Raw genomic sequence first — 60,948 nt, 5'->3', positions numbered from 1 at the left:
ACTGGTCCCCGAGAGGAGCTTCCCTCTTCATCCCTCCCTGGAAACATATGAAAGAAGAAAGGGCAAATTGCCATGGCCAAAGCACACCGTTTTTCCTGAAACTGCTCCCAAACCATGTGGGTGGGCAGATTAAAAGAGGCAGAAGTCTGAGGTCACTGAACATGATTGCCGAAAGCAAACAAAGAGGAAGGGGAAACAATACAGGAATAAGCTTCCCTGCAGCTAGAATCAAAGACAAAAGGAGATTTACAGCAAAAATAATCTTTCCCTAACCCCACTCCCTCCAAACTGTGTAAGGGTTCACCAGCAGACATGGCACGGACAGTTCTACAGGCCTTTGTAGCGGCCAAACTGCTGGTCAGATTTCAGAGCCCCAACTCTTTGGCATTAAATACAAAGAGGATTAGGAAACTGGAAAGAGGAGGAAACTAGGAACACAGATGCCCAACAGGCTCCAGATACACAGAGCTGGGCTTGCTCTGCAGATCCCCAGCCAGTTTAGGAGGAGAGGGTTTGCTGAAAGTCCAATGGAAGAGGGGAGGGTAGATGAGTCACTCCATCACGTGTAACCTGGGTCAAATGGGAGGACTTATTCAGTAGCTTTGGCATCACCAGCATCTGCCTTGCCGTCCACTTCCTCATCGGAGCACTCTCCTGTACCCTTCCTGACAATTCGACGTGTCACGACAAAGGGCAGGTCCCCGCGCCTAGGGAAGGGCAGACAGTACGTCAGCAACACAAGGTTTCACTGAACTCACCAGACAGGGCAGGCTCTGGAAAGAGGTAAGGAAGTACCTGGCCACACTGTTTGCTGCAGGCAGCTGCCGCTGTGGGCAGTTACAGCAAGACTATGCTGGCCTGGCTGCCAAGGTATTGCACCAAATGCTCCACCTTACCTGAGTTTGCTCTTCAAGGAGCTGACTTCTCTATTCATTGCATCAGCTGTTTCAGTGGCATCCTCCAGCTCACGCTGGAGCTTCCTACGGGATGCATTGGCTCGCTGGGCCTCCTCTTCTGCTTCCTCAAGTTGGCGTTTGAGCTGCTTCAAGCGCATGTTTGCCTTGTCCGCCTAAGCATGTATGGGGGTAAAATAAAAAAATAAAATTAAAAAAAAAGAGATCAATGATCAGTGTTTCCCCAGAGTTACAGCACAGTAGTTAGAGCAGCAAAAAGCAGTTCCCAAAGGCCCCTCCTCCCTTTCTGAAGGGAGCTGCCTAGAACTTGACAGCTCCAAGCTTTTCCTTGAAAGCATTACATTTTCATCTGTTCCATCTTGTGATTATCACAATGAGGGAAGAGAAATCTGTAGGAAGGTTAATGCCTAGAGCCCTCTTACATGCAGATGATGCCTTGGTCATAGAAGGGAAATCCTCCCACCAGAAGACTCACCAATGCTGCAGGTAACTATACACACCTGATCTTTGAATTGCTCAGCATTACGCCTCTCATCATCCACCTGCAGCAAGATATCTTTCAACTTCTTCTCCGCACGGCGCACCTGTTTGCTGGCAGCCTGGCGCTCCCTACGGAGAAATACAGTGATGCTCAGATAAGAATTTATCTCCCATTGTACCCACAGAAAGACAGCTTGACTTGGGCAAGTTAGAAACACGGAAGATAGCAAGAGTCCTCCTAACTTAGAGAAAACGGGGGATGGGAGGCAGTGTGTCCCAGAAATGACCAAAAGGCACTGATGTCACACAGATATGACCCTTTCTCAAGTTACAGAGGGGCAACAAGTGTATCACAGCTGCAGTTTTAAGAGTCATTAAGTCTGGAAGAAGCTAGAAGTTGCTATAGTGAAAAACGAGGAAGGTTCACCAAGACCTTACTTCTGTGCTACCCAGTATACCTAGAATGAAGCCCTCACTCAGACAAATCAGAATTTGTACAGAAGAGCTTAAAATCCCAGAGTGGGTGGAGTCTTGTAAAACAGATGGAGTTTCTACTAGGACATACTTTGTCTCCATGTCCAGTTGCTCTTCCAGTTGCGCTATCTTTGCTTCCAAGGCCGTGATGGTAGCCTTGTACTTGGACTTTACAGCACTCTCCATCTCCTGCAGTTTAAGCTTAAGCTCCTTGTTCTGGCGCTCCATCTGCTGGCGAGCATTCTCATTCTTCTGTGCATTGCTACGCTCAGCATTCAGGTCAGCATTCATCTGATCAATCTGCAGAGAGAAGTAGTACTCAGCATATCGAGAGCTCCAGCCTGAAAGGTGGATTTATTTCTCAGACACATGCTGACATGCAAAGCAAAAGGACCCTCCGGGAAAGCTGAATACCTGGAATAACTATGATGCAGAGGGCGCTGTCTGTAGGCAGAGCACTTCTCAAAATACCTTAGTTTACCCAGATTTTCAAAGTAATTCCTTGAATAACAGGTTTATCAACCTCCTCTTAGGGCTAAATTTGCCAATCACGTACAATGCTCTCTGGGGTGAAGGATATGGCTTGGCACTTAACACAGTAGTTATCAGTCTTAGTGAATTACAAAAATCCTGAGGCAAGTGGATCCAACACATGTGCTTTACTAATTTATCATTTATTTGCTGTCTGTCTACTTCCACTACAAAGCAGCAGCTTAAAAATACTAACTTTCAAAGATGAAAAGGCAAGAACTCGGTCCACTTCCAAGCCAAGGCTCTGGCTGACAGTCAACCAAGTAAAGAACTGTGCTCTCATCCACCAGAGTGAACAAACCTTTTGGAAAACCATTAGCCTAGCTCCTTGGCTTTGGAGCGCTAAGAAAACAACATGCTTGACTCTCAAAGTTGGGCAGATAAAATATGCCAGAGAACAGGCAGATTAAGGTCATGGTTTCTACAGCAGCCTAACAAATTCCATATGGTTAGTCCATTTGAAGCAGCATAGAATGGGCAAAAAAAAGTAGTTTTCCAAACAGATTGTGGCACTGTTCAGCATGCCAAGTTGGAGCAGCATACTACAGATCATCTTTCTCATAATCCTTTAATACAGAAAAAAGGGATTGGAAGGTTTTTTGGGTTTTGTTAGGTTTTTTTGTTTGTGGTTTGTTTTTGGTGTTTGTGGTTGGTGGTTGGTTTTTTTTAATAAACTTGGGAGATTGTTCCAGCTACCCAATGATTTAAGTGATCAAAAACAGTGAGCTAACATCAGCTCTGACTGCCCACCCTATTTTCTGTATTGTGGTATTCAAACGTTTCATTTTGCTCACATCTACATACTTCTGAGGGTCTGTACTGTACACAAAGCAGCAGCTGGCATTACTCAAGAGTGCAGCTCGACAATTTACACAGACTAGAGAACCCTTACTGGCACACGCAGCCTGAACAGGTACCTGAAGATTTGCCTTCTTGAGCCGGTCATTGATTATCTCTGTGTTGCCCTGTTCTTCTTCTAACTCTTCCTCCAGCTGAGCTATCCGGGCCTCCAGGCGTCTCTTTTCCTCCATGGCCAGTGCTCTATAGGACACAGAATCATTAATACAGTGTTGGTGGCATTAATGCCTTGAGGAAAATTCACCATTTCTAATTTTACAAAATAAGCTCAGTCTTTCAAAAGCAGAGGGGATACAGTGCATGCTGCAGTCTACATAAAAATAACATCCTGCAAAGTATTTTCTCAAACCAGGTCCTCCACCCTTAAACAAGGAACATTACTCACCCTTTACCACTGTTGTTGGCAATCTCATCAGCCAGCTCATCCCTTTCTTGCTGGGCCTGGCGCTTGGCACGCTCAGCAGCTGCAAGTTCCTGGAATGAAAACGAGACGGTCAGTGATCCAATGGGAAGCTACCAATTAATGCAGCAGAGGAAAAAGTAGTTACTGGTAATGGGTGGTATGGTCTCTAGCTAGATCCAGACTTAATTGTAAGACATGGTCTGTTCTCCACCCACTCCACAGCTTCCTTTGTTTTGCACACTGCTATCACAGCTGCGAAGAAAGGGCCAAATTCTGCATTTTGAAGTGGTCCTCATGTTTGAGCAGAGCAAACCGTACAAAAGAAAGGAAATAACCACTCGAGCTTAGATTGCTACATTTAGTTCTTGACTTGAATGCATATTCCATTACCTCCTGCAATTGGATCATCTCTGCCTCCATGCTCTTCAACTTCTTCTCATTTTCTTTGGCCTGTGCTAAGATCTCTTCTCTGGAAGTACGTGTGTCCTCCAGTTCCCGCATGTAATCCTTCATTTGTGCCTGAAAAGGGAGAACAAAAAAGGATGAATTTCAGAGCATCCACATTAACAAATTGGGTTTCTCTGTCTTACAGGAAACATGGAGGGAAAACAGAAACGGATTCATTAATTTTCAGCTACAAAAAAGGTTGCTGTAAAAACAAAAGGAATCATCCTTTTCCCATTTCACAAGTAACAAAGAGAAGTAGTAACAGAAGCAAACAGGACTGCTTAAATTGCAGAAAAAAAAATAATTGTCAGATATAGGGAGGGGGGAAGGGAGGTTACAGGAAGCTTTCTAGTGAAGCAATGGAGTAGATGGTCTAGGGAGGATTTGAAGTTTTTCCCAGGAACAAACCAGACAAATGCCTGCAGGAATTACAAAAGCATAACAGAAGTGTCTTGGGCAGGAAAAGGCCTAAATGATACTTAAATCTCTCTCGCTTTGCAGCTCTGTAATCCTTTCCAAAAACACTGACGTGAGGCAAGCACTAGAGTGGACTTCCCCTACAGCTTGTCTCCCAGGGAGTTAAATAGGCAGATCGAGTTTAGAATATTTGAAATGCCAGTAAATCTTTTGCAGTAAATTGCTACAAGGTTCTGCTGCTCTTGTGACACCGATGCATGGTTCTCATGAGGTGAAATCTTGTATCCCATTTCCCTCAGTAAATGCTCTACACTGACAGCTAAAACAGTTGAAGCTTCTCACCTGCAGTTTGCGGAGCTGCTTGATGGCTTCTTCACGATTCTTATTAGCAGTGTCTATATGGCTTTCCAAATCCTTCAGGTCCATCTCTAGCTTCTTCCTGGCAGCCACAGCAATGGAACGCTGTTTTCGTTCGTCTTCCAGTTCCACCTCCATCTCCCGCACCTGTATGGAGAAATACAGGCATCAGCATTTCAGCTCCTTGATTTCCCAACAGCCACTTTTTGCATCCCCCTTTCAAACTGTACATAAATGCAAGCATGTGACTTGTTTTCACTCTTCCTGGCAGGGGGATGGGGCTAACATTCCTCACTAATAAAGTCACATGGGCTCCTTTGATAGACAAAGGCTGTTTCAACAATCATGCGCACAAGGGGGAAGGTGTCTCACGGCTTTGCAGTGCTGCCTGGAGAGTTACCATTAACAAGAATCTGTGGATTGGCACCGTCTGTCTAACCATCTTTGGACACAACTGCCTTTATGTACGGAACACTTTCAGGATTTACGGAGCAATTCTTACTTGTCTAATCAGCTGTTTCTTTTTTTCTTCATTCTGTTCATCACGTCCCTGGAGGTCTCGGTCAAACTGTGCCTTCATGGCCTGTTGGTTCACTTCTAGACGCAGTTTGGCATCCTCTGTGGCCTGCAGTTCATCCTCCAACTCTTCCAGCTGTGTCTTCATCTCCTCCACCTGCTGCTCCAGGGCTCGCTTAGCCTTCTCCAGCTCATGGACCTACAGCACAGTACCGCCCGTGAGGTCTCCTCAAAGAGTACAGACAATTTCACCTATTCGAAGAGCAAAAAAGCCTACGAACAGCCACTCACTTAAAGTGGGATACAAGAACAGTGCATCTGTCCCTTGTATTAGGGCAGAGATACCCCTCCAAGCCAGCTGCTCACATACCTGCAAGCTGCCAGTGTGTATCATGATTACCTATTAGTTCTGGTCATGTATGTGTGGTGGTGGGGAGAAAGAGAAAAGCCTTTGTTAGCCCAGTCCTGACCTATTGCAGACAGAGATGGACATCTCTGGTTCTGATAGAATTCAAGAAAATACTTTTTAGCCTCTGAATTTTTTTCTTCCTGCTTATTGTAACATTTTTTTGTCTTGAAGTATTGGGGTTACTGTCTTCCATTGCCTGGCTAATACCTGTATTTTACATATCAGGCTCACACCATACCTTCATCTCTGCCACAACGATAACAGTTAATTTTCAGTTTGCCACAACCTCATTTGGGTCATACTTACTAATGTAATACAAACATAATATTCACAAACTCACAGTGTGTCCAGTATTCTTTACTACATTCCCCTGTGTTAACACTAGCATAAGCTTTTTGCAGTATTAAACTAACAGTATCACCTGTGTGACATTTCCTGCCCCGATTATTTTAACTTCATACTTACGCTCTTCCCAACATCATCCTTTGAACTCATCAGGTCTTCCATCTCTGCACGGAACTGCTTATTGATTCGTTCCAGCTCAGCTTTCTGCTCTATGGCTTCTTCCAGGGCTCTGGCCAGGGAGAGGGCCTTAGTCTCCTTCTCACGGGCTTCTGCTTCAGCACGGTCCCGTTCTTCTGCGTACTTGGCAGAGATGTTCTTCTCCTCTGCCAATAGCTACAAGAAGACAGCATCAGTATTCTAGAAATTACTGATAATTTTCTAACAGGGTAAATATACATCTTTTCATTGGTGTCTTCTCAATAGTGTTCCACCATGGATAGAAGGTATTAAGAAAATGCAGCTTCAAAGAGTAAAGCATGCCAACCCACCCTTAATAACTATGCTGACCCCAAATGAATGCACTTCTGATTTCACCTCCAACCTGTTATTTCCTACTTCCTCTCAAAGATGATCTGGAAACAATGCTTTGAACTTGATCTTGGTCTTGATATAAATGCTATCCCTTTGGAAAAAGGAGCATCACTAAACTTCCTATGCATAAAGCAGAACTAATTTACTTCCATGAAAGCTTATTTCTCCACTCTATATGCTATGCCTTAGTTCTGAAATAAATACGCATTCTCCAAGCAGCATTGCTTAGGTATTCTTAAAGCATACCTGTCAATAAGATACACCTACTGAATGCTCAGTTACTGAAGTCATACCTGATCAAACTTCTTCTGCTTCTTCTCTAGATTGGAAACGATCTGCCGCTGATGATCCAGGTCCACAGTGAGGTCATCCAGCTCTTGCTGCAGGCGGGTCTTCGTTTTTTCCAGCTTGTCATACGCAGCTGTCTTCTCTTCATAACGCTGGCTCAAGCCCTCCAAGTCTTTCTGCAGCTTCTTTCTGGCTTCCTCTGCTGACTCAAGGCAGCCAAGACCATCATCCATCTTCTTCTTTGCATCTATTGCCTGAAGGACAGAAGAGACTGCACATGAAGCCACGCCATATATAATGCTATGTGTATTTTACAGGCATCAGAAGTAGAGGCAATAAGTCTGCTCATTTCTGAAGGTACTACTTCCCCCTCAAATAATACTATATGACTGAATTCCCAGAGAAATTCCTGCATAGAAATCTAGAAGCAGTACATATGATTACGATCAGAGACATCTTCATTTCCTCTCTCACCCAAATCAGCTGGATCATCCTTTTCCAGGAAACGTTCTGTTACTAGAAGTCAGTTCTGCATTTAGATTTTGCTTCCCTCAAGACAGACCTGCACTCATGCTTCCTCTCAAAAGTCATTGGTTTATGGGATGCAGACTGTACCTGTTGCTGAAGAACAGAGATCTGTTTCTCCAGGTTTCTCTTTGTCTCCTCCTCTTCTTCCAGTTGCTCTTTGAAACTGTTCTTCTCATCCTCCATTTGCTTCAGCTTAGTGCTGAGGCTCAGTTTTAGGCGAGTCTCCTCCTGCAGCAGCTCCTATAAAGCAAACACCCCAGTGGAATTCAGCACTGCTCCTTGGCTTTAAAGGCTCACAATCCTCACCCACTCTCTCCAGAATGAGTACTTTTGAAGGCTGAAGTTGAGTTTAAGTATGCAACTTATTTCACAGATAAGAAAACCTAAGACAGAATTTAAATAATTGTCTTCCAGTCAGTATAGAAACAAAATATTCAGAAGGGTCCTATTGTCTCGTACACTCTAATGATTAAAGTATACTACTTCACCACACAAGCCATCCACAGTGCTTTCTGGAGTCCTTGGAGCAGCACACAAAGCATTAAAACCTTTCCCAACAATAGCGTGACTGTACTCTGCTACATGACTTTCTCATATTCAAGTATCAAATAAATGGACAACAGGATTTAGCATGGTTAAAAACAACGTTGGTCTTAGCAGAATCTTAGCACCAACAACATTTGTTGACTTATCTTCCAGTGCTCGACCTGAAGGATCTGTAGACATTCATAAGACCAGTTTTCAAACTAGTGCATCATTTTTGTATTATGCACTATCTTTGAGTCTGTTTTTTAAAAAGAGTAGTAAGTAGACAGAACATCAGTGACTGTTCAAGATTACTTAGTATCTGAGGTTTGACATGCTATTCCTTTCCCTTACAACCTTCTGCTTGGTACTCCATGCTTTACCAAGAGCGTCATATTCTATTAAATGTAAATGGTTGCTTTATCCCCAAAGTATAAGACTAAGCATGATTTTTTCCTGAAAAAATACCAAATTATTTGAATCTATCACTTCCCCAACATAAACCAGGAAATAAATTTTTCTGCTTAATTCTACAAATTTACTAGAAATAACACACACAAACACCCCGTCAAACACCTGACTATGAAGAACTCAAACAAGAACCTAGTATTCCAGTGCAGTTCTAGCATTAAAGAACTCTCAAGCAGAAAGGAGATTTAGAAGTCATTCTCTATCAAAGACAGGGAAAGTTACATATGTTCCACATACTGTGGAAGGAAGATAAACAGCTTGTTTCTGTAGCAATGCTCTCAATACCATGCAATATAACCCCTTATCAAAAAAAGCCAGACCCAATCCTTTGAAGTGTTGTATATCCAGTATTTAATGGTGTCCAGAGCGATTTCTCACTTTAAGAATTTGTAACGGACACTGGCTGCACCACACACAGATGCTTTAGCTTCCAAAGCTCTCACCTGTGTATCCTGAAGCTGTGATTCCAGAGCAGAGAAGTCCTTTGCTAATTTGATTGATTTGCTGTCAGACTGGTTCAGAAGACCTGTGACATTGTCCAACTCAACCTGAAGGAGAGATCAGAGTATCAGTTATTAAATGCATCAGCAAAAACAAAACCAGGAACAGGTGAGCAGCAACAAGACCCAAAATTGAAAACTGAGACACCTCTCAACAGTGAGGCATATATATAATCTCTCAGGGGAATGAATGTATCATTTCCAAAGTCCCAGGAATTAAATATGAGAAGTCAAAAAGAGATTTTTACTTGAGATCACCTCTGTTGCAACAGCCTTCTGGTTTTGTTTGTTTTGGTTTTTTTAATGCCTATATGAGATTTTAGACAGCCTGGCAAGAATTTTAAGAGATTCTATTAAACTAACTCTCTTCTATTTTATACTATCTGCTTCAGGACTATATCTAGAGTCTCAAAGTTACATTTTCACACTCCAAAAGATAGTGCACACACCAGCAATGCTCAACTCTTAATGACAACCCTCCATAAAGGACAAGGCATAAGACAATGCTCCGTGTGAGTCAAAGGGATTTGCTGTCCTCCTTGAAGAAAGGAGGAGAAAACTCTAAATTCCTACATCACCCTTGAGCCACCCCTCATAACCATCAACCACGTTACAAAGCTTCAAAACACTGTCTTCCAGATGTTTACAGAATCGTACTGTAAAGACTGCTGCATGCTGAAGAGAAGCAGACATGATGATACTTTAAGGCTTACAAAACTCAAACAGCAGCTTCTCGGGGCTGCTTATGATAAGCAACATCAATCCAAATGTCCTGCTTTGGCAATGAGTTAAGGAGTTTGCATAGTCCTTGGGAAGCAAACTATGGATTTGCTTTTTGCGGGAAATTTATCCTCAGGAGGAACAGGATTTTTGAACTAGCTATGGGGAGATACCATCCTACAACCTTTTCTCTCTAGCCCTGGGCTGAATCAGAAACTAAGGAAAACCTGTGCCACTTACCTGCAATTTGTTAACCCTCTCAGCCAGTTCAGTCTTCACTCTTTCGCCTTCTGTAAATTTCACCTGCAGCTCTTGGAGCTGAGCATCTACTTTTTTCCGCTTGTGCTCAGCATCCCCTTTGCCCTGCAGAAGAACCTTCACCTCATTGGACAGTTCAGCCCTCTCACTTTCCAGAGCTTGTTTTGCTTTTTCAAGGTTTGCTTTTACCTGAAGAGAAAAAAATACAGCAAAACCCCTTAGACTTTAGATATGGCAGGATCCTTCCACTGAGTACATTCCTCCCCCGCCCCAAACAAGCAAGCTAGTGTTGCATGTTTAGCAGCTAAGTTGTAGATTGCTTACTCAGAAACAATAATTTGAACAGCCTGTCACTGATAAGCAGGAGACAATCTAACAATCTAACAATCAGAGAAGACAACAATACAGGAGATAGTCTTGCACCATCCGATTTCCAAATTGAAGGTCAGCAAGTGCTAGCAGTGAAAAGAATGTCTTGGCTATGTGGTATAATATGCTGATGGGAAAAAAAATAGAATGAATGCAACTATTTAAAACAACTTCATATATGCTTCATAGTGAAAAGTGATCTACCAAAGGAAGAACAGCACATGTAACAGAAGCCTAGTATCACAAACACTTCATGTTCTTCTGCAGCTTTAAGATATGGTCATAAAGCAGCTATCATTTCAGGAAGGTTGACTGCTTTGGCCTTGTGTTTTCTTCCACATACCCGTTTGGTTTGTTCTAACTGCTCTGCCAGCTCTTCAATAGCTTGTGAATGTTTCTGCCTCATCTCTTGGATTTGAGCCTCATGAGTCTTTGCTTCATCTTCAAGGGTCTTCTTCAAAACTGTTACTTCTTGTTCTCTCTTTGACCTGCAAAATTCACAATTCCATTTAGATGCCAAGGAGAGAATCAAGCATGTGTAATTCCACCAACAGCATCTCTAATGCAGAAAAATGACAAGGTCTGTTTAGCCCTACAAGCTATAAAGACACTTTTCAAAGACAGAACTTAGCATTGCACCCTTCTTAAGTGCAAACTGGCAGCATTACTTTCAGCCTAAGAAGTAATAGCCTTAAAGTATGAATGTTTCAGGGGTATCACTAACACTATGGTTAGGGAGCAAAATAACTTTCTACATCAGTTGAGGTAATGCAGTCTTGACTACAGCTTGCACACTACCTCCTTCTGTAGGCACTGAGGCTGCTAACCACCCTACCCCGATAAAGCCAAAGAGCTGCTTTGGTAAGACACTGGATGCCACAGTGTTTATCAGAAAAGTCAAAACCAAAACCCAGTAAGACAACACAGCTACATGCTGGACTTACCTGAGCTCTTGCTGAGCAGCTGTAGAATCTAGTGTGTCTTCTAGCTCTGTTTTCAATGCTTCCAGCTCTTCACCCAGATCCCGCTTCTGTTTTTCGGCTTTATTCCTGAATGCTCTCTCTGACTCCAGGTCTTCCTGCAGCTCAGTGATCTGGGATTCAAGTTCCCTGATCTTTTTCAGGGCCATGTTCTTCTGAGCTGCCTCTTCTTCCACCCTGTGTTCAACATAGGGTTCTGGTCAGAGCCAGATTTAAACTATATGTAAATTGAAACCACCTGTCCTACCAAGAATAATCAAGAAAAAAGCTGGTACTGGTCAGCACTACAATATTACACACAAACTTTGATCCATGTATCATCTACAAATTCCAAGTTCTATTCCCCAATACTTGAGAGAGCATGATTACTTACCTTAAAGAAGGGGACAGAGAGAGACTGACAACAGAAGAAAGCAGAAGAGAGCACCATTTTACACTGGAAATTGAAATCTCTACTGAACAGATGAATATAGCAACTACCAGAGAGACAGTGTGTCGTCACTACTTTTTAACCACCTCTGAAATCTTACTGCCCCAGTGAAACACGTGCAGTGCACATTACATTACATTCATAGTCTATCTCTGTACAGAGAATGTGGCAGTGAGCAGCAGCCAAAGAACTCTGATGCTGAGGACATGGATGCTAACAGTTTACAAAAGCCACACATTCCATTTAGTCCCTATTCCAAAGTGACACAGGACAAGGAATACTTCCCAAACTGGTGGTCCCTGAACCCCGCAGGTCAGGTTCTCACCTAGCTAAGGCTGCCTGCAGCTCCTCTTCCTTCTTGGCCAGCTGCATTTTGAGTTCTGCAATCTGAGCCTGCAGCTCAGCAATCTGGTCATGCAGATCACTGGAGTCCCCTTCAAGCTTTCGACGAGTCTTTTCCAATTCCTGCCTCTGCTTTTCTTCACGTCGCAGACGTTCTGATGGAGATGGGGACACATTAAGTTACACAAACAACACATACTCAAAGAATGTTGTACAAGCAGAGAAAATAAAGGTATTTAAGCAATAGTTTCTTTCCTAATACCACCACTGTCCAAACTCTAGCTAAAATGAGTTATTCTGTCAGGACCTATACATGCAATACCCTCATATTTTGCCCTCAAAATACATCTGGGCAATTTCCCTTTCCCTCATCTTACAGCAAAACCTCCTTCCCCCCTTTCACAGTAATAAACAATGCCAGTCTCTCCCAACACCCACACCATACGGGCATAAGCACTCATTAAATGATGCGGAAAGGTCTGTTCTCCCTTTACTGAAGCTAAATAGGCTGGCTCCTGCTGTGTTAACCTGGGCAGTCTCCAGATGAAGTGCCTCTAGCTTGAACTCTGAAGAACTTGCGCAAACAGGATATCAGAAACAGCACTAACCCTGACAGATTGATGCTGCTGGAAGTAGAAAAGTGGAGATACTTCCACAGCAGGAGAAGAAAGAGAACCAGCCTCTCTTCTCCATTGGCCTGCTGCTTTGGAGAGGATTTTTATTTAGATCAAGGGCTCAACTGACAAGGCACATAACCTTCATCCCAGCCACTGAACAGCTCTACCAAACCGATCAATAGCATACACACTACAGACTAATTTTTAACCCCTCAGAAACTGGAGAGGACTAAAGCTCTAGAAATGAAACTGAAGTTCAACAAATTTTAACAGGAAACCACCTAAAACTAAACAGGCAAGTCCTTTGCAGTATCTGCCTTAAAAAAAAAAAAAAAAACAAAACCACCTTCAAGGTCTGTGATCATAGCCTCATGCTTATTCTTGAGTTTGGCTAAACTCTTAGATTTCTCCTCTTCCTCTGTCAGGTTTGTTGTAAATTCAGACATTCTGTCTTCCAACAGTTTCTTTTCCTGCAGAATTGAGAAGGCAGTGTCAAAGCAGTTCCTGGAATTACAGGAGATTTTTCCAGAGTTGACTGTGCTTAAAGATGTCAATGTCATGAATGCCTGCTACAAGGAAGCTTGGAATGAAAGAAATCCTTTCAGGATTATAGATAGTATTCAAATAAATGGTTACTTAAAGATTTGTATTTGATAGGCCTTTCAAAGCTGAAAGGGAAGTCTGTTACTGTTATTTCAATAACTTGATACTGTTTGGTATAATAACGTATCAGAAAACGTTTGCTCATGGATCGTTATTAGTCAAGACTATTTAAATATCATACAATACTGAGTTGTAAAGCATACAGGCAGGCAGCTAATTTCAACAATTCAGGTCAGAGTTGCCAAAGACAAGACTGAATTCATTCCCAAGATTCCCTGTAAGGGAAAGGTCAGCCTTTGGTGGGTGGCTCCAGGAGAAACACCTGTGCATCTTCAGCCTGCATAAGAAGCTGTAGGAGTCTCACCTTAGCCAATTTGAGATTCTGATCTTCCAGAACTATCACATCTTCTTCCAGTTTCTTCAATTTGGCCTCCGTGGTCACTTTTTCTAGCTGCAACTTCTGCCTTGCACTTTCCTCTTCTTCAAGCTGCTCCTCTAGTTCCTTCGCAACCCACAGGAAAGCAAGGTATTTGTCAGTGCCGCTCACTGAACAATGTAACAGCACAGTGTACTAGAACTCAGAAAGTTTCTTTACCCTTCCTTCAAGGTATTACTAGTAGTTTCTAGAAATGACATCTGTCTTGACTTACTGCAACACAGTGCATTCTAACAAACAAGTTTTCTAGCAGAATAAACAATGCTATTTTGCAAAGAAGAATGCTACCATCCCCAAACCACCTAGCTTAAGCAAAGACCTTTGTAATTATTTGACAAGTGGACAACATCTTCAAGAATGGAATGGCTCATTCCAGATAACTGACTGAATGCCTCGGGCTCAGCACTAGAATTGCTGTGTTCTATTGCTGTTTCCACGGGTAGATTTTTCTACACTTCTTTTTTGTTCCCTCTCTCCCATTTCCCTCCAAGTTGAGGCAAAAGATCCACTCTAACCCCTACTATCCTCTTTATTGACATGAGACAGCATTCCTAAGGCATTACCTGGATGTTCTGCTGCATTTTCTTCTTTTCAGCCTGCAGATGTTGACACCGTTCTTCCTCTTCCTCCACCCTTGCCTCCAGGTCATGACATATCTCCTCCAGTTCCTGCTTCTTGGCTGTCAGGCGGGCTCTTATCTCCTCAGCTTCAGCACAGAGTTCAGTTTCTGCTTGCAACTGTTCCTGCAGCTGCATTTTCTCTGCCATTAGCTACAGGGGACACAAAACCAGAAATAATACAATCTGCAATTTACCAAAGTACTTAGCAATCTGCATTAAGTGAAGTTTTGTGCTCCTGTGTTACACAGTTACAGTCACTGCAGCAGTCTCCTGCTGCTAATCAAAAAGAAACCAAACAAGATGGCAGCCAAGTCTCATTTCAACAATTGGAATCCTGAAGCTTGTCCATCAGACCAATAGAACCAAGGAAGAGCTCTCAAACATTTGGCCCAGTAGAGAGAGAATGACTTTTAAACATGAGATTTGCAAACTCACCTGGGCCTGGAAGGTCTCCATCTCACTCAGTCTATTTTCTGCAGCTAGCTGCTTCTCCTTGACCTTTATCAGTTCTTCTTCCTTGGCCATCATCTCCTCTTCCTGTCTGCTTACTTGCAGAAGGGGCTTCACCTGAAAGCAAAACCAAAAGAATAAGACGTGTATAAGGAACAAGTAAAACATGAAGAAATGCTCTTATACTTGATAAGCATTGAATAAAACAACATTCAGATATTTGAAGGACTGACCAATTGTTCTGTTGTAAACTCTGGGAGGATCATAGAGGACTAGATATCATCTACTCTGCTAATAACACACTTTCTGCCTGCCCAACTATTCCTCCAGGATGGGATGCATCAGGAAAGGGTTGGGTAAATTCTATCCCCTTAAGGGCCAAGTATTAATAGCAGGAGAATAAAAAAAGTTGCCATACAGTGAGGAAATTCACACATAGGTCAATGTAAACAAAAAACAAATAATACCCATATCTGTGCTACCTCATCAAAATCCCTTAGAAGTCATTTCATAGGAAAGTAGAAACTCTGCTCTCAACTCTCATTTAGCTGCAAAGTCTCATGGCTAAAAAGCAAGAAATCCCATATATTTAGAAAAGAGACCGTTTCTTCAAGTGTTCATTGTCTTTATAAAGGTAAAATATCTACAAGTCTAGCAGCAAGATCAGACTCAGTGCTTTTCCTTTGCTCTTACAACCCTGGAGAAAGAGATGGAAAGCCATCCCCGTATTAACAACTTTTGTCTAGCTAAATTGACCAGCCATGTAGTAAGTGACTCTGGGAAGTACCATACCACCAAAGCAAGTGAATCCTCTTACTCTTCTTAGGCATAAAGAATTGAAAGATGACTTCTACTCTTCCACAACATTACTTGGATATAGCCATGCACTTGGTTTATGCAGGTATACCGCATAGCTATAAAATATGCTATGACATTCTCTGCCTAAAGGAGTCAAGGCATAGTTGCAAGCCAGCCCAATTGTGGAGCAAGTGTGTTTTGTGCTCTGGTTCAACCTGAGAAGCTGAAATTGCAACCAAACTGTCAAAATTGCAAAGGGAGAAATATTACCTTGGTGAACAACCTCCACCATTGCCAGTTCCGCAGTTTCAAATAGGCAGCACAATTTCTCTGAAGCACTTTCATGGCTGTCAATTGCTGCTGGCGTTTGGCAAATGCTCTGCAAGGTAAGTGGAGGTCAGACAAAGGAACCCACAGAAGCACTCGATTCTCTCCATCAAGCCTTTTCTTAGATACCTCTACATTTTTACTTTAGAAGGTTGCCTCCTAAAAAAACAGTGAAGTTTCCAGGGAACCTCCTCTATCTTTTAAAGTTTTTTTCTGCTAAGAGTGGTTATCCTTTCCTTTATTCAATTTCCTACTTAATAAAATTTTTCCCTAATATCTTCTAATCTGAAAAACCTCACTATTTCCACTTCAAAAAAGTGAGATCTTAAACAGCGGTGTGTTTTCCTGCCAATCTGACGGATACTACTTTTGGGTTTAGAACTGTACCATTTGCAGTCCTACATAATAGCTTAAGAGAAATCCTACACCTCCTGGATCAGTACTGTACTAAGACCTTTTCATTTTCACATTTGCAGTTTGCAGCTCTTCTGTCAAAAACTTTGCCTGCTGTATAGTATTCCTACAGAGAGGAATAGACTTCACTGCTCTGGCAGTATGTGGGATAGCAGCATGCAGAGTTTCTTGCAAGTGTCAGAAGTGCAGCATTACAGAGATCAGAAAACACTAAAGAAAAACATCAACTGTTACACATAACAAATAAATCATGGCCCTTCTGACAAAAAATAATTTGTAGTCAGCTTTTTTTGAAGAGCAATTTGTACCTGAATGGGAGAAATACATGTTTATAATGTACTTTACAAAATATGCTCCTTACTTTCTGGCCAGGTAGCCTCTGCAGCATGCTTGGAAGCCAATAATGACATCTGTGATCTTCAGGTCTCTCTCTTCTTCAAGATGAGCAAGAACTCCAGCTCTGAAAAACACTTTACTCTGTCCAATTCGGTAAAGGTTGGAATCCAGTTCCAATGCTTTGATCTAAAAATGAGAGAGAGAAGAATTCATCTCCTGCAAACACTGCTTCATGTGAAACATCACAAAACATATTTGTGTCTCATGGCTGTAAGATATCCCTTCCTACAAAGGGCCTCTCAGATCAACTGAAGCTGCTAGCTCCCAATAAAGTCCTGTCCCAATTAGAGGAGCTGGAGCTCAGTCAAGCACAGTATGAAATGGAGGTAACTAGAGACAGAAAGTGTGATAAAAAGCATTGTTTAATACAACACCACATCAAGTACCCAAGAACTAGAAGGATGCTGTGAGGAACATATGCCTGGTTTCAAGAGCCCTCTTCCTTTTCTAAAGGAAACAAATCTGTTGATCCTTCCTATTTATTTTTTACCAGTCCTAATCTTTGTCAGAGAAAGGCACCCCAACCAACTTTCCCATCCTTTAAAGGATTTGCTGTCAACACTTATACTAGCTAAGAGGGAAAAGGTATACTCCTTTAAAACAGAAGAAAGAGAATCCCTTACAGCCAAATTCAATTCATTGTCTCCTAGTCTTCAAGCTACAGAGCCAAAGCTTTCCCTTTGAAGCAGGCAATTCTGCAGAAATTAATTAGAGCCTTCACTGAAAGCATGTCATCAGCAGGCCATTACAAAAAGTTTGTTGAAGCTCATACTTAAAGCATGTGCTAAGATAACATTAATGCTTCTAAGCATTTTAATTCCATCAATACTGTTGGCATCTCAAAGTGTATGCACCTTGGAAACAGAATGATCCTCTTTGCCTAGGATTATTGAACCTCACAGTAGTCAAAAGCCTCGATCTGCAAAGCCAACAAAGCTTTTTGCACCCTCCTCCTCTCAGATAAATCATTTGACTTCGGAATTTTGGTCTGCGAGTACAAGATACATTTAACATGCACAACTCCAATTTCCACACCATAACTTTATTCTATTCAAGCAGAGTTTCTGTGATGTCTTACCATCAGCACACAAGCCTGCTTTCCATCCATAAATCCTTTAGGAATTGCATTTGGAGTTAAGATTTCATATCTGAAAAGGTGAAAGCAACAGATTAGTTACACAAGTATATTTGAAAACAACAATAAAATAATCAGTAATGCATTCCTATGGCATTATGAGTTGGACAGTTCACAGTTTGGTTAGAAGAAAAAAAAAAAACTGCATCTCTAGACAACAGAGTATGAAGCAGCAATCTTAGGCGGGGTCCTCTATGCCTCACCTTAACTATACACTTACTAGAGAAGAAGTCAAAGATGCTTTTGGGAGGCTTTGTGCCAGGGAATACCAAGGGACAGTTGTTCTGTGTTGCTGCCTTTGAAAACAGTGGCAATCTCGTTGCAATAAAATAATTCAATTTTTGCACTTATGTCTTAACTTTGCCAGAGTAAAGACTGCTTCAGATTCTTTCCTCGGCCTTACCTTTGTCTGAATTCCTGGAATACAACTCTGTTGGGGAAACCTTGCCGACAAATACGGATTCCCTCCAGCACTCCATTACAGCGAAGCTGGTCGAGAACCAAGTGGGGATCTAGTTTTCCAGCCTAATGAGGAAAAAGCATATTTTATAAATGCCACAAAGTTTTTACAGAAGAGGCTTGCCCCCTTGTCTCCCCCTCCTTTTTGTAAAGCAGCCAGTTCTCTCTTTTCCAGTTAGAAGCAATTGAAAGCTTTTATGCCACCTTAAGAGCAACTGCAAAAGATCTGTCTCCAAAACTGTGGTAAGTATACAGTTATTTAGGATGACCTTAAAATGATATCCTGACAAAACAGGACCTCTTTAAGATCTCTTGCAAAACCTGACAAAAGACAGCAACCCAGCCACATGTCCCCAGAAGCCCACGTAAGACTGCATGGGCTGTACTGTTATAATTGTCTTTACCTTTTTCTCATGGTTGGGGATAATGCAACGGACGAAGTTGGGATTGGTGTTCCTCAAGGTAGCCATCAGTTTAGCCAGCTGTTCTTTGTAGAGCTGTCCCACTGTTCGGAACATACCCTTCCTCGTTTTAAAGGCCCCTGGCAATGCTGTATCTGACATACCAGCTACCTGATCCAGCCCAACAATACGGTCAACTAGAGAGAGCACAAGAAAGAACATTAAAATTCTGCCACAAAGGAAGCACTGGAACATAGAAAGAACATCTGGATAGAACAGGATAAATGAGAGGAGCTGCAGGATCCTTTTTGCTTCATCTCTACACAGATGTTGACTCCTGTACAGAATTTGTGCAGGGATAGGAGCAGGAAGGAAAAAAAAAAAAAGCAAGAGCTCACTACAGGAAGTTTGAGTGATGGAGTCAAACTTACTCCCAAACATATTCTATTGATGCTCTGGATGGCAGCTCTGGAAGAGCAATCTAGAAGTGAGTTTCGGATGCTTCTACTTGCTTAGGTTACAATGAAAAACAACAAACCAAGAGTTCTAGCTGCTAGCCCAACAGAGTCAACTATTAGTTAACTCTGACATGGAAGGGGCCACAGTTAGAGAAAAAGCCCAGCTTCACTCTTGCACTACAGGCAGAACTGACATGACCAGTGATCAGAAATTGTAAACTGAGCAAACATGGTAAAAGGCATGATAGAAACCAAACCTCAAGATACCACTGTTTGAGTTATTTTTGGAGTAGAAGTATTCTATGACAGAGACATGAGCAATACGAAGTATTCTATGACAGAGACATGAGCAATACCACTAGGAGACGGTCAGAACTCCCTGCCCCAACAGCTTTTCCACTATGCCACAGTGACATTTAAGCACTGATGAAGCGATCACCTTGATGGGTAGACTCCACAGATCTCTTTTTTTCAATAGAAGCCACATAGATCTGAGAGTATCAAGGCCAAGAAGAAACTGAAGTGTTACTTTTTTCCATTGCTCTGCTACAGGGAGATAAAAATTCACCCACCTAACCAAAACCAGCTGTATCACTATAAATTTCCATACCCCCAGTACATTTTTATTAAGGTCTTCAAGCTACTGCTTCACTTCATCTTTAGTGGTTGGCTGATGCCTACACTCAGGCTCCCAATCTTCACTTCAGAAAAATATATCAACTTGTGCTCAATTGGCTTCTGATTAAAAAAACCACCTGCTAAGACAAAGCCCTACAAAAGAAGAAAAAAGAAAGGATACTCTGATTTACAGCTAGTATTAGTTTAGAACTGCTCAATTCTAGAGGAACTGTTAGAATAGGGTCAAGGTTGTCTTATGAGAAAGAAGGTTATGTTACTAGATGATATCGCAGGGAAATCCACAGAAGAGCGTCCCAGATCGTGGCTGGAACAATCCTCTTAAAAATCTTTAGCCCTGCAATCTACATCAAGACAGCAAAAAGGACAGTCACTTGCAACAGAAGATCCAGCTAAGAACAATAAATGAGAACTGATAAGTGGTGATTCAGTTGACATTTCAAATCCAAAAGGTGTCTCATACAGCAAAGGCCAAGTTGCTGATGGCCATTTTTCATGCAGAACAAGTTCCTCTGCCGAACTAACTTTCTTTTAAACGATCAGCAGCCAAAGTAAAATCCCAATACTAGAATCAATGTTAAATGGGATTTCAGTTTAAATGCAGTCTCAGAAATCTTCCTTCAAAATCTTGCAAGAAATATAGCCTTGCTAGCTCTATGGTCAGTTGACAGGGATTTGCTTTTAGCTGTTCCTATGCAAGTCTTACACGAGCAACCTTTAGCACCCGAATATGTCCATACTTTTCTTGTATCCACTTGCATGGTGAAAGTTTTGCTTTTGTTCTAAAGTCCGTGAGGAGCTACGAGCACAAAGCAGAGGAAATGAACAAGAAAAACAAGCAGGTATGACAAAGGGGCAAAGAGAAGTTAACGGAAGCATTTCTTGCATGGCTCTAGGATGCATTACGCACATGACACAACAACCGGGTTTCTCAGTCACCTGGTTCTAGATGAAGAATAGGAAAGTGTTGATAGAAATAGGCTCTCTGAACGTTCTGCATCTCTGCAACAGACAGAGACGTCAAAGAAAACCCACCACAGAAAGTGATAGCAACAGTAAGACTCAAAACCAGAAAAACCCAGAGAAGATAGAGTAAAATACTGAACAACACTGCAGAAAGAACACTAGTTGCAGGACTGAAAACATAGATTCAACCTCTTGTGTTTGAGCGTTGCAGCTACGCAAGCTGCTGGGACATAATGGTGCATTCATATTTTATCCTAGCATTCTTCATTTTAAGAAATGATTGCTATGTATGCAGCAAGCTTAACATAAGTTGTTGCAAGGGAACTTTTCTCTTGAGTTACTACGAACTTTTAATGCAATACCATGATCTAAGCAAAGGATGTTCCAGATAATGCTCATCTTGGTGGCTTAGTCTTCAGGGAAAAAAAGCAACATAGCTCATCACAAACTTTTGATGATCAAAGAAACTCTTCCACATAAAACAAGAGAAAACAATGAGATTTAACTTAATTACATACCATCTTTCCACAGCTCAGACACAAACTTATCCGACGACTGGTGGAGAAGAGTAGCAATGTTATCATTCAGCGGATCCATGTTCTTCATCAGCCATTCATCTGCTTTATAATCCACCTGGAGAACATAAACACGTCAAGAAACTTGGGGGGGATGGGACAGATTTTTCTGCAGCACAAGATGCAGAGAGACCCTGCAAAATCTGTAAAAGTAGCACTGAGGTTTGCACAATCAACAACAGATTACCTAATCATTCTTAGATTTGCTATCTAAGCAAGCATACCTACAAATTTAAAACCCTAACAAACAGCTGCATGTTCTGTTCTGTCAGTAAAGGAAATGGATTTGCTAGTTTGCACCACCCAGAGTGTGACACAAAAACCAACTGCATCATCATTTTTGGTGATGAAGTCTTTATGCAAGGTTTCTGAAATGTACCTCCAATCTCACCAAGTCACAGAAAACAGATTTAAATTGGTGTCAGTTTGACATGTCTTCAACTATAGATTTATAACTTGCAGGCAAATCCCCTTAGGCCCTGTAAGGTCCACAGCAATGGAACAGTTTCATGAAATCTTCCACTGGTTTCCCATAGGCAGACATTTTGGTAAGTAGCCATTTCTAAGCAGCATTATAAAATATAGCAGACATTCCAATGTCCATGTTTTAGCTACTAATTCTTTACCTTGCCAGCATAATGTATGATACAGAAGTCAGCTTTGTCTTTCAGCTGTTTTGGCTTCTGAAATTTGGGGTGGGTGCCTTGTTCTTGTACAACTTTTTCCACAAAGCTTTTGTCTGTTGCTTTTGGGAACCAGCACTCTTCATCCAGCAGGGCCAGTATACCGGGAGGTCCAGCCTTTAAGAAGGGAAACATCAAAACATCATTAAATACATGACTACATCAATGATTAACACCTTTAGATGTCTAGGGGGGAAAAAAAAAAAAAAAAACCCAAGCCTGATCCCCATCACATTCACCTGTTGTGTGGTATCAGTTCAACTACTTCCATACTAATAGAAATTGTTAATAATTCTTCAAAATCCTCATGTGAATTCTGAACATTTTTATGAGAAGGTCTCTTCCATGACATTTGTCTAGGTTGTTTTATGTGGAAAAAAGGTATCTTTTTAACAGAAGGAACACTATCACACTGTTTTCCAAATATCCAGGTGTCTAAATGCAGAAGACCACAGCAGACTATTTCACAAACTAGTCCTTACCATTGGAAAATCTACCATGAAATTTATAAATTTCCAAGTTTCATTAGAGCAGAATGAAAGCAACAGATTCACAGCTTCTCATCACACATAGTTAAGTAAGGAAGTTCACACTACTTATGGTAAGCCACACATACATCTAGTATCATGCAGATCTATATAAATGAAGACAATTTTGTGAAAGGAAAAAGTGGCTGACGATCTGTTTTCATGCAATATTTCCTACAGAACTAATACTAACAGCTCTATTGGTTACATACTTTCAGACACAGAGGAAACTTCACTTCTACTTCTAAGAATACCACAGTGTCAATAGAGGATTACAAAAGCTAGAAAGCTAGTTTCTAGTCTAAAGATAGAGATTATGTGCTCAATGAAAAAATTAGTGCATCCATTTCTTGCTGCTTGACAGTAGAACAAGAAGCTTACCGGCTTCTCTATGAGGTCAATGCAGGGCTGCAGATCCAGGCCAAAGTCAATGAAATTCCACTCTATGCCCTCCCTCTGGTACTCCTCTTGCTCCAGAATGAACATGGTGTGGTTAAAGAGCTGCTGCAACTTTTCATTTGTGTAGTTAATACACAGCTGCTCAAAGGAGTTCAGCTAATGAAGAAAAAGGTAGAAAGGTGTTTCAACAGTTGCTTTTGAATACACACCTACTATGCTCTTAGCACAAAAGATCACATCTACAGTTCAGGAATTTAAGCTAGTATTCTGTGTGGGGTGGACAGCCCTTTGTCAATAACCCCATTTGCTTATGAACTGCCTTTCCTGTCATGTGCCCCCGCATCACTGCTACAATCCCTAGGGAAGTTCATACACACTGTTCCTCAGACTTTGTGAAAGAATGTTTAGTTGTAAACAGCAGAAGAATTACTGCAGCTACTTAACTCAGGAACAGAACAGACTCTGGTTTTCTCACAAACTCAGAGCTGGCAGGTCCTCTTCCTAGGAAGAGGAAGCAACAGAAGCCTGAAGACAAATTCCTAAAAGCATGAGGACTGGAAAGTTTCTTTTTAATCTTCATATATAGAATCAGAGCAGGGAAAGTGAGTGAAATTTCTTCACTATCTCAGATTTCTTCAAACTGTAAGGACACAGTTAATAACCAAGGGTGCATTTTCATGTGAGACCACACTAAATATAATGCAGCTGCTGAAGAGAATGGTCCTGTTCTTTCCTCCATGTTTCAGTAACTCCTAACCATGTATTTCCACTCTCCTTATTTTCATGAGATCCAGCAACCATGAAACCAAAGGTAGACTTGATTGGGGGGGCATAGAAATATAAATCAACTTTTCTGTGGCTTAGTTTTCCATTTCATTAATAAATTGGTGCAATTCACCCTGCAGCAGCCCATGAGCTAGACCCAGCGTAACACAGGTTATAGAAGCTGCTTGGCTGCGATAATGAGGATGGCAGGATAGTTCTCTTCTGATGTGATTGCTTCAGACTAAGTGTAAAATTGTTGTTTCATAGACATAATGGTTTGGCCTAACAGTTCACTGACACCTATAGACGGAACTCCCACTTCCCCTCTTTTCCAACTCTTCCTTAACGTTCCTTCAGCTCTTCCTCTCTTATATTTATCCTGCAGCAGTTTTTATGGTCAGATTCCCCTTTGCAGACTGATTCAATTATAAAACACCCTAAGAAAATACTTCCTGCGGGGCTAGAGGTGAATGGTACAAGCAGTTGAAGCCAGGAGCAGCAAAGGGGAAACAAGCAAGTTCACACCTTTTCTGCATCAGAGCTATTAAATCAGTTTGCTGTATGTGAAACCACACTCTGATCCCCAATTTTCATGCTTCTTGCAGAAAGGAGCATACATAGGTCAGAATATACGTTGGCTCTGATTATGTCTACCCTATCCTTGTCTTTTCCAAAACACATCAGGAAGAAGAAGAAACCATACCTACAATTTTTAATGATGCTAACAGGTTTCAGTGAACCATCCTTTAAATGTTTTGGGACAGATTAATGGGATATATAATTTTAAGTCCAGTCATGATCCATAACACTACATGACATTTTTAAATACTTTTTTGTAGGTTAGCAAACTCTTAAGCTGTAAGCTATAAAGAAAGAAGAACACCTGGAACCATGAAATTAAAATAATTCTGATGCACATGCCAAAAAGCATGCAAGCACCAGACTATATAGCAATGAGATAAAACATTTGCAGACTAAAGAATGAACCAGTTATGGTATTAAATAATCTGACAGTTCACATCAGCAGGGATCTCAAATAACAAATGTGGAATACACATCCTTTCTAAAACTATACTATCCTTTTCCAGTTTTTAAGTCATTTCCTTTAGCAGTCTTTGTTCCACGGTAAATTGTGCTGAGTGCAAGGACCTGACTTCTCCTTACCTCGAAAATCTCAAAGCCAGCAATGTCAAGGATTCCAATGAAGGATGCACCCTGTCGCTTGGTCTTATCCAATGCCTTGTTGATACGCATGACCAGCCACCGGAACATACGTTCATAAGTGGCTTTAGCCAGCGCTTCAATGGCAAAGTCAGCCTAAATAGAAAAAAAGACAAAGATCAAGAGTTACATTATAATCCAAAGGCAGGCACAGATTACACTGTTTTGGCATCTAATGGCCAGCTGTAGTCTGAGATTTTTCTCTCCATGACCAAACTCACTAAAAAAGGCTCATTTCAGAGGTTATTCCCAATGAAAAGTAGATGGCACAGTGATACTCCATAAACAAGAGTGAAGAATATGTCTTATTAAATTAGTGTGTCAAAGCCAAATTTCAGGATCCTGCCTGTTGGACAAATCAATGCCTGGTATTCAGGAAAGGAAAATGATGCCCAGTCACCTCCAAAGACTATAGTAACATAGTATGTTTCATAGGTCCAAATAAAAGCATTTAAATTCTTTTGTAATTTAGGATTTGTGAAGCCAAATCCCCTCCTCCCATGCCACTACCCTACTTGTGACTGACACAAAAATACTACGTATAGTAAGAAATTAAATATCAAAATGCAAAGGCAGTCTGTGACTATTTCTAGACTTCATTCCCTTCCCAACACCTTCCATGTTATGGGGGCATGTTTATTTACACTGAGAATAAGGATGCGTTCATAAATAACCTGTGCAATGAGTAAGCACAGGGGCTTTGCTCCATTCAGGAGGCTACTACCTCCTAGGTGAGGTTTAATTTAGAGCACAACCCGATTCAAAAGTGTTACAAAATTTACAATCAGTTTCAAGGGTGAGCAGCAAGTTTTTCCACTCTAGTAGCCAGCCTACTCAAAACCAGTGCATTCTATATTACAGCAACTTGAAAATACCATCCTTGCATACAGCACTGAAGGAACTTAATCCCTTGGGACAGCCAGTCACTCCCCCCACCCCCCAGATAAGAAAAAGTGCTACAGGGGCAGGGTGATTTCTATCTTTATACAAATCAAGCAAGCAAATACTAGAAGCAATATGTGTGTTACGTTATTCAAGTGCGGTTGCCATATATTGCAGCAATAAAGATGGTTATTGAACGCTACAGAAACCTTCAATACATTTGTTAGCTTTGTGGTGGCAAGATTAAAGACTAAAGTACTTGTTCAGTTTTAGAGAGTGCATACCTGCTCTTTGGTCTGAGCTTTCTGGACATAATCTCGCCCAACTTTGATGCGAGGAGTCAGGATACCTCTAGTGAAATCAGTCACATTGATACCCAAAAGATGAGACACTTTCTGAGCAGCTAAACACGGTAAGAGGATACAACAAAGAGATTAATGTGCTTTTGTTTTTCTCACAGAAAGCAAGAGAAAAAGGAAAACATTCCTGCAACTGTCTTCCCAAGAGTCATGAAACAGCTTATAAAAAAAAAGTTAAATGAAGAACAGGGTAATGAGACAAAGAAAGGTATCTTCAAAACCAAAAAATACCCCAAAAACTCTTGCAATCCATACCATAGGTTATTGAGTTTCTCCAGAAGCCACAAAAGTAAATTTGAAGCAATACTCTCATAGCACTATATCATAACACAGACACTTTAGAAAGTTCATAGTCTGTAATCAATTTAAAGATACATCAAGTAACAGGTTTCTTAATCAAGCTAATCGTTCTCTCTTCATCTACTGATTAGTCTTTGAGGTAATTCTGTATTTCAGATTCAAGATTCAAAACCCAAATGGTTTACTCTCCTCCCCCAAATGCCATTTAGAGAATACTTTCCATAGTAATAATAGCCAAAAATATAAACACTTAAAGACAAATTAGCAACCTCTTATATTTCTGCAGTACATCTATAATGAAGGTCTAAGAGCTATGTCTTCCAACAGGTACCCTTCTATCATGTGAAACTTGGTATTATTTACACATGCAACAATGGGCAGTGCAATTAAAAACACGTGCACATAATTTACCCACTACAAAACTATCCACTTTACTCATACGGTTACAAGTCTACCTAAAAAGTCAAAGAACATTCCTTAAAGTCTGATAATATATGTTTGTAGGAGTAATCATTCCTAGCTGGGTTAAAACACACACGCTATATATTCCAGTAGAGTAATCCTTTTCATCTGGTCATCACATGTACTTCCTGCCTAGCCCTGTCACAAGAACAGTGACACATTCCTGCCCATGGGTGGCTGCAAACCCACACTTCTGTGTGTGTTTGTATGAAGGAGCGTGTCAGCTCCTTTGACAAATAATTCACTTTATAGAAAAATAGGACTCCAGCATTCTCTACATTCTGTAATACATTATTCTACTTGCAATAACTGCCTGTAGGCTTTTTTCTGCATTTTTCTTTGGGGTGGGAAAAGGAGATTGGTTACCTGTATTGTCTGGCATAGAGGCTTGGTCTGTATTACGCTCCTTCTTGAAGACTATGTTGCCCAGTTGAAGAACACCCGAGATAACCTTCAGCAGACCTTTTAAAGTAGTAATAATAATAATAGCTTAGTGTCAGACACCACCAAGAGCCCTTATACGACCCAGTTACTTTTCCTGACATGGTAAGAGGTCCTTCTCAACATCCCAAAGATCTTTCTGGAATCTGGGAAAAAACACTACAGGTAATTCCTCTACATGACTCCCATTCAGGCACAGGACTTTCCCTGTCCCTCCTATGCAGGACTACGCAGCGTGGAAATTTACCCATTCTCAACACCACTATAACATTTACTATAAAGTGGGAGACTTCTATGTTTTTTGATAAAACATCTGTTCTCTGTTAGAGGGCCAAAATTTGCTATTTTCCTTAATGACTACTGTTAAACACAGGAAAGAGACAGTTATTAAGAGTACAAACCAATTAAGAGAGGAAGATTCTGTTCCTTTAACCCTGTATCACTTTCAACTCCCTGTCCAAGGTCTGTAGTCCATACAGACACACATAATATATGAAGGGCAGCAGGATGTGGGCAAAAGTGCCTGTATCATAACTATCACTAATTACATGCTGAAGCACCCCACCCATTGCTAATGATATATTCGTACTCTTCAAATGGTGCACGTCACAAAAGCAGAATCAGATGCTAGAACAGGAAAGACATTTTTCAATGCCATAGTATCAATTCAGTTTTCACCATGTATCAATCAAGGTTCATTGAATAATAGCTTCTAGTTGCCTTGAGCAAAGTAAACTACCAGTCACTTGCAAAGGCTATCTCATACCAAAGATTTTTTCGTACCCTAATTTCTACCTGTTACAGAAACATTTGTTTTACAACAATATCCTCTTCACAGCAGAGCGAACAAAGGCTCCATTATATGCTACATCAGGACTAACAGAAGAGAAACATATATGTTCCTAGTGGCACGTTATAAAATCCAGTGGTTTGACAGCTGAATCTGGAGTCCTGGCACTTGGACAGACAGCTTATTTCAATGTTGTCTCATAAATGAGGATAGTTAGTGTTTATAGACTTTACATGAAAACTAAGTAAGCCTACCATCCAGCCAGCTACTGTATGCATTATCTTCTAAGCCTATAAGGAACATGAATGCACTTTGCACTTTGAACAGCAAGTGCAGAACACTAAAGCTATCTTTGCTGTAGTGGCTGGAACCAATAGCTCTTCTATGCGACAGCAAAGACATGCCCTAGAGCGTACATTAAAAACCCAACTCAAAAAACTTATAGTAGGACATCCTGGCAATAAATTAGGCTGCCAATGCTTTTATTCGGTTTAGGCAAATTTCTCTTCACCTCCACACAGTGGTTTCAGTCTTAAATGATTCAGGATATCAAGAAGTGTATTAAACTGTGGATAACAACAGGCTGGACTGTGAAGAACAATGGTTAAGGCACAGGCACATATTCCCTACAGCCACAAGAGCTGCAGCCTCCAGCAGAAGAGGTGGTGACTTCAAACCACTACAGATGCTTGTTTCAGCATAGAGAAAAGCTGTCCTAGTCTTAGAAGACCTTATACATTTAGAAACTGAGATTTTGTAGGACACTGGTTCCCAACCAGTGAGACAGATCATGAATGAGACAGGACAGAGCTCTGGTGAATACATATCACTGCACTTTGTGCTGGCTGCATGCAATTCTAGCTTCACTGTCATGGTACTAAGCTCACAGAATCAGACAATATTAATTTCTGATCAGCAGTTCAGTGTTAAGCTGGAAAGAAAGGCACTAAGACCAGGCTATTCTCAAAGTACTAATCCAGCAGTGGCTGGATTAGAGACTTCAAAGCCACTGCTTAGGGATAGGGGGAGCACACAAGCCACGCACTGCACAAGAGAATGAGGGGATTCTTGTATCTTGGATGTGTTATTCATAAGTTGGATATACAGCCCTCAGATCAGGAACAAAAACAGCAAGCAGAAGTGTGTTTTCATTAGTTGCTTGACTTCTAACATTAACTGTATAAATGGAAACTGTGCTGATAAATCCCGAGGTGCGTCACTCCAAATCCACTAAGTTTATTACTTGCACACTATTCACTTGAGGGAGTGGGCACCAGACAAAACCAAACCAACAAAAGAATCCAAAACAAACAAAAAAAAGAACCACGGAACAAAAAGAGCTCCAGAGAGGTATGATCTGCTCCATCTTTCATCTCCTTGCATTTTCAAGCCTTCAGAGGATTCATACCTATCTGCTCCTCATCTGGGATGCCCATGATCTTCATTGCCTCCATGGTCTCCTGAAACATATCTTTGTCTTGCTGACCTGGGATCGTAACATGCCCATTGGAAAGGAAGCGATATTTGTTGTAAGGCTCCAGCAGCAGATCAGCTTAGGAAAGAATTCAGAAAGAAGTTAGTATGGCGCTTTTTTTTTTTTTTTTTTTTTTTTTTTTTTTTACTTTTTAAAAACAGACAACAAGCTACTACTGAGATCAAATTTCTGTCTTGCAGGTGCTAGATGAATCTGGGATTAACCCCAGTTTTACTGCAGGCTGAACATTTAATGTATTTTAGATAAAATTGGAGTTTTTCTGCCTTATTTCTTTCTATTCCCTCTCCCCTAGACTACTCCACCAAAGCAGTGTCAATCATCATTATGCTTTAAGTCTATAAGAAGCAGGGATTAACTTGAAAGTAAATTTGCCTTTAATTTCAGACACCTCATTTGTTTCAAGTCATTTGAAAGTTTATATATAGCTCTTGAAATAGCAGCAACTATGAGAAAAGTCCTTTCCTCCTGTCTTTCCTCCAGATCAATTTGCAGCTCTCGTGCAACATGGGTCATGATTACTAGGCTGAGTTAGGTGCACTAGGATTCTAGACCTGCTTAGGTGCCAGCAACTTTGTTCTGTTCAGTTAAACGCCGAGTGCATCACAGTAGGACCGTTCCTGCACTAGAAGGGTTTACATCATGCAAGATGAGACTAAACATGGGACAGTGATTTAGATACGGAAGGGTGTAGAGTCATTGCTGGCAAGGAGGCAAGTGCAGGAAGGAACCAGAGAAGCAAGTTTTCAGGAACTAAGAAGTGCAGGGGGACGGCAGAGGGATGTATGAGTGTACAGAAGAAGTGGAGGAGGGGTGACCATATCTAAAAGGCAGAGCCAAGAAACTATGAAGAAACAGGTCCTAACCTACAAGGGTTTTGGACCCTCATGTCATTGTGATGAGGAAACCCTGTAACTACAACAAAATCATACTTACTCTTCAAATGCTCGCCTGCCCCAGATAGCAGGTAGTAAAAGATGTGGAAGGTTCTCTCCTCTTTGGCTTGACGAATTGCACGTGACTTCTCCAGCAGATCTTCAGAGAGTCAAGGCATATGGCAGGACATATAAATCACTTCCTAAGCTATGGCAGGAGCAAAACACTCTACTACCCGATGTTCTCCTCCTGCCAATTAACAGGGGTTTATGATGATTTTGCAATCATTATCAGTCAACAACCCACTGAGCTTCTGGTCTCAGTTCTGCCAGCCTCTGAATGATGGCTATGATAAGAGAGACTTAATGGACAAAAACCAGAAAAACAGTGGCCATCCATCCCTACTTGCCTTGGATGGAAGTGAGAATGGCTTATGAAATTCCAAAGCTACTCATCTTATCGGAGTTTATGCTTCCATTTCAACCTCCTAAGATGATCATTCATTCATTCAGAAAAGATTTTCACCATGATCACAAAGGTCACAAAATACTATATGAAGAAACAGGAGACTACAAAAATAATCTTGATAGCATAAATTTAAGTGCTTCCTACCACTTTCTCAACCAGACAAACAGAAAGTCAGTTGTGAAGAGATTGCTAGGTACCATTATTGCCACCTCTATATCCTTTAACTTCTCCTTTTAAGTGGCTATGGAAAGGATACAGGTCTCAATATTTGCTCCAACAATGTAACCGTTTACATCAAAGTTGATTCTGATGAACTTGCCCTAAAAGGAAGATAATAGCATTAAAATTAGTATTCATTCTACCTGGTAACAGCAGTAAACAGCAAAGGTAAACCTTCTCTTTTTAACCCAGGAAAGGAAATTCAGAACAGGTCAGACAGGTTTTAGGCAAAACATAAGGTCAGCCAATAGGCAATGCATGCTGATCATAACAGTGATTTAACAAACAACACACCAAACACTTTCAGACATTTCTGATATTCAGATAGCCTACAATTCAAATTCATTTTTCAGCCTAAATTTCCCAGAGTTTCATGTGCTAAATGATCTGGACAGTTCTGCCTCCCTCAATGTTAGCTTCAACCATTTTCATTTAGTTCCAGCTCGAGCTCCCCTATTTACCCCTCAGATGCTGTGAATGCTCTCCAGAACAAGTAAAACAAGGATCAGCATTTGGTCTCCAAGATAAAACTGACTGTAAAAACTTACAATAAAAATCAGCATAGATGATCCTGGCACAGGGTCAGGCTCCTTCCTTTTAGAGACCTATCGGTTCTATTCTAGGTAATTCACTGAACTAAATTCACATCCTAGACCAATTTGAGGGAAGTCACTCTCAGACAGTTGACAGCAGTTCACCCAAAAGCAGACCACGTCTTCCCTCTAGAAAGTGTAGAATACTGGCACCCATGCTGAATAGTAATACTCACAAATCTTGAGGAGTTGTCATTCTTTACTGTCTTGGCATTTCCAAAGGCCTCCAGGATGGGATTAGCCTGGAGCAACTGTCGCTCCAGTTCTCCCTAGAGAGAAATTAGAAATTCATGAAGTAGGTACTGGTTTACTGCATTAACTCTGGGTCACGCCAGCACTGAAGTTTCAATTCACACTAGCTTGGCATCTGTTGTAGGGAAGCCATATTAAACCTTAGGAGATGATCCCTTAAACCTTCAAAGGAGACTCATTAGTTATCTGGGCAAAACATAAACATTCACATATATGCTTTAATCCCTTCTTCAACATAAGGGCATCCCAATGCTGTCTTTCTCTTAACAAGCAGCCCTTCAAAGCCACCTGGCCATAACATCCCACAGACTTCCCAGGATCAAAGTGAAACACCATACCATCCAAGATCAGGCCCTCATCCCAGAAGCATCTTGCCATCTAGGCTGGAAGAGTGAGGAAAATCCTGTCTTGCTACTGCAAGACAGCCTTGAACTCTGCTAGCAGTAGGTTAAGAAGCTAGTCTGAAAAGGTCTAATGTTTAAAAAAAACAAAAAACAAAACAAAAAGCTTGCACTAAGAGTCTGTGTCTTCCAAAATACAAACAAGCAAAAACCTCCTTTGTAAGGAGGCACACCAAAAAAAGAGAATTAGTGGTATCCCACAAACTGCATGATCGCTTGCATTCTGCTGTCATATTCACACACTCCTCCCCTCAAGGAGCACAAAATGCTGGAGCTGTAGAAAAAGAAAATTCAGAACCTTTATCCCTGCCAAGTACTAGACCATTGGAACATATACACCTTTCCCTGCTAGCTAGAGATATACCCCTGGCTGTTTTTAAAAATTACTTGTCCTCTGTGCTAAATGCATAAAGTTCTATATATTTTAAGATTACCTAAAAAGCTTCTAGAGACAGAAAATGACAGTTTAGATTAACGTTTCTCTTTTCAGCAGTTATCGGTAAGTACTTGAGACTTCCTGTGCATAACGGATGGAAATGAAGTTTGATTCATGAGAACTGGAATTTATGAGCAAATTATTTAAGAGTATTGAATTGTTCCCATTCATTCTCAAAGTGCACTGTAAACCAGATTAGTCCTTACACAATCTCTCTAAAAATACATGCAATAAAAAAATGTTAAAAAAGGAAGATACTTGAGAAACTGTACAAAGAATTACAAGTCTTTATTTCTTACTTCTGTAGTCACCTCACTTCATGCTTGCAAAGCACAAGGCCAAACAAGACCTTCAGTCCCTGTAGAACTGCACATATATAGAAAGGGCAGCTTCTGCAAACTCTTTCATTCACTCTCAAGTATATATATGAAGGGGGTTAGACTTGGAAAAGGAACCTGAGCTGGGACATCTGATCTCTCACAACAGAGCTAGTGTGTGGCTTTGTAAGGAAAAAACCTTGAAATCTGGGTTCAGTCCTTGAAGGTGTGTGGCAGTCACATTTCCCCTCCTGTTCTGGCATAGGTACTGAAGTTGGAACATTCTTCCCTCACCCCATTCTTCCTCCCCATCCTGCAGTGAAGTCCTAGGCCTTTGTTTGTGACGCAATTTGTTACCATGCAAGTGAGAGATGCCAGCAACATAGCATTTCAACCCAACTATGGAATAAGGAGGGAAGGGGTTAAAAAAAGCCCATTTTTTTCTCTAAGCAGAAGCCAGGCTTTGACATCAGATCTATTTTAATTATTTGGCTAAAAGTAAAACTAAGGTCATGCTTAGCTACACAAAGATCAAAAGTTTACAGAAATCCATACTACAGACCCTACCATTATTTAGTACCTCAGGAAGAAAGTGTCATTAGTGTCAAGTAGGTGTTGGTAAACTGTAGTTCAGAAGTGATTAGGTCCCTTGAACCACCAAGGTAGCAATATGCATAGAGAACGCGAGCTCAGCAACACAGTGATATAGAGTGGGGGAAAAAGGAAAACGCTCAAGAGTTGGTCAAGTCAGCTCTCATGACTTGCCTTAGCCCTATGATACAGTGGAAAGAGCAAGTTCTAAGCATGCCATGGCAATGGCACATAAGATTAAGTGGCTGTGATTACTGCAACATATATCCATTCCTCACTGGTATGCAGTGTACCCTCCCTTTGGTTAAAAGGGAAATCCTTTTATCTTTAAAATTTTTGAAGAAGATTTTGGGTGGGGTTTGTTGGGTTTTCTGACCTTAAATTTTGACAGTCACCTTTCACTGAAGGAAGAGACTTCATTATTATTATACCATGGGTAATTTTGCAAAACAAAAACAGTACAACACAGAGCTGTCAGTCACAAGCTTTCTAGAAATTCTAAGGTTCCTATCATTAAGACACTGACAATTTTCTGGCACCTGTAACTGCCATTCCTTGACCTGAAACAAATTTGCTTAATACTTGGCATGCATTTAATGTACAATATTCCTCATGAAAACAGAAGCAGTAACAGCCAGCAGATCTGTTAGTCCGTGGCTGGGCAGCGCACACTCCTCAGTACGCTCTCTTTCTACCGCTCTGAAGTTACATCACCAATGTAAACTAAAATCCTTGAAATCTATCATGTACTCTGAATTTTTTGCATCTCATATACTTTTTGGAACAATTTCTGTGCAAGGTAGAAGTTTTGCCAGCCATTTATTCTTCAGGAATTATGGAGAAAGGCATCTAGAAATCACAGCTAGTTTAACAGAATGCAATCAAAACCCCTGAAAGATGGGGGAGGGCGTTTGGGTTTTTTGTTTGGTTTGCTGGGGTTCTTGTTGTTTTGATTTTTAGACTTTAGGGATTTGCTTTTGGGTTCTTCCCTGCAGTCATGTGACAGATTCTCAAATAACTGAGGCCCAACAACAGTTCTCCCAACAGAAAGGGAGAAAGATCATCAATAACTTAATCTTCATTAGAAACATTAAAGCATTAGCAACTATTACCCATGATTTTCTGATTAGCTGTGAAGATTCTCATCTTGAAAAAACTACTAGATGATTTAAGAAGTCAGTAGAGAAGCAGAGACTAAATATGAGGAAATATCAATCTTAACTTCCACAAATAAAGTTTCAACAAATGAAAAAAAAATGTTTGTCTAATTAGATTCAGTAGGCCCCAAAAGCAGCCTTAATGTGCTTAGTAGTCACACCATGCAGCTAGAAGCTATTTAGCTGAATATATTAATGCACTGGAATCGGTGGAAGCTGCCACCACCTCCAAAACAAGAGAGCTAGTTGAAGAATATGCTTTATAAATCCAATTTGGCTCAGATACTTGGAAAAACAGGCCTTTACATCCAAAACCTCCAACAGGAGACAGTCAAGAAACCTTTCTGGTAGATAAAGCACCACTACTTTTTATATTATCATTGGTTAAGTGCCATGCCTAGTCTTACAGTATAAAGGTTTGACACCACCATATTCAACCCTAAAGAATAAATCTGCTGTGACCAGTATACCTGAGATCCTAAAAAAATGTAATGTATTCATTGTCATAAACTCCTATAATCTGGTTCCACATTTAGGGTTTGTAAAGAATTGTTGCATAGAGCACTCTATGCAACCACTACCAATTAACATTCAAAGACTCCAGGTCTAAATCCTCTGTGGTAAGGCCAGTGCTACTGTTCAGTCACAAAGTGGAGCAAAATATGAGCTGCAGGATTTCTTGGAAGAATCAAAACTTAGGGGTGGGGTGTGGGGGAAAATCAAACTGGGGCAAATCACTAACCAGTCCAACTTAGAACGGTTTTAGTCTCCTAAGCAGAGTGCCTGTTCTGCTTCAGTGGTTGAAATTTTGCTCACGGATAAGCAATGGAAGAATACTTAACCTCAACCCCATGATTCTATTTTCCACAGTCAAAAAAAGAAAAAGAAAAAAGGAGAATGTTTCTAAAAACAGCTACTGACAGACCATGGAAAAAGCCTTCATATGTCTGAAAGTTTGGCACATAGAAAATTTTTTTTGGGTTGAATTCCAGAAGTTACTTATTACTATGTGTGCACACACACATAGTATGCCTGCATGCAGAGATGCCTTCTTATTTGTATACTCTACACACATAAGACATGCCTACACACTAAGCTACTATGGGAAAACTCTCATAGAGATACAGTAGACACACTTGGCATCTGGCTTTCATTACACAGCTCACCAGTGAACGTTTCCAACATGTTCAGCTCTGGCTAACAAGCTCACAGTCCTGGAACACCCTGTCTGCAGGGCAGCCTTGCCCCGACCTTTCTTTGCAACCTGCAGCCACATCTCACTGCAGAGAATAGAAAGCTAAACACCTCAACCACATTTATCTTACTAGGAACACCACATACACTAGATGCTTATGGTTCTAGGAAAGCCTGGTCCAGTTCTATTGCCCTGGAAGAATACTTCAAATGCTGTATCTGGAAAAATCCTGCAAGAAAAAACCTTAAATGCAAACTAGTATTGAGCACAGAACACAAGTATTCTTGACATTATTTTAGTCTCCAATTGAACATCCTCACAAAAAGATTACTGTGCACCACACACAAAAGAAAAAAAAAAATTGTGAATTGTCTATGGATTTTTTTTAGCTGCAGAAAGTGACATTGGTGTGGAGTGAAAAGCTGCTCAAAAAAATCACACAATGGGACAGAAAACGCATTCCTGGTGCAGAACGTGCAGTAAACGTGCAGCTCACCTACGAGGATACAACTGACGAATTCGGCAATAGTCCATCAGGGGAGAGGGAGGGGGAAAAAAATATAAGTGAGACATCTTTAAAGTCCTCCCACCATCACCACCACCCTCCTTTCATGTCCTGCTAATGCTTTGCTGTTTTCCACCCTTTTAATGTTTTCCTACAATTTTCAAGTTTTCAGCTGATGTCCACTAGCTTATCACTGTGTTTTCCAGTTTTGAGACAGTATACATAATAGATGGACTTAATCTATAAAGGTTTTACACTGCCTGGACTGGTTATACATCTGTGTAAAAAAATCGATATGGGTGATGCTTTACTTATAGCATCTCTTGCCCATGCACTTCCCACAAATCCAAGAGGTTGTGGATGAGTTTATCCCCACTGTAGCTCCACTGAATGCAAACGAGTTATGACTTAGAACAATGTCCCCTGGCTGGCAATTTTTGACAAACCTTTACTGTTTCATAATTCACTGTCCTCCTCAGTCCCCTGATAAATGTCTGTATCCAGGCTTTTATTGAGAAATATGGCTTTTCCCAACATCAGCCAATATATATTTATTGTCCAAAGTCAGCACAGCAATAAAGCATCATTAAACCTAGGTCTTACCTGGTCTTTTTTAGACTTGTGTGAGGAAGCAACATGAGCCAGATACTGAATGACCTTCTTGGTGTTCTCTGTCTTACCAGCTCCTGATTCACCTCTGTAAAGAAAATCTGCAATTCATTCATGAACAAGACGTAGGGGGACATATTCATAACCCCAAAAGGGCTACGGAGTACCTTAACTGCATTCTGAGCATTATGTCACCTCCCTTGAAAAAAAGGAAAAACAAGTGGTACTGGCAAGTGGTAGCAGTGTAGCTGGACTGCAGGCTAGCCCTCAGACAGTTTGCCGCTGGGTGCAGTTCTGTACACATGCACAGAGGAGGGAAGGCAGTAAAGACCTATGCTTTCTCGTCACTTGGATATGAAGATTTCCAAGTGGCTGAGGCGTAATCCAGAGGCTACTGTACAGCTAGGGGTAAAAGGTAATGAAGTGAATCTTTCAAAAGGAAGCCTCCTGACCACAAGAAGAAACATGCCAACTCCTTAACTAGAACTGAGGGACAACAAATTTTGCTATGTCTGGATAAGAAACTGCTATATCAAGAGTATCTGTTACAGAACTAGCCTGATCAGTATGAATGTACTTAAACACAACAGCTGCATGAAATCCGAAGGACTTCTCCAAGCCTCTTCCATGGACAAAGCTGTATTCCTTTAGGAGTTTGAGCACAGGGGCTGTTTCAAGAGCTCCCTTCTTCCTCCTGTTCTTACAAAACTTATTCCGCAGAAAGGATTACATACATATTGGAGGAACTCTAGTGGGACCTTCCCTGACTCTCCACTACTACCTGATTTACTGAGCCTACCCCCAGCATTTACAATTATGAAAGTCCTCCCACCAAGATTTTTAACACAGGCTTTGACATCCAGACAACCTGACAACTGTAATACTCACGTGCAAAGGATGGACTGATCCTCTCGATCTAGAACAAAATTTTTAGAAAGTAGTTAGATCGAGACTGTAAAATTAATTTCTGTGACAGAATAAAATCAACACCAAAGACAAAACCAGGAACTAGTAAACTGTTCAGAAATATGGCCAGGTAACCCCTTTTCTGGCAATAGATGACAACCTCCCACCATTTGCCAAAGTATAATGGCACAGTCGCAATTTAGTTTTCTTCATCCAAAAATAATCTTGTTTGCATTACAATTTTTCTACAAACAATACAGAACACTCTCACTGAATGTTTGTTTACCACAGAGTGACAGTTTGATGTACGTCTACTTGTTCTTCAGTCCCCCTCTCCCCATTATACTGGGCCCATACTGACTTACAAAAGTTATTGGCAGAGCAGTGGAAATGGAAGGGGAATGGGGGAAGTGGGACAAGAACCATTACAAATCCCAAAGTGCCAACACCTCACATCAAACAGAGGCTTTCAACCCCAAAAGAAACAGTGGAAGTTCAGTCAGGAATTTTTGTTACTTATTTTGTACAGAATGGATTTGAAAACTACAATGCTGAGCAGGAGCCTAAGTCCTATACAGCTGATTTATTTGTGGCACCGCCCCCTATTGTATTAACAGAGCAGCTGGTAACAGTAGAAACCTTTTCTTTTTCATGCTGACATGACATACCAGTAGACATATTAATTCCTGTGTTCAATTCCCAGCTGTGGATGATAACATCTTTCCAATTACAGAACTTACTTCATTCAGCCTATCCACCACTATCTTCTTCCACATCTTCAACCTCTTTTTAGCTTTCACCTATGATTCCACTTCCTGATATGCAGTCTTGACTAGTCCTTCCACCATGTCTTCATCCCACTGCTCCGCCACCACTTCTGTGTGAACACACTCCCCTGCTTCTGCCTTGGTTTCACCTTTCATCCAGCCCTCCACCCTGTGTCGTGTGCCTCCCTCATGCTACCAGGAACCAGCTGGGACCACTGGACAGACTGGTGAGTGCCTGTGCCTACACCACAACAACCTTAGTAGCTTGTTGCAGTCATCACAGGGGCAGCGAAACCTGTTCAGACATGGAACAGACTTGGGCACAGCAAGTCATTCACAAGGCAGTCCACAAGAGCTATTGGGGTGCTCACAAAACAAACTGTGCCACCAAACTCAAAATCCCTATTAGTTTAGAAGTTATTCATTTGGCTGTGGGTTATTTTTGGTTTTGTTTGATTTTTTTTTTCTTAAGATCAACACCAGAGGACTATCAGATCATCCTGTCTGAGAACCACAGTAACACAGCAGTTAGATTTCATCCAGTTATTTTCATTCCTTTCTTTTTCCACACCGAGCCCAAATTTTGTGTTGGACTCAAGTCTAATCTCTAAAGAGAGAGAAAGCAAGCCTCAAAGATCCACGAGAATCTAAAATTCACTGGATTGCTCTAACAAATTATTTCTTCATCAGTACGTTTATAGATATGACTGTCTCCGTATTGTAGCTACTGGTTCTTTCTATTCCTTTCTCCAGTAGCTTAGAGAACCCAAGTGCATTCAATATTCCCCCCACCAGAGAGACAATATAATTGAGTCACCATTCAAGTTGTTTTGTGCAAGATAAAGAGACTGAGCTGTAATTAGGGAAGGCTTTATAGTAAGATAGAGTTCAAGTACCCGAAACCACTTTCTATACCCTTAAACACTGCTACTGCAAGTGAATTTAGCATCAGTCCTAACATCATGAATGCCATATTCATCAAGAAAATTATCCTATAAATGCAGTTTATAAAGACAGAAGTATATCTAGCCTTTAGACACATTTTCATGGAATAAGGAAAGCAAGTAAACCTACCAAATTTAAGATTCTATCTTTTTTTTAATTATTCTGAAACCAATAATGGAAGCATTAGGTTGACACCCTACAGACAGGCAACTTGGGCTCTTAAGCTTCTTTAAGGGAAACTAATTGTATGCAGATGAGCACAAAAATTTAGAGGAAAATATTCTGCTTTACCCTTGTTAATACTGTTCTCAGAATCAGTCCTAAGACTGGAAGAAAGCAAGCAAAAGAAAATCATCACTGGTTTTGGCCCAGCAAATTCTTAAGCATTCAAAACTAGATACTGCAGCTTTACTAGCATTGCATATTCATTTTTTCAAGTGCTGAATTTTATTCATTGCCTTTGAGATACGCGCCCCTTTTGCTGAGAGGCAGGGTAGATGTTAGCCAGCTCTGAAGGCCCCACCCATTCAAGGTTCCCAGTGGGTCAGGGCTCAGCAGGCGCACGCCGGCCCTCTGCGTGACTGGGCACTTTGAGGGTGGATCAGGGGAATAACTAATGACTCATTTATGGATTGCCTAAGGAAATGTATTCTTCAGTAGTGCGACACCTGGGTGCAATTCTATATCACAAAGCAGCTTCATGAAAGGAAAAGATTGTGCCTCTGAATAACGTCTGACTTTTGAAAGTTTGACTATAAACAAGCAGCCCATTTGTCTGAGAAAAGGTTATACTCACATTCAGGTATTACAGAGGCTCTTCTAAAAGACCAATTTGAGAGAGGGGGAAAAAAAAGAGGGGGTGCGGGGGAGGTAACCCTAAGGAAGGTGCTCCTTATTCCCAAGGAGCCAACTCTAGTGTTGGAATTATGAGCTGGGGCTCTTATAGGCAATGGAGCCCTAAGCACTCGAAAAGTGCATGCTTTCCCCTTCCCTCTCCTCCAGGCTGTCCTTATTCCAGCAAACCAACCCATTGGTAAGCAGACAAATAATTTTAACTGCCCAACAGAAAAAGATGACCAACTTCAGATAATAGTCAGAAGCTCTTTGGCACTGAACACTTTTTGATCATGAGAAATTCTGTTGCACTTTGTCAAGAAGCTCTTCTCGAACCTCATTCCAATGAGGCAAGGTAGCAACAACACCCTGGAGTGACCCGAGGAAGTCCCAAATGGGCAAGCACAGGATTTTTCCACACCTTAACACAAAGCAAGGTGTTGAAAGGTGCTGAGGCAGGAAAAGTCACAGACAGTGTTCAAAACCCTCTCAGCACTACATTTTCCTCCCCCAACATACTTTCCTGGTGGCCTGCTGCAGCTGCGTTAGTCACCTCTGCTTTAAGCCAGCAGGAACGTACCTGCGAGTGCAGGCAAGTCACCGGCAGCGTGCAGACACTGCCATAAAAGGCAACATTCCTGTTTGCAATCCGGGGAAAATTCTTTCCCAGGACTGCAAAAGCAGCAGTCATTGGGATAGCTGGAATTCTTCTAATTGTGTACAGACAGCAACTCGAATAATATGTTGAGCAACAGGAAACGGGAGCCGACCAAAGGTCCAAAGAGCTAACGCATACAAAAGCATAACTCTTCCACACACTTCCAGTTAAGAATTGCTTTAAATGCCAATACTCATTCTCCATACAATACTGACTTGTGCCATCACAAATCAGAATTCAGTTGCCCAGACAAGAGGCCACCTCCACCCCCACCCCCTTTTTTTTTTTTAAAGGATCATTCAACATGGGCGTACCACAAAACTTCAGTCAGCACTTGCCTTTACTCCATTGTCAGTTGTGCAAGCAAACTACTCAGCAAAAGAGAATGTGCTGGGTACATAAACTCAGTTGCTTATAATAAAATAACACAATCAAGAAACGCCCTATTAAAAGAAATCTGCATCTGCTTTTCAATCCTGAACAGAGTCACTTATTAAAAACAATCCAGAATAACAACTCATTAGTTAATTATAGCAACAGTTTTGTATTTCAGAGCAGCTGGCAAGGAAAGCTTTTTATCTAGGCTCTTCTTTAGCTCTCATCATCATAATATTCAAGCGATCATAAGAAGCAGCAGGCTCAAGCATGCAGAAATTCAGGAAGTAAAATATCCTTCAAATTTAAGCTATACAGCCGTATGGTACACTAAGATCAGTAGACCAATTTTACTATATTAAAAAAACCCATAATATTTAACTCATTCTTTACTTTCTTCCGTCCAAAAATAAAAGATCACATTTCAGACTGCTTCCAGGACCTTCAGCATACATTAAAAACTTAATTAAACCACAATTTGTTTTCACAAGAGACACAACTTGTACATAAAAAGTCCTCGGTCAAATATTCTAATGCAAAACAACAAATATGAATGAATGCTGAACTGCTGTGGTCAAATATATTGGCATAATTGATAAATTAATAGAGCTCCAAACTCCTGAATTTTGTTTTTAGATGCTTTGGGATGGGAGAAGAAAAAGGTTGGGAGGCCAGAAGAGAATGTGCAATTTAAGCTCCACATCTCAGTTACAGAACATCCTAGCAGGCCTTTATCACCCACTTCCTCTGCATGAGTGACTCCAGTTTCAAGCCTGTTCATCTCCATAAAAGGAGAAGTAATATAGCATTCACACAATGGTGACATCATCTCTCCAGCTAAGAGGAAGTATAGCTGAAAGGCAAAGGCTTGGCTTGCAGTCCCCTGCCTATAGCTGACTCATTAAGGGTAAAAGCTTAACCATAGCTAGATGGTACCACCCACCTCCTAACCACGGAGTGAGCATCTGGCAGAACCGAGCAGCCTGTCCCTCTAAGTTTCCGTTACTATCCTGCTCCCCTAACATTGCAGTCAATGAGCCTGACTTAGGCAACCGGCTATCTGACCAAGTGAGAGAGTTGACCTAAAGCACAAATTAGTCCGAAACGCATGCGAGTGCTTCAGCCATGCAGTAGTTTCAGTTCCTCAGTCCCTCCTCAAACTTCTTTTCTGACCTCAACATAATCTTACAACCAATGTCCTCCCCTCAGGGTTCTCACACAGGAGGAGTCCCAGGCACCTGACACACTCTGCTACTTGGAACAACCCCACTACTATAAAAATCTAATCAAGTATGTCCACCGTGGTGTTTTAACCTACATGCTGGTTTGAGTAGGATCAAATACACCCTAGGGGAACACCAGAACAGAGCCTGAAAGCCTGCTTTTGTATTATCATTTAAGGAACGCAATAGAGAGAAGTTTCAAAATGCTAGTAAACCTATCATCACGGGGGGGATGGGGAGGGCAGGGGGAAGACAGACATAAAATGAAGGACAAACATAGCATATCCAAGACAGCTCTCAACAATAGAGCCTCAAGATGTAAAAAAGGAGAAAAATCACTTGAGTTGGCAGGAACACTGCAGTGCTAAGGTTCAGTTTTGCATTATCTGAAGTTTGAGGACAGTCATGAGGAGACAAGTAAGTTTCATTTCCAAAAAATGAAATATAACCTACTGGGTCAAATGCAAATATTTATTTCCCCAAGCCATCTTTGGACTAGAGCCCATACCCCCTTCTCTAGCATTCCTTAACTGAATCTGGAGATAGCAAAACAGGAAAACAAATTTGACTTTAATTTTAGGTCACACAAATGTTTATGATGTTCTGACAGGAACGAAAAACTGGTATATAGCCTGCAAAAGTTCAGGCAGCTCATGATACTAAAACAGTGAACTGCTGGGAGACTGACAGCAAGGGCTGAACCATTACATAAGCGGCTGCCAAAGAGCTCCTGCTCTGGTTTACAGGAATGAAGCAAGCAGGGTGTGGTAACTGCTAAAAAACAAGTGGGCAATGGACCCTTTTTCAGCTCCTTGTTCTATTGAAAACCACATTTTGAGACACAGATTTTTGAGAACTGCATTTAGAAATCTCAGTTCAAAGCATGCAAGACATTTCTGATGAAAATCAGAAACTATGTGCAGCTTTTCTTGGCATTTATACACAAACACCATCAAAATGAACATCCTCCATAATTACCATCCAAACTTAACATTGCCCTTTGCATCAGAAATTTGGACAAATCTTGGAAACAAAATTAGTGAAACCACAGGCTATATTCTTTTGGGTTTAGTGGAAACAGAACTTGACCTTTACAATGCAACTTGAAAGAAACATCTGTGCCTCTACATAATCTGAACAGCTCTGTCAATCAATTATCCCTGAATTGGTAAGCACACACAGAATATTGTATAAAAAATAAAGCTGCACTTTGGGACAATGTGGCATAACTGCAGACCAATGCCAAGAAGCAAGCCAAGAAAGATGACTTTAGAGCAAGGAAGTTAAAACTGAAGTGTTCTACTAGCTCGGAAACTCAAGAAATATGTAAATATCTAAGAATTACAAACAAAATACTTCAAGATTATGATCTATAGAAGAAGATCTAGAGGACTGTTTCATGTGAAAATGACAACTGGGCCTGAGGTGCAAGTGAGGATCTACAACAGCAAGTGATTTGTCTTACAATAGATAACACTGTTTCCTCCCTTAATGTAACAAGGCAAATGAAAATCATGAAGTTACTATGTGTCAGCATTTTTTCTTTTAAACACAGAAGCTAGAGACTACCTAACTCCCAAGTGAATACCAGCAAGGTGCTGGCTGCACAGGCTCCTTTGCAGACTAACCCACCACTGCATGATGATTAAGAGTTTTGTTCAGTGAATTGTTAGGACATGTGGAAAAACTGGATGAGAAAGGAGATGAAGTACATTCATTAGCAACATGCTGTCCATTCCCTCTCCTACCTATCTATCTCTTAGTTGAGAAGGTTGAGCTTTGGAGACCAGAATAACCACACTGATCTAATCTACTATAGAAGTTTCAGACACTGGCATTAAAATCGCCATTATGCTCCAGACACCAATGAAGTTTCTAGCTTCTATCAGTATTTCACCCAGAAAATTCCCTGTATGTGTTCCAAATAAACACACAGGTGCTGTTTAACACCTTTAAAATATGTTTTTCTAAATAGAACCCCTGGAGACTATGAATTGTGGTAAAGAATGTACGCCTTCAGTGTACACCTGCTGCATTAGAATGATTTGTTTGCTCAAGACACCACTCCACTTGCAGGCTCTGTGCTTCAGTCATCAGCACCGGAAGAGTAATTCTTCTGAAAAGTCAGACCTGAGGCTTCTGGCATCCAGGTTACCCAAGGAACATAAACACTAAGACAAACGGTTGGCTTCTCCGAAAACAAGTGTTACACTGTTTTCAGAGTTCTGCTCTTGAAGCACAGGAAGTCTCTCCAAGTACCATACAGGAAAATAATGTTTTTATCTCATTTCTGAGTGTTAATGTCTTGGATAAGAGAAAGCAAGAAAAAAAAGAGAAAAATCACTTTGAACATATTCTCCATCATGTTATGGTTTCAAGGAAGTACTTCTGGTTAAATTTAACAAAAAGCAATTTAACCTCTTGGGATATATAAATGCCACATGAGTTTTTGTGAATGGTGTAACCAGGATAGACACAGAAAGAGGACCAAGCTCACCCACAGTGCATCAGCACAGATGCCTGAAGAGGCTTAAATAGTTCTGGATTAGCAGAGGTTGGAATAAAGCTCTCATTTTCCTCTCCCTTCCCAATTCCTTTCCTGATGAACGTCCCTTTGAATGGCCTGTTTATTAGAATACCATAAATTGACTGAAAACAAACAAACAAAAAAATTCAGAGTCCAAATCAATTAACATGCAAGGCTTTTCCGCTCTGTCACCTTAAGAGATAACTATACCCCATGCTGACAGAAGTCAGAGTCAACAGCTTGCTATCATTCTCCAGATCACGAAGGATTCCTGGTCTTCAGGGTTCTGAAAGTAACCTAGGGAAGGCAGCCTAATCCTAAATGCCTCCGGCTCATGTGGAGCACTGGACTCTTTCATCTTCTATTCTCTGTACAGATTCCTGCCATACCACTGGCTGCTGCACCAAGCCTCCCCCACCGCTAAGCAAAACTGAGAAAGTGGAATAGGAATGTTGCTCTCCATTGCCCTAGAGGCTAGCCAGGAACAGAGACGCTGCAACAACCTACTTGCCTTCACCCCCAGTAGCAGACATTGGAATCCTCCTGTTACCCTTTGCAATTAGGAAATAAGGCAGCAAATAATCCTAAAATGATCTCTAGGGTTCTTGCTAGCACACATGCGCACATGTGAAGGGACACACACACAAAGATCTTTCCAAACCTAGCTAAACAGGTCAAAGCAGGCTAGTTCAAAAGGTAATTGGGAATGACACTCACATCCAACAAGTGTTCCAAAAAGTCAGTGACAAGATACCTCAAACCAGGCAAAGAGCTGGGATAAACCTTTAGACTGTCAATAGTGCTGAGAATATTGCATAGCTAGAATTGTTCTGGGAAAGGTAAACACTCCATTAGAGCTCATAGCAACTTTACCATGCTAGGAAAACAGAGGCAGGGCTACCATTCTTTAGCTTTGTACACCAAAGCAATTCAAGTCTGGGATTTGAGTTTTAGATATCACTCAAGCAGCAGTGTGACAGAGACAACTTCTCTTTTCAAAAGGAAAGAAAATAGCCATTTAGATTAATCACTAGCTCTGAACCATCATCAGACCAGGGAAGGTCACCTGTCCCTTGTTGCAGAATTGCAGCTGCCTGGATATCCACTGCCACATACTGATATATCTGGCAGGGATGAAGGACAAGATGCATGCATGGGCAGTTCCAAATGGTTTAACTTTTATCTATAGAGGGAAAAGGACTTCTTCAGTCTCCTTACAACAATGCCAAAGAAACTGTTTCTGATTCTACATAGAAAAGATTTCTTTTTAGGGAACAGTAACTCTGGTAGAGTTATGTCAATAGCTTGTTTAAGAAAAATATATGTTGGTACTTGAGCTGACAAGGAGTGAGCAATGGAGAGTAGGAAGTAATAAAGGAAGTGAAACAGCGATAAGATGTTTATGGACAACCATGCAGCCACGTATAGTTTAGGTGATGTATCTGTCCTTGTCCTTCATGTCAGATCCAGTCTTTGTCTGAGGAAAGTGAGGTCCTATATAGGTCCAGGTTCACAGTTTGGTTTTTTTTCCCCTCTGGATACAGCATTCCTTTCAGAGTAACACATCAGTAGTATAATTGTATTTCTTCAAGATCTGCCACATCTTCAACAAATTGCTGTCAGGACCCTGCCACCAGTCCACTACAGCATGTCTGTATGGCTCACTCCTCCTCACCCCAAGGCTTTTACAAATAATAGCTTAATCAATCCATCATGTTAGCTCTCTCATATGCTCTGCATGCCACCATACTTCAGCAACCTTTCCCAGACTTCTCCACACATAAAACTTGTTTAAACACAGCTAAGTGGGAGGAGTTTTTCTTGCTCCCTTTCCACTCTTGACAACCATATTGTTGTAGTCCTCCTATGCTTGGAAGTGCAAGTGGTAGTGAGGACAGGGGAAAAGCAGAACTCTCTAAAACTGAGTCTAATTAGAATTTTAAAGCATGGTTTTATTATATCTGGCCTTTGTTCGAAAAAGCGAGGCTAATGACAAGACCTAGAAGAGACAAACGCATTCATCATGGCTAGTCATCAGAAAATAACAGAGTAATCAAATTCATACAAGCCATGCCAAATCAAACTGTCCATTATATCCTTTAAACCTTACAAAGCATACCTCTTCATATAACCCATCTACAAAGAGGAAGAAAGGCACAAAAAACCTCCATACCTGAACACTCTCCAAGTATCTCAAATACAAGCACTGACTCTGTGAAAGACCTCCTCTCAGAAGGGGGGATATTAACAGACATTCAGGGCTCCATATTTAAAAGTTCTCAAGTGACAAACAAGCAGCAGATGATATCTATGATTCTTTACTTCTCATTTATATACATGGAGGGGGGTGTGGTCAATCTGCTTGCTTTCTTTTATTCTATGAAAAGCCAACAGATGTATTTAATATTGCCTGATAGTAAGTTTTATTCTTAACAGAATAAGAATGTAACCAAACAACTCCTGATCACTAGAACTACCACTGACCATCACACTTCAAAATGCAGGTTATACTAGGCTTGTTTTACCCAACCAGATTGTATGACTGGATTTTAAATACTTTTGTTAAAAGCCTCTATCAACCAATACACATAGTTGCCCACCTACAGCTATCGTTCCTATGCTTATCACTGGGAAAGAAAGTTCACTACCTTGGTTCTCCTTGCCTGCTTCTCTGAACCCCATGCATTCATACTAGTCTGTTCTTTTATGTCAAGTTTAGCTCTTGCCAAACTCTTTGTAAGGTTCTTCAACCCACTAGAGCAGGAGAAAGCTATTCACCTGAACACAAAAACTGGTATCAAGTAGGTGTCTGTAAGCAAGGACAGAGGGGGCAACAATGCCTTGAGAGCAGTGAGGAGCTGTTCTCCTACAGTGTTTTGGCTGCAACCTTGACTGGGGATTTCAGCAAGAGTCATTATCTCAGTCAGCACTCACCTTGCATCATACTCCTGTAGGCTGTGTCTGTGATGGCATAGATATGAGGGGGCATCTCATGTCTCTTTTTGCCCTTGTACATTTCCACTATTTCCTCCGAGTATATGGGCAGGTTCTTGTAAGGATTGATTACCACGCAGAACAGGCCCGAGTAGGTCTGGAAAGAAAATACCCCAGCAAATAAAAACAGGAATTAAGAGTGTTGTATACTTGCACATTTTAACACTATCTTACTTGGAAATAAACCAACCAACTCCTTTTTTAAGTGTTTCTTCCAGTGATGCCATGTGGGATGCTTCCCACTAAGCAATATCAGAATCTGAGCAACAGCTAAAGTCATATCAACTTGACTAGTACTCAACCTTTCCAACTATGCACAGAGCACCATGTGACACATTAGGCACACTGATATCAAACTGGCCTGCTCCCTGGTGAATTAACAGTCTGCTGGGACTGGCTTTTCTTCCTTTCAAAGTTCCTACATTCAAGTCAAGTGTCTTTTTCATTACATAAGGTAGGTGCTCAGCTCCTAGAAACATGCATTTTATTATGTTCTGCCTCATGTTTGCTATGGATTTATCCAGTAACTGATCAACTTCAACATAATAAAACTTCAAGCCAAAATAGTTACTAAAAGAAAAATAAGACCAGTGTACTCCTTAGAGCTTTTCAAGATCACTGGACTAGGCTGAATTCAGTGCTGACCCTGCCCTAAACAGGAAGTTGGATAAGATGGCCTCCTGAAGATCCTTCCAGCCTGAACACTTTCACGATTTATAATATAAAAGGTATAACTAGAACTGGATTCTAAACTGTAAGGTCATTAATGAGATATAGTTCTGAAATAGTTAATATAGAAAACAATTCTAAGCTATTCCATGCTCAAAGAGTCACCAATATTTGCCAAAGTTTACTTCTAATTCATCTCAAATGGTTAATTCATTGATCCATGACAGAAAATCTTGATTTCTCAATTGGTTTCCACTGGCTTAAATTCTACAGTTCTAATGGAAGACAACCTTCAAAATACTTCTAGTGAAAATCTTAAGCTACTTAAAAGAAAAAAACAAAACAAAACAAAACTTTGAGATCTGAACACCTAAAAAAACCACCCTAACAAACATTTTACTTGCAAAGGGAATAGGAGGAGCAGAGGCTTCTTAGATATTTCCTACATGTTCTAAGAATAGCATTGCAAGCCTTGCTCCTGGGGTTTAGAGCTACCCTAGTTCCCTGTCAATTTTAGAGGCAGCTGTTCGAAATACCTGGAGAGGAGCGGGTTTCTACAGCAACTTGCAGTGCTACCAGAAAAGAGTACATTTGGCACTTTTTATTTCTATTGCTACCATCTCTTCTATTGTTTGCTCAATGAAGAGTGCTTCGGAGTGGTAAAGGGTTCCCCACAATAAGCACTGAGAGTACTTAATCAGATTTAGCCTCTTTAGCTAGATAAAGGTAAGGATTAGACTACAGTGATCAGAAGGGTGAAAATAGAATCTACTACACAGTTTTATGGACTTATATCCGAATTTTCTGCCTGCTGGCTTAACATTAATTAGCCCACTCTTATATGCAGCAGACTCAGCTCTCCCCCAGAAAGCAAAATTTTTATAGGTAATTAAGGTTCCTTTTCCATACCCCAGGATAAACTATCAGGAAATGTTTCCAGACATAATTTTTTAAAAAAATAAAAAATAAAAATTTGAGGAATATTTGAATAGCTTACAGAAAATACTACATCTCCTTCCAAAGTGGGAAACTATGGAATTTGGCTAAAAACCTTTTAGTGTAGGACTTCTAAAGTTCCAAGAAGCTAAGCTTCAGTGAGACATTCTAGTCAAGTTAGGTTTCAGGTAGTGCTTAAAAGGAACAGCTTAAGGATTTTGCAGAAGCCAACTTGGCAATGCTAGTTCCTTTTGCCTCAGCCTTAGTTCTCCATCATGTCAGACAGTAATTGTGCAGCACAGGATAGCAGCTGAAAGACTGGGTCATGCTTTCCTGACCTTTGACTATGCTAGTGGAAGACAGAGTAAGACCAAGAGATAGAAAGGAGTCAACTCAAGAGTAGCATGTTCACCATACATGCAATACACCTTTTCCTTATACTGGCATGAAAATAATTGACATCAGAGTCAACTGAAAATTACAGCATTTCTTCTAACAGTTATCAGAGTTCTGGAAAACAAGTAAACAAGGATCCTCTAGGCTGCCAGTGCCAGCTGTCTACATTAGCAACCATCTTGCCTCAAATCCCATGGCAGCAGCAACATGCATGTAGTAATCAAAAGAAGATGCCCTGTATAGTCCCTGTTCTCCCCTGCAAGAAAACCATAACTCATGTCAGAGACCAAATGTACCTATCCTTAGAAGATGTTAACAAAGCTAAATGCCTGTTTGCTGCTTTTGGGGGATTAGAAGTGACAGCAAAAGAAAAGTGGTGGCAAGTACTGTGGTAAAATTCCACAAGGAATGTAAAGTTTTCTTCTGTATTTGTGTGAATTTTTATGGCCATGTTTGCTGACAAATTGTAATTTACACAATTCTTACCTGAAGAGTGACAAGGTCTGAAGCTGAACTGAAGCAGTATTATGGATGAGAGCAGCAGTTTAGAAAACAGAAGACATTAATTTCAATTAGAGTGATGAAGCCATGAAGCAGGTATGCAGGAAGAAGCCATCACCTTCTTCCAGCATTCTGGTTGCCAGGAGAAATACCTAAGGGAAGTTTCCTTGCAGCATAATGATCTCAGACAGATGTGTGAGGTAATATTTCTGTCTAATAAAGAGGCAACTAATCAGGCTGGGACAGGCAGCTGAGTGAGACCACCATGTCACCACCAAGCACACTGAGTTGTCTAATAGGAATAAAGCAAGTTGAACTATATGGAGCAGAAGCTGCCAGCCCTACCACAGAAGACAAGAGTCATCTTCATCTTACTAAAGTACAAGGGAAGACTTACATGCATAAATCCCTGAATTGAACCCAAGGCCCCAACTGAAAGGCTAATCTATTATAAGCATAACTGGCTTGGAAATCTGTACTTTGTTTCAGACATTACTATCTCAAAATAGAATTCTGGCATTGCCTTTCACTAACTATTTCAAGTGACACATGGGCCAAACTGGAACTAGTTTTATTTTTCTAACTGCTAAACTAGCTCTGAAGAGCTGAAAGAACCATTTGCAGCATGGCACAAAGCTGACAGCATCAAAACGTTTCTTTCCAGCAACTGTTAGAAGAACTCAATTTATTATAGTCACAGACTATGTCTGAAATTTCAGAGGATATCTTGCAAGATATGTGAAACAGCCCATTGCGTTGTGTGCAAAAGACTTTGAGGCTGTTGAATTATTTTCAACAACTTATTACATAACCTAGCAATGTTTCCTGTTTTAAAACTGTTACACATGATCTTGCACATCCTATTTCATCTCAATATCAAGATTCTTCCCTCTGAAAATGGATTTTGACCAATAGTCAATGGAGTTATTGACTACAAGGAATAATTAACTGCATCAACCTCCAACTACATTAGGTCTCAAAATTTTGAGATCAGATGGTGGGAGTCAGACCAAATTTGTATCAGCTTTGCATTCTTCCAGTGTTCTCTGATCATTTCTGCAGCAGTTGTCTATACACCTTCATGGCACTCCAGAACAGCAGTGGTCACAGGACTAGCCAGAGCCAGAATTTCTAGCTTGTGTTCATACTCCTTAACATCGGAGGCAACAGTTCACAAAGGTTTCTATCCAAGATGGATAGCTAGGGTGACTTCTTGCTATATGGTGTCTTAGATACCAGCAGTCCCTGTTGGGGACTTACAACTTGCCACATAAGATGACTACATAAAAGATTATATCCCTTTGGATATGACGAAGTAGTACACATTCACAAAACCCCCAAACATACAGGTAGATATCGCAGAGAGTTTTTACTTATGTTGTCTTCTCCATATGACAAGAGAGGCAGCTTTTGGGTTTTGGCAGCACAAAATGGAGCGAGGAGAATCTAGACAGACTTTCTTCAAGTACTGTATTAATATACATGTTTACATATGAAATTTATTCTTTAATACATTTTATTTTAATAAATCTTCTGATCTACTGTGAAGAAGATTTTATAGTGCCTAACAATACTGAACATCTGGCATTTCTACATCCCTTAGGTTTCTGTCTCAGGCAGTCCCATTTTAATTCTGTTAGCAGACGCTAGTCTGAGAATAAATAAACCAAGAAACACTAGTTCCTGTTTTAACCAGCCACTGCACCCAAGTTTTAATTTACTGCTGAGTTTGAGCATTCGTTCTATGCATGCAGAGTATTAATGAAGTAGAGGCTATCATGACCAACATCTGATGGCTAAACAAAGGCCATATGAAGAGGAAAATCAGAAGGGAACTGAAGAACCAGGTCAAGGTTCCAACATCTCCTTCCCCACCTTTCCCTATTTATTGCTTTTGGTATTCAGTGAAGTAGTTGCTGCATGCTTCATTGGGTATGATCGTTGGTTCCATAAATGGTATCTTTGTCATTTCCACAGCAATAAGAAGCAGGAATCTCTGCTCTTGTCCATTTCGGGGTAGAAAGAAAAGGAAATATTTCCTACCTGTAAACACAAGCAGCCACATATGTGCCTTCTCTAGTAAGGCACTCCGAGATCCAGAATTTTTGTAACACAAAAAGTTTGGCATTAGCATTCTTTCCCACTGAAGCTCCAGACATGGGCAAATGCAGTTCAGATGTTAGGTATATTGCGTGGGACTGTGTTTTTATTATTATTTGGTTCAGTTCAGATCAGAATCCCTGTTTACCACTTTCCAACTGCTTTCACTTCTTGCTAAAAGAAAGTTAAATGGCATTCAAAACATCCTACAAATGAAGACATTAAGGTGTTAAAGACAGATTTACCACAGCATTCCTTGAAAGCTTCAACATTAACTAGAGGGGGATTGGCATAGTTTAGTGAAAAAATTTTAAGTAGAGGGAAGAAGCTAAGTCACATGAGAATTGCATATAGGGCAATGAAAGGTTAACCTACAGATTTTTGAAGCAAAGCTATTACAGCAAGTTCATATATTGCAATCAAGAACTCTTATCCCAACAGACAAGATTACTTACATAGATCAGTCCCGAGTAGTATCTCTCCTTCAAGTTGTGAAGCACAGAAGCCTCATTCAGGCACGTCAGCTCTGCCATATCTTCCACTTTAGAGAATTTGGGGGGGTTCATCTTCTGGATGTCATCTTTATTTACTTTCACTTTCTTCCCATTCTCTGCCAGTTCCACGATGGCTTCATCTCCTACTTCTTCCTTCAGGCTAGCTGCCTCAAACCCATTCTTCTCTGAGGGAACCCATACCAGCTTCTTAGCTGCCCAGTCAGCCTGAGTCAGGGGGTTATTAATGATGTTTTTGTCCACATAAAGGTACTTATCTGCATCTCTTTGCGACATTGTTTTTTAGAATTGGAGACCTGTGAAAAAAGAGGTGAAGAAAAAAAAGGTAAGAAGATATTTTTAAAGACTCAAGTTGCCTTGCAAATTACTAGAGGCAGACGTGCACATGCTAAGTACTCTGAGTCCCTGGTCATCAGAGCATGCCTCCCCTTCCTTTAGTTTTATGTTAGTAAGCAGCGGTAAGCTGTCAAACGTCCAATAAGGTCAAGGTTTTGCTTGCCAAGCAGATGAAAAAAACCAACAAACTAGCAAGCAGTTAAAAAAAAAAACCTACAACAAAACACTGACCGTTAAGCATTTGGAAGACATTATTGGCAGAAAAGAGAAAGCACATTAAAATGGCAAGCGTCAAACAATTTGTAAGATGTGCCAATACTCATAGCATCAGATACTATGTCAGTAATGTTCAGGTCAAGATTAGCTCTTCGCTGCTCTAGTTGGTAGAGATACTACTTCAGAAATATAATCATAAATGTTTAATCGACACTTTCTTCCTATCTTCTTGTTCTGATAAGCTACGAATCAAATACCACAACTTCTTAGAAATGCCATATACCAGTCTAGACAATATATGAGATGCACTGTGCTTCTAAAAGACATCATCGATAATTTGAGTACGCCAGTTAAGACTGACATTAGATACTTTCCATCACCGGCTTAGTAGCAACACCCAGCCCACCAGTTTGTATCTTTTTTCTAGATAACATTGAGTAGCAAAACACCTCCAAGACAGTAACAGAATAAACATATGGTCAGGAAATTTTACAGCCAAAAATCCTCTTTTGGGATCCTTCTATGAAACTGTAGTCAGGTAGAGGAGAAAGTACCACCCCTATAAGCGGGAGATTTAGGCAGCATGATCAGAAAACGGCACCCTAGATTTACTGTTTCACCAAAACCAGAACACTACCGTCAGGGATTTTCCAGTTTATAAGGCAGCAATTTTATTGGTGTCATTCAGAAATCCTTTCAATCAGAAGAAAGGACTGCATGCGTCAAGGCTCATTAACCATGTAACAGCAGCCTCTTTACAAGGTCCCATAAACATTACTTCTTGGATCCTTCCTCACAAAGATACCAGTGTCTTCAATATATGTTTTTCATAACTTGGACAGAAGCTAGAGCTCTTTACCACCAAAAGAACAGGAAATTAAAATATCAATATTCACATCATGGAAGGTTGTCAGATCTACAGGGATAACTTTTATACAGAACATACCCATATTTACAAATGAGCCTGCAAATCAAATAAGTGAAGTCTGACTATCGATACCACAGACAAAAAGGTATTGAGAGCAGGACAGAAGCAGTTCAACGCCTGAAATATGCATGAGAGCAACAATAAATGTTGAGTCCCAGCATTAGCAAGCGGCGAATGAAGCCAGAAAAACATCAGCTATAATAATGATGCGCACAAATGCCCACACCAGTCATTTGTAAGCATGTAGGGAAATTCTTTGCAACAAATGTATCGCTGTAGGTGGTATGCAACTTTGTGCCAGAGACTGTATGGGTAGCTGTACACTCAAGAGTCAGACATTCTTTAGCAAACAAAGAGAAAATTACTCTGTAAATAATTGTTTCCTTTAGCTTGAGTTTAAAAACTTTGTCTTAAGCCTTACAGGATATGCCAAGCAGCTACCCCACACTTTACCTCATCTTTCCTTCCCCACAGGGTCACTGACAATTCCACCTTAGTCACTACAACGGTGGTTGTCAGAACGACGACTCCTCCCTGGATTTTCATATTTTTATTGAAAATCCAGACTTTATTGGGTACACCATGATGAGATTTTTGGCAGAGATAAGGTATAGCAATCAGGAGGCTGCCATGAAAAATTTGAGCAGCCAAGAGTGCTTCAAGACCACACTATAACAGCTAGCCTGACAGAATATGTAGGAAATTAGAAATAGACCTCACTGCTGTCTACAACTACCTGAAAGGAGGTTGTAGAGGTGGGTGTTGGTGTCTTTTCCCAGGTAAAAAGCGATAGGACGAGAGGAAACCGCCTGAAGTTGCACCAGGGGAGGTTTAGATTGGATATTAGGAAAAATTTCTTCACTGAAAGGGTTATCAAACATTGGAACAAGCTGCGCAGGGAAATAGTTCAGTCAACACCTCTGGAGGCATTTAAAAGACATGTAAATATGGCACTTAGGGTCATGGTTTAGTGGTGGACTTGGCAGTGTTAGGTTTACGGTTGGACTTGATGATCTTAAAAGGTCTTTTCCAACCTAAATGATTCTGTGAAATGGAGAAGACTAACAATTCAACAAAAGATATTGAGACTCCATGACACTGCAGAGTATCATCTGCAGGTTGTGGTCAAAGGGTTAAGAAAAGGGAGTGGAGGGAAGGAGGGGAAAAGGAAAAAAATGAAATAAATATTCAATTGTGTTCAGAGTTGTATCAGGTTTGGCAAGGCAACAGCTGTGCTCTACCCTCCATTACACAGTTTCCTGCCTATGCAACTCCCTGAATCTAACCAGTTGCCTTTTTTGGCTATAATCAGGCAGGACACAGAGGCAGTATGCTTCAGCTAAATACAGTTTCATCATTTCCTGAGGAATCCTAAGTAACCAGCCATCTGAAGTGTCCTACACTACACTGAAACATATTCATCACTTCTTTAGAGTACATGCATTCAATAGACCTTGGAGATTTATTCTGGGAGAAAGACTAATTCTTTTTGGATAAGAAATGCATTAGACCACAAGAAATCTTTCAAGGGGTATCCCCAGACAGATCTAGATCTGAAGAGTACTAAGAAAAGACGGTAGCTACAGAGAGGTTAATCAAATCCCTTACAGCTGGAGAACCCCAAATTACCTCACATAAGGGGTCACTCTATAGGATCTGTCCCTTTTTATTCCCAGGAGTGAAAACAATAGCTATCACAGTAAAAAGAGAAATAGCCTAACATGGCTATTCTAAAATCTCACCAAACACTAAGGGTTTTTTATGCCGTACTACTAAATAGTGAGGAGATTCAAAGATGGTCTGCACCTCAAACTTTAAACAGACTTGAAAAATTGCCTTATTGCATTGCAGCAGCAAATGGTCTTATTCTCACCACCTCAAATTAGTCTTCATATGCTCCAGAAGAGTTCTCAGGTATCAGAACTAAAAAACTGGATGATCACACTAAGATAACATGGTATTAGTGCTATTCTCAAGGTTGCCTTCTAACCCACAGGGCCTCTAAACTAGCAGTACCACAAACCAACCATTAATTTGCCTTCTCCACAAGAACAGTACCAGAGGAATCAGATTCAGCAAGTTCCATCTCATGGGTTCCAAAACTTATCCTCCTAGCTTATGCTGCATTTCACTGGGCATTTCTAAAAACCCCTGAAGTGGTAAAGTCCAGTAAGCTCCTGCAGCCTTACAGCAACTCACAATGAATGCAAGTCATTACCATTTTAGGAACAAATTAGGAAGCAATTTGTTTGCCTAATAGTTTGCATTTTGGTGTAGATAATTACGTAGGGCAAGGACATTTATCTTTACATGGCTATTGTGCAACTGTCAGATAATACTGTTAACAATATTCTTGATACAACACCAGTCTACGGGTAAGAAGACCAAAAAAATACAGAAGTAAGACAAAACAACCTTGTTTTGAGTTTAAATGCCTCCTCCTTCCTAGTATTGTTCCCCAAAATGAAATACTACAGTCACTTCCCTGTTAACCTAGTATGCTCCCTTCTTGTGGTTCATAGCACTCTGAGGAGCAGGCTAGTCAAATATTGTCTTCCGTTATTCCAGGTGCCAAAAGACATCCTTTTACCATTTAACTAGCTACATAGTTGCCACAAAGATGCCATACAGTTACAGATGGAGACAAAGCAATCTCTACAGTCATGAATAGAATGGGACCAGGAAATTAATGATATGTAATCCAACCTTAAAAAAAAAAAAAAATTCAAGAACTTTTTACATATTTCCCTGCAGATGCTTTTGAGATGAAGAAATTAAACACTGGCTTTAAGTTAAGATGTCACGCACTCCCTTTGAACTAGGCAGAATTACCCAAACCCCTCATTTAAATACAATCATATGGACAGAAGTTTGCCTTAGCCTCCTACAATTTCATAGCCTTAAGGCCTGAATTCTGAGACACTTCACACACTGCTCTCTCTACTTAAAGTACCAAATGCTTCCCAAAAAACCTGGAAACAAGCACCTTGCCTGGCTTAGAAAGGTCTAAAAGCTGCCTCTGCTACAAGGTCCCCTCCTTTGGCTTACAGTGCTTTGCAACTGCGAAAAGCATAGGACATTATCTGTTGGCAATTTAATTTTCCAGAACTATTTGTATTATGCCCCCCTCCCCCAGTGTTTACTCTGTCAGCAGCCACTGCTCAATTAAGATGAGCTTGGGCTATGCTAAACTACTGAGGTAACAGCTAAAGTAGAAGTAGAATTAATATATTCAGAACAGCATTAACGACAACAGTTAAAGCATCGCACTTACTAACAAGTATTAGAGCACTAGCTAGGCAAGGAGAGCACTTTGAGTTATTCAAACTACCATTAAAGTAGGGATCCCCACACTGTTCTTTTTAGGCTTCAGCTTCACCGTTAGCAAAAATCATTACCACATTGGAATAGACAGCTTTAATCACAAACCATTTCCCTACTTTAATGAATTATGGGAAGTTTGTGAAATACTGGGCTATAGAGAACATAAAACAGCTAGATGCATGTACTGTATACTTGCTGACTCAGATCACCATTTCAGAACTTTGTTATAAGACTGAGCCTGCATGGAAAGGGACATATGTGGGTAATTACTACAAGTTTTCTTCTGCTTCATGTCCACCAGTAAGGTGCTGTTATAAAAACTTTCTGTGATTTCACATGAAATGATCCCCTGACATGGTTCGTCTACTGGCCTTCATACTAGCACTGCAAGAGGAACTACCCTAGAGATCAGGGTGACAAAAAGAATGAACAATAAATATCATTGCAAACACATTTGGACTAAAACAAGTTAATTCTCCTTGTTTATATAGTTCACATTTTAAAAGCATTCAGAAACACAGATTCCATGCCATTTTCCAAACTGTCTTACCTTTAGCAGATTATGACCGAATGGCCTACAAGACAAAAAGCAGTTTCACAGAGCAAAAGGAATGTACACCATTTCTACAGGCAAGACAAAACTTTTACACTAGAAAATTACAGCGCTACCGGACACTTGCAGTCCCATTTCAGTTACAACTAATTCATCCTCAGTGAAGAAACTTGATTGTTAATGCATAGCATTTAAAAAATAATCTGACTTTGAGAAGAAGCTAGTAGTTCAAATCAAGTTTGGTCAGTAACATTCAAATGACAGGAATCCTTATTAAGCATACAATCTGAACAGCTAATACTTGCATTATTTTTGCAGACTCAACTATTTTACTTTCCCCAGCCAGCTGAATACAGTTCATCAGATCAACAGTTGCATTAAGCACAGTTAGACAGCACAGTAAGTAGACTTTAGTAGCCAGACTGCCTACAGCAACCACAAACTGACAATGTTAGAAAACAAAACCCAACCCACCAAAAAGCTCTACAATTCCCTTGTATTCACTAAGAAACTGTTCAGATCTCATCTGTTTAGGACATACTAGGCTGACACTTCAAAGCTCCATGTGCCAGGATGTTTATGGGAAAGAAAACTGATGTTTGTTAGCACAAACTGCTCCAATTTATAAGTTACACTTATTTAAAAACTGAAGTCTGAATCACTAAGGGTGAGAAATTAATCACAGGGTGGGAGGGGGGAGGAAGGGAAGGGGAAAAGCCAGCAGGAAGCTGAACTGATGGACTGGTTATATCTGCTTGTTTCTCAAGTTCATTGTATTGTGACACACCAGTGCCTGATGCTTCAGACTGAACTGAAGAATCATGAATTTCAGTTATCCCACCAGAGAATACATCAGGCAAGTACAATTAATACTCCCTCACTGATAGCCGCCTGGACTGAAGGCATTCAGCTACATTTACCCTTTTTGTTCAAAATGCCGTGCTGCCACACAGATTCATTTCTTCTAGTTCAGCTTTATTTGGGATTCATAATGATTGCTATTAGGCTTACTGTAGTTCACTGCTTTCCTCTCCAGTCACAGTCTGACGCACACAATACATTGTTGAAAGATTTATTTCACAACTGGAATGCAGATTGCTGGCAATTATTGTTGCATATTCAGTTTGACTGTAGTGCTGCCCAGACTTGCCAGCTACCATGTTTATTACTGTAAATTAAACTCAAGGTAGAACACTAAAGCACCGTCTCTGTACGCACCGGGCTCCAATAATCAGGAAGGAGGAATCTACTTATCTGATGTATAAATGATACCTGTATTACACAGAAGCAACCTACTGACCAGCCTACATGTAAGACAGAAGAAAGAAGCTGAAGGGAATTCTGTATGTTGCAGGTGTCCTCCAGGTACCTGGCATGTATCCTCAGAACAACGAACATGGAATAAACGTTTCTCAGTTTCTGTGCATCCAGCTCTCTTCATCAGCTGTCAAGCACCACTTTCTAGTATGTGTGAAGCAGCACTTGCATATTCTACTGTAACAGCCGACACAGAAGGTTTGCTCTGTGAAGCTGGGACTTTCCATGGCAATTGCAAAGGCCACAGAGCCAAACAAGACATTGTCCTTACATGTCACCTTTTCTCTCCACTGGGTTCAAATGAATGGCAAGATTGGTCAAACAGAAGCTACAAGCACAGCACATGTAGATGTAACATAAATTAATGCCAGTCTGAAGAGGCTAGTTTCGGATACAAATAGCAAAAACGGGATAGTGTAGGTTTCACCATGGGCTATACAAGCACAGAAATGATCTTGGGCAATCACACTGCATACCGTAAAGAAATTAACCACTGTTGGTTATGGGCAAATATGGCTAGGAATAGCTTCCCTAAGTTAATGCTAAGGAGGGTATGCTTGCCCCTATTTTAATTGCACTTTTTCAGTTCAGTGAGACACAAAGACAC

General features: G+C 40.7%; 1 protein-coding gene across 1 annotated transcript; it reads right to left on the bottom strand.

The window, feature by feature from the left end:
• Positions 1-589: 589 nt before the first annotated feature.
• MYH9 (myosin heavy chain 9) lies at positions 590-54,597 on the bottom strand (the record flags this gene model as incomplete). Its single annotated transcript, XM_082014241.1, has 40 exons — positions 53,611-54,597; positions 48,494-48,650; positions 38,213-38,240; positions 37,319-37,412; positions 32,038-32,130; positions 31,306-31,369; positions 30,642-30,740; positions 29,622-29,765; positions 27,349-27,444; positions 26,146-26,264; positions 24,923-25,075; positions 22,976-23,149; positions 22,011-22,184; positions 21,328-21,442; positions 18,753-18,946; positions 18,293-18,414; positions 17,833-17,902; positions 16,720-16,880; positions 15,888-15,996; positions 14,805-14,936; positions 14,313-14,519; positions 13,678-13,815; positions 13,057-13,180; positions 12,077-12,248; positions 11,286-11,498; positions 10,685-10,829; positions 9,955-10,161; positions 8,938-9,042; positions 7,586-7,738; positions 6,976-7,224; positions 6,272-6,484; positions 5,384-5,596; positions 4,867-5,028; positions 4,051-4,179; positions 3,643-3,731; positions 3,317-3,440; positions 1,960-2,168; positions 1,415-1,523; positions 897-1,069; positions 590-707 (listed from the first exon to the last, which is right to left on the bottom strand). The coding sequence occupies exons 1-40, from the start codon at positions 53,941-53,943 to the stop codon at positions 590-592; spliced, it is 5,883 nt and encodes a 1,960-aa protein (XP_081870367.1). The 5' UTR covers positions 53,944-54,597.
• Positions 54,598-60,948: the final 6,351 nt, after the last annotated feature.

This window comes from Phaethon aethereus, assembly GCF_964289735.1.
Source record: "Phaethon aethereus genome assembly, chromosome: 1".
Taxonomy (NCBI): domain Eukaryota; kingdom Metazoa; phylum Chordata; class Aves; order Phaethontiformes; family Phaethontidae; genus Phaethon; species Phaethon aethereus.
Note: the sequence above shows the minus strand (reverse complement) of the source record. Positions and strands in the feature narration are given on the sequence as shown.